General features: G+C 32.5%; 7 protein-coding genes, 2 long non-coding RNA genes and 2 pseudogenes across 19 annotated transcripts in view; 3 read left to right on the forward strand and 8 right to left on the reverse strand.

Annotated features, from left to right (window-relative positions):
* LOC146903438 (L-ascorbate oxidase homolog) overlaps window positions 1-580 on the forward strand; it is a 4,025-nt gene extending 3,445 nt beyond the window's left edge. Inside the window, exon 8 of the mRNA XM_085731601.1 lies at window positions 1-580. This exon is cut by the window's left edge and continues 28 nt beyond it. Within this exon, the coding sequence (XP_085587727.1) occupies window positions 1-185 (185 nt within the window). The 3' untranslated portion in view covers window positions 186-580.
* Window positions 581-3,671: 3,091 nt separating this feature from the next.
* On the reverse strand, window positions 3,672-7,340 carry LOC146903439 (uncharacterized). Of its 7 annotated transcripts, none has more exons than XR_015021345.1 (10): window positions 7,108-7,340; window positions 6,911-6,956; window positions 6,694-6,769; window positions 6,359-6,454; window positions 6,221-6,258; window positions 5,558-5,737; window positions 5,344-5,398; window positions 4,839-4,907; window positions 4,527-4,673; window positions 3,672-3,935 (listed from the first exon to the last, which is right to left on the reverse strand). It is a non-coding gene; the product is annotated as an uncharacterized LOC146903439 (long non-coding RNA). The 7 variants fall into 7 exon arrangements; XR_015021346.1 differs by having other exon boundaries at window positions 4,833-4,907; XR_015021342.1 differs by lacking the exon at window positions 6,359-6,454.
* Window positions 7,341-10,463: 3,123 nt separating this feature from the next.
* On the forward strand, window positions 10,464-15,923 carry LOC146903440 (U3 small nucleolar RNA-associated-like protein). The gene is made up of 6 exons (XM_085731603.1): window positions 10,464-10,970; window positions 11,843-12,496; window positions 12,768-13,199; window positions 15,032-15,204; window positions 15,307-15,490; window positions 15,613-15,923. The coding sequence occupies exons 1-6, from the start codon at window positions 10,566-10,568 to the stop codon at window positions 15,703-15,705; spliced, it is 1,941 nt and encodes a 646-aa protein (XP_085587729.1). The 5' UTR covers window positions 10,464-10,565; the 3' UTR covers window positions 15,706-15,923.
* A 208-nt stretch (window positions 15,924-16,131) lies between these two features.
* LOC146903441 (orotidine 5'-phosphate decarboxylase) lies at window positions 16,132-18,590 on the reverse strand. Of its 2 annotated transcripts, none has more exons than XM_085731606.1 (7): window positions 18,497-18,590; window positions 18,152-18,396; window positions 17,913-18,032; window positions 17,065-17,223; window positions 16,782-16,954; window positions 16,590-16,695; window positions 16,132-16,465 (listed from the first exon to the last, which is right to left on the reverse strand). In XM_085731606.1, exons 2-7 carry the CDS (start codon window positions 18,362-18,364, stop codon window positions 16,436-16,438), a joined length of 801 nt encoding a protein of 266 aa, XP_085587732.1. In that variant the 5' UTR covers window positions 18,365-18,396; window positions 18,497-18,590; the 3' UTR covers window positions 16,132-16,435. The 2 variants fall into 2 exon arrangements, with proteins under 2 accessions (XP_085587732.1, XP_085587731.1); XM_085731605.1 differs by having other exon boundaries at window positions 17,913-18,035.
* Window positions 18,591-20,837: 2,247 nt separating this feature from the next.
* On the reverse strand, window positions 20,838-26,212 carry LOC146903442 (uncharacterized). The gene is made up of 2 exons (XR_015021159.1): window positions 22,658-26,212; window positions 20,838-21,091 (listed from the first exon to the last, which is right to left on the reverse strand). It is a non-coding gene; the product is annotated as an uncharacterized LOC146903442 (long non-coding RNA).
* A 4,855-nt stretch (window positions 26,213-31,067) lies between these two features.
* Window positions 31,068-34,783, forward strand: LOC146903443 (Glycine cleavage T-protein family). Its single transcript, XM_085731607.1, has 4 exons — window positions 31,068-31,199; window positions 31,804-32,364; window positions 33,093-33,211; window positions 34,048-34,783. Exons 2-4 carry the CDS (start codon window positions 31,807-31,809, stop codon window positions 34,592-34,594), a joined length of 1,224 nt encoding a protein of 407 aa, XP_085587733.1. The 5' UTR covers window positions 31,068-31,199; window positions 31,804-31,806; the 3' UTR covers window positions 34,595-34,783.
* A 3,287-nt stretch (window positions 34,784-38,070) lies between these two features.
* On the reverse strand, window positions 38,071-39,635 carry LOC146903444 (putative F-box protein At4g22030 pseudogene; annotated as a pseudogene). The gene has a single exon (XR_015022410.1). The product of XR_015022410.1 is annotated as a putative F-box protein At4g22030 pseudogene (transcript).
* Window positions 39,636-45,251: 5,616 nt separating this feature from the next.
* On the reverse strand, window positions 45,252-46,688 carry LOC146903445 (putative F-box protein At4g22030 pseudogene; annotated as a pseudogene).
* Window positions 46,689-52,180: 5,492 nt separating this feature from the next.
* On the reverse strand, window positions 52,181-52,615 carry LOC146903446 (uncharacterized). The gene has a single exon (XM_085737241.1). The coding sequence runs from the start codon at window positions 52,613-52,615 to the stop codon at window positions 52,181-52,183; it is 435 nt and encodes a 144-aa protein (XP_085593367.1).
* Window positions 52,616-55,273: 2,658 nt separating this feature from the next.
* Window positions 55,274-56,703, reverse strand: LOC146903447 (S-type anion channel SLAH4-like). Of its 2 annotated transcripts, none has more exons than XM_085735019.1 (2): window positions 55,815-56,703; window positions 55,274-55,667 (listed from the first exon to the last, which is right to left on the reverse strand). In XM_085735019.1, exons 1-2 carry the CDS (start codon window positions 56,632-56,634, stop codon window positions 55,567-55,569), a joined length of 921 nt encoding a protein of 306 aa, XP_085591145.1. In that variant the 5' UTR covers window positions 56,635-56,703; the 3' UTR covers window positions 55,274-55,566. The 2 variants fall into 2 exon arrangements, with proteins under 2 accessions (XP_085591145.1, XP_085591144.1); XM_085735018.1 differs by having other exon boundaries at window positions 55,753-56,703.
* Window positions 56,704-63,662: 6,959 nt separating this feature from the next.
* Window positions 63,663-69,509, reverse strand: LOC146903448 (aspartic proteinase-like). Of its 2 annotated transcripts, none has more exons than XM_085731608.1 (14): window positions 69,338-69,509; window positions 68,522-68,906; window positions 68,179-68,239; window positions 67,692-67,786; window positions 67,473-67,585; window positions 67,090-67,258; window positions 66,961-67,000; window positions 66,784-66,848; window positions 65,767-65,880; window positions 65,572-65,636; window positions 65,293-65,449; window positions 65,095-65,214; window positions 64,266-64,354; window positions 63,663-63,949 (listed from the first exon to the last, which is right to left on the reverse strand). In XM_085731608.1, the coding sequence occupies exons 2-14, from the start codon at window positions 68,894-68,896 to the stop codon at window positions 63,865-63,867; spliced, it is 1,548 nt and encodes a 515-aa protein (XP_085587734.1). In that variant the 5' UTR covers window positions 68,897-68,906; window positions 69,338-69,509; the 3' UTR covers window positions 63,663-63,864. The 2 variants fall into 2 exon arrangements, with proteins under 2 accessions (XP_085587734.1, XP_085587735.1); XM_085731609.1 differs by having other exon boundaries at window positions 69,245-69,401.
* Window positions 69,510-71,166: the final 1,657 nt, after the last annotated feature.

The following is a 71,166-nucleotide window of genomic DNA, read 5'->3' on the forward strand; positions in this document are numbered from 1 at the left end:
ACATGGCTCTTGACAATGTTGGAATGTGGAATATAAGGTCTGAGAATTGGGAAAGGCAGTATTTAGGACAACAATTCTATCTTAGGGTATACACACCTTCCAAATCATTGAGAGATGAATATCCAGTCCCAAAGAATGCTCTTCTTTGTGGTAGGGCAAGTGGTCGTGTCACAAGGCCTTTCTAGTTTAATTAGGATAGTTTATAGTATATATAACATGATGTCACGAGGGGGTGGCATAATGTTTATATCTATATCTATATGATCTGATGACAACTTTCTTCTTCTACTGAGTGAGAGTATACATGCGGGAAATTTATTATTCAAAGCTAGCTCACCTTGAGCTTCCACTGTTAGTCTCATTTTTTTTTTTTTAAACAAATGAATGATGAAGTATCTGAATATGTAGTAAGCATGAACTGTCATCATTTTTTCAAGTATTAATAAGATTAGTTCAATCTGTACTCTTTACTAGCATTACTGGTATGTAACCCATGCCTCCTAAGGGTATGTTTATTTGTGATTGATTGTTACAAGATACATTTTTTTAAAGGATTGTATCAAAATACATGTTTTCGTTAGGGTGTGTTTGTTTCAAGGTAAGAAATTACATTCCAAAGAATGATAGTCTGGAATAACATTCCTACCCATGTGTTCGGTAAAAATTTAGATTTTTTAGAAAAGTTTTAGAAATGATTTAATTAAAAAAATAAAAATAGAAATAAATGTGAGTAGTAGTGAGAATTTATAGCAAATTGAGTTTTATTCCCATGAGAATGTAAGATTCTCATCCTTTAAGCATGAGAATAAGAATAGAAGAAATCATGTGTAAATAACATTCTTGGGAATATAACATTTCTGGGAACAAATTTTCAAAACTTGAAACAAACATGAGAATGTTGCATTTCCAATCTCACATTCCCGGAAATCATATTATAAACCTTGAAACAAACACATTTATTGTTTTAAATGTGATATACTGATTTCGCACAGCTTGGGAGAAAAATATATGTAACGTTCACGTGTTCGTAAAATACTAGCATTTCCACCCGTGCAACGCACGGGCTAGAAAAGATATATTGTGGCTTAAATCAAATACTTATAGCCTCCCATGCTTTTTGAGGAATATGAAATTGTAGACTTAATTAAATAGAAACTTAAATGAAACACATGTAACTCGATGTTTTAAAGGAATATGAAACTTTGGACATTTAATAGAAATTTAAATCAAATACTTTATAGCCTCCCGTGATGCATAAATTGATAAGTAAAAAGTGGCAAAATATTTAGTTAGTTAACCTTATACAATAACGTAAGATATGACGGTAGACTCATGTTAGTAGAGGAATTAGAAAGTTGTAGAAGTAAAGAATTAATTAACTAATAGAGACCATCTATTATTCATATATTATTTAGCATTCATGAAAGAAAGCCATATAATTTCCCTAACTTCCAATTTCCTCCCTCAGTCATCTAAAACCAAATTGCATGATTTTAAAGGAGTACTCGGCCTATGTTGTATATAATGATGGATAAAAACAAATAGAATTTCTCATGCTACTAAAGACTTGTGGCTAAAGATGGTAGCCTTGATGTCTCCTTTGAGTGTTATAGAGAAATTCCTCTAAAGGAGCAACAGTTGGTTGAGCAGGGATTTGAGCAAGTGCATATGGTGATGGATCAATGTTGTCAACCATCCTAAAAGAAATATATGTCAACCATCCTAATATTTGCCCCGTGCAACGCACGGGCAAAAAGCGATTAATGTAGTAAATTGAATTATGGATTCTTAAGAAAATAACGTAAATTTTTGTCAAAAAAAAAAAACAAAATAACGTAAATAAGCTAAGTTGTCGTTTATATTAATTAAATTATGTAGTTATTGGGTCCTACAATGTTGTATTTTAATCATTAAATGACCAAAAAAAAGTCTCAAAACAATTAAATAGCATATTAGCAAAGCAGCAATGCTATTTCCTACGAAGGAAAATCCACGAAAACCACGATTTTGCTTAATACCCAGCGCAAGTAGTATTTTTTTTATTGTAAAATAATAAACAAAAATCTGGGTGATTGGCGGAATACACGGTGGGTAGTGTATTTCTTGAATTTCGTTACTTTTTCCTTCGTAGTAAAAGGCATTATCCTTAGCAAAGATAACAATCAAAAGATAATCTCAAATAAAAATCAAAATACGCCCTTGTGGACAATGAACATGGTAAGATGAGAGAGAAAATGATTGAAATAAAAAATATAATAACTAATTAAAGACATAAACTAAATACCTATACCCACATGGTAAGATGAGAGAGAAAATGATTAAAAGAAAAAACATAAATTAAATACCTATATCCCCATGTTTGAATAATATGAAAATTTAGACTTAAATCAAATATTTATAGCCCCCCATGTATAAGAAATATTGATTTGTTTGAGGTTAGCATTGAAATATATATATATATATATATATATATATGATTTATGTCATATGCAGAGAGAGATGAAGATAGTGATAGATTGAAAGTGTGGATATTTGAATTTGAGTTTTAATTGTGGGCGAAGTTTGTTATGTAATTTAATTGAATTATGAACAAAAGACATGTTTACAACCACTATCTTGTTGGATTAATGGAGTAATGGACTAACGGAATAGATCGTGTTTGTATCTTATTCGAGAGAGTGGAAAACTGAAAATACACTATCCAGAGGAAGATTTTGTAAGTCTCCCATATAATGTTTTACACCTATTTTTTTATTTTTATTTTTTATAGGGTCATGAAATTGCATATTTTCTTCATTATTTAGTTAATTCAATCATATAACTGAAGAATATACTTATAGATTTATAGTAATATGAAAAATAAAATCAATTATGAAGATTTATAGTAATATGAAAAACAAAATCAATTATGAAGAAGATGATTCCTTAAGCATGTGTTCTTTGGTGACATATTTTTGAAACAATACTAACAAATGGGTAAACAAAAAAGTGAGTCTTAAGATTTTGTCTATGTTTACAAAGATAAATTAAAATAAAATAATTTTGTCTATGATTACAAAGATAAATTAAAACAAATGAAGTTAATGTTTACTCAAATTGGGGCCACTCTAATTTGTTTCCATAATTGTTGTTTCTCTATTATTAACAACTTATTGGAAGATATTATTAAAAAATATTAAGTAAATTATGCATTAAAAATAATAGTGATACTAATTTTTCTTAGGAGAAACTGTATATTATTTTTTTTTCAGCAAATGATCAATATAAAAAATAAAATCACATTTTAAAAAGAGACTTGGTATCTTTCAAAAAAAGACTTATCGTCTTTCCAAAAAATAAAAGACTTAATATTTCAACATTTAAGACATGACATTTTTGTGATACACGGTATGTCTTATCAAGATTGTCTTTCATAAACTTAGCATACCAAGTTAAATTAGTGTTCCCATATAATTTAATGTTACAAAGAATCTAAGTAAGGAATAATGATATAAATCTTGAAATTAAAAATCATTTCCAATAATCAACTTTGTATACTATCTGACGTGTCATATGCTCTTAGTGCCAGCCTTTTATGGGATCACTAACATCTCCATTTTCATGATGAATTTAAATATGAATTCTAAAATGGAAAAACTAAATATTTATGAATTTAAATATGAGGCTAGTACTTACATGTACTTCATAGTTAACAATTTTATAAAATACATGGTTATAATTTTATACAGTAAACAATCATAGTAAAAATTGTAATTATCTTCAAAGCGTTACAAATGATAAATATTACATATCCTCAAAATTGTATGCAAATAAGAACAAAAATTTAAAAAATATTACAAATTGTGCTCACAAAAACTTATGTACTCCCAAAAACTTAGCAAAAAATATCATTATCACTAATAACTTGAAAATCTACTTCATGTCTCCATATGTAACTAAAAAAAAAAAAATGAAGAAAGTCGTTAGAATAAATATTAGATGAATAAATATTTGCATGAATATGAATATTAATTATCAATATGTGAAAGAGAAAAACTCAGTTAACGACTCAAGTAAACCTGCCGTGTTTTTGGGGGCAAATTGAGAAATTATCCTAAAGAATGAGTAAACAAATATTTAAACCAAATATAAAAAAATTAATATAAAACCTTATAACCTCCCGTGTTTTTCTTGTCAAAAAAGACCTCCCGTGTTTTTGAGCAATAGAAAAAAGACCTCTAAAAAAAATGATCCAAGTAGACGTCTATAAAAAAAAAAGAAAAAAAGACCTCCAATGAATTGACCTATGAAAATAATCTCAAGTAGCATAAACCGTGTGAACTTCTATTTGATCAACAACAAAATTAGCATTTGAGAGCTAAGAACAAAAGAATTTCAAAGAAAATTAAATCCATATGCTTCAAAATTCTAAGTCCAAGAGCAAATAATATTGACCTTAGAAAGGATAGTCTTTTCCTTTACCAACAGGTTCATATAAAGTTACCTGCCTCAAAGTGAATAAAAGATTAAGATAGAAAGTTACATACCTCAATCACAAAATGTGAACCACGGTCATTTTATGAGAAAAATGTGTGCTTAGTGAAAATAGAAAGCTTCTTCTTTGGATTGTTGTGGATTCAGTGTTTGTTTCCCATCAATAATAACATCCCATGATTCGTTTCAATAGTTAGTACCTGCAAACAAAATTAGAGGAGCTAACTGCAACAACAGAAAAGAGGAGCTAAATCACAGAACAGAAAATTTCAGTCTGCTAAACATTACATTTATTATCCCAGTAGTACAACACCATTTTCAAGTAATAAACCCAGATTTGAGAAGTCAAGAATTCATACATTTACCTTATACAAAGTTTGTGCAATCAGATGAAGCATAGGCAATCAGGTTTGTGTAGTTGCAATCCAAAAAGACTGAAGGTAAAAGAGAATTGATAGCAGATTTGCATAACACTAAAACTATAGAGAATCGCAATATAAAGGATCTCAAGGTATGATTAGAGTGAAATCACAGTATAACATTGCCTTCAAAGGTACAGAGAATTGATAGCTCAAATAACAATATAACATTGCTTATGTGTCAAGGTTCTATAACTATTATATAATATTTTGAATTGTACTTATGAATGATGATTTGGCAAGGAGTTGTTTAGAGCTTGACACATAAGATTTTTAATCTATTTGTGGTTCCATATTTGTAAGGTAGAGCTATAATGTGAAAGAAAATTGAAGAAACTATAAGTACTAAGTTTGATGGAATGTGTGATAGTAGTAACAATTGTTTTGTAATAGTAATTTCTAAGCAATTTAGCTGATCAAGAGTTAAATCTAAGATAGGAAATAAAGTTACCTCAAGGTCTTTATCTCGAATACAAATGTTGATCACTCATATAACGCTTCAAAATCTGCCAAAACAAAGAAAAAGAAGAATTAGACCACAAAAAGCAATTTCATATAAGTATATGCAAAGATTAAAAAGGAAAATATCAAAATTAAAATTACAAACCTTACAGATGAGTAGTAATGAAAGCAAACATAAAAAAAATCTGAATCCAACTTATTACCTTTGGATATTTTTCTTCAAATTGAACTTCATCCCTACTTGAACAAATGTATAACTGACTTATTTAGGTAGAAACCCTAAAGTGTCACTAATCAAGAGTTTCAAACATTTATGTTGTGTAATTTATGTTGCTTTTTCTGCTAAAAGCCTCCTATGGTGAATGATTCAACCCCAAACGCCCCTGCAATTTATATTCATCTTTCACTTATCAAATTCAATTATCACCAAAACACCTTATGCATCCATTCTTGTTATAAAGTGTGCAGAAAACAAATTTTTACTTGGGAGAGGGAAAAAATAGCAGCAAAACAAACACCTTATTCATCTATTTATGTAATATTTATTTGCATAAACTTAATCTCAGTCGATTCACATTTCAGAAATTGGTTTTTTGCCAAGTCATTAACAACATATTTACAACAGCTCAATCAGAAAACATGATAGAAAAAAAAAATTGAATTGATGAAAATGACAAAAAATAAGACTAAGTTCAATCAATCAATTACTACAAACAAACTGAATCAAAAATTCAAAAAACCACCCAGTTTTTTTCCCCTTCAAATTAACAAACAACATAGATCGTCAAAACTCGACCTCTAGTTACAAATTAACAAAAACAACAAAGATTTTTAAAATTGAATATGGATATTGGTTTATTACATACTCTGAATCCGAGTAGCCTTTCTTTGTTTTTCCTTACACCTGCAAATAAAAAAGCAACAAATCAAAACACACAAAAAAAATATGAAACATTTATAGCTCAAAATCAAGCTAAAAAAGGGTGAATCATAATACACATCACCGTAGGGTCTGAAACGAAACCATATCTTCTTCTCCTATACTTGAAACTAAGATATCATATTTGAAGCTAACATAGCTAAATAAAACCCATTATAGTCTACAAAACACAAACAATAATTAATTAAACTTTTGCAATTGAAAATAAAAATTGGATCTGATGTGAGTAGTTTTCTAGAAAGGTAAGAATACAACAACAACAACAACAACCAAACCTTATCCCACTAAGTGGGGTTGGCTACATGGATCAAATGACGCCATAGTGTTCTATCAAAAAAATTACTTAGATTTCAAAACATAAAAGAGCTGTAAATCCGAAAATGAAAATGGGATGCATACCTCAGCCGTAGAAGGGTGCGTTGCTGTCTCAGTCTTTCATTCTGTAAATTTGTGGGAAATAGATCCAAAATTCAAACTGCAAAAACAAACAATATCAATGTTTAGAGAGGAGAATGATACATAAATAAAAACAAATGAATACAAATTTTATTTCAAAGATGGGTATTTTCGGATCTGAGAAAAAAACGGGGTTAGGGTTTCGAAATTCCAGTTTCACCTTGATTCTTTCAGGACTTCTTCCTCAGCTTCTTCTTCTTCTTTGACTTGTAAAGGAATAAAAATAAAAACCACACAAAATCAAAATCAAAATAAATAACAATCAATGATTCGGTATCAGAAAAGATAATACAGAATCTGAATTTAACACTTAACCTTTGAAAATAAAAGATTAGGAATTTGAAATCAAAATTTCACCTTACTTCTTCTTCTTCCTCGTTTTCATCTTTTTTTGTCGATGGAGATTGGCAGTGGTGATTGATTTTGTTGGCAGACAGAGAGACGAAAGAAGAAATGGTGAGTTTGAGAGAGAGAGACAGAGAACGAAAATGGTGGAGAGAAAGAAAGAAATGATGGTATTGAGTTTGAAGAGAGAGATGAGAGGAAACCGTACTTCAATTTGGGATGAGAGAGAAAGTAAAAAATAGAATGAGGGAAATTATTGTTGGTTAGGAATAAGAGAGAAAAAGTAGGAAGGAAAAAAGGGTTTGAAAGAATTTGAATTTTGAAATTTGAATTGAAGAGGGAAAATGAGAGGAAATGATATTTTATTGTTTGTATTGTGTGAAAGCTTAAAATGGTAAAAATAAAATTAGTTTTTAATGATGATGTGGCATTAAGGGGTTGAGAGCTCGCCACATTGGATTGGAGGTCTAAAACATGCTTCATGTTTGTATATTATTAAGATATCAATAACATCAATTATATTTAGGGTTAAATATGTTTTTGGTCCCTATAAATATGTCAACTTTTCGTTTTAGTCCCTCTAAAATTTTCCTTCAACTTTTAGTCCCTATAAAATTTTCAATCTTCACTTTTGGTCCCTCTTTTAAAATAAACTCATATGTAGAATTCATATTATTTAATAAAATTTTCCAGAAAAATTCAAAATATTATAAGAATCACTGCAAAAAAAATTCATAATTTTTTAACAAAACATGAATTTAATATGAATTTTTATATGTTTTAAGGTTAAAAATTCATATTTAATTTGTGTTTTGTTAAAAATTCTAATTTTTTTTAGGAAATTTTTTTTAGAATATTTTACACATTTCTGCACAATTTCATTAAAAAAATACAAAAATTAAATTAAAAATAGGAACCAAAAGTAGTGATTGAAAATTTTATAGGGACTAAAAGTTGAAGGAAAATTTTAGAGGGATTAAAACGAAAAGTTGACATATTTATAGGGACCAAAAACATATTTAACCCTTATATTTATAAAGTATATATTATATTGTTTTAACATAGAAATATTTTTGAACAGAATCATATCAACATGATATTAACTATATAAATCATAAAATTTAATTACTTGTGTGGATTACAAACAATGAATCATAAATTTTAATTATACCAATCTGTGTGGACTACAAACAGAAATTCTATTTTGAGTTGAAAAAATGCAAATGAATTAAAAAGGAATGAAAGGGTATTAAAAAACATGTACTTAATCATAAGTTTTTATATTTATTAAAAACAAATTCTTATCTTATCTCGTGCTTGTTTTTACATTTATCAATGTAAAATATCTATCTATCTATCATCATATCATTACATACATAAATAGAGGACAATCATGCAGCCCTAATTATCTTTTTTTGTCATCTTATACAAAATTTGCCCTCCAATTTTTGTAGATCATACAAATTTTGCCCTTCTACTCACAATAAAATTGTATTGAGTTGATCATGATTCATGTAGACAAGGTAAAGAAACGGATACATAGCTACCATACACTTATTTCTATAGTATTATCTACTAATATCAAAATCGATACACACTAAACCGTGAGAGTGTGACTGATGGACAATTATGGCTTTAGTAATACAATTCAATGGTAATGCTTTCTGATCGTACCTGATCAGAAGGAGACTGCCGGTGCTTTGAATGCGATGGTTGTGACGGTGGTGGAATGCGTCAGAATGCTTCCTGAAGCGGATGGGGGGTGTATACCTGCAGGCACTCCGACGCTCAAGTCAGTAGAGATCAGAGAGTGAGGGTTTTTGAGGAAGAAAGAGTTCTACCTTGGGGACTGCGGTGAGTCTCATATTTATAGAGGTGAAGAGCTGCAGAGCCGTTGAGGAGACACACCTGGCTCTGGCGGTTACGAAATCGTGGGAAGTGTAACCGCCAAAGATTTTATTGCGGGAACGTGCACAACGTGCAAGAGAGACGTTGGGGTTCGTTTGAACCGGTCTCTTTGCTTCGTGCACCCCCCTTCAGGCGAGGGGGTATGTTGTGAGCAATAATGCCAAACGTGGAGTTTGGGCTTTGAATGATATTGGGCCTAAGTAAATGGGCCCAGAATCCTTTTGTCCGATCCAGAACACTTTGTAAGACCATCCACAACAGAGCACCCTAAATTGGGTGTTTAAATTGAATTCATATGTCCATATCACTCATTTTACCGTAATACTTAATAAGCACCGATTTTCTCCAACCCAGCACCTTAAAAGAAATTATTAAATAGATCCCACAAAATAATTTTATATCATTACATTTCAACAAAATTTATTTATTTTATTAAAATTTATTAAATGGGACCCATGAAAAATGAAAAGAGAGAGAGAGTGTTTCCATAGTCACCCTTCTCCATAGCCACCCATGTATTATACACAATGGGGTGCCTATTTAATGTGGTGCTAAATAGGTGAAACACCCACCATTGTAGATGGTCTAATGCAACTGTACATAAGCCATGAACCTATAATAAAGACGTGGAAATTAATGAGTTGTACCAAAATATGGTTTATTATAGAACACTTTAATGTAATTTGATCAATTTAACCAACTCTATAAGACTCGTTTGTTGTTTGTTTTTATTTTTTAAAGGAGGTTTGTTTGTTGTTGTTATATTAATGAATTAATGGATGATTTTAATCCACTCAATTATGTTCAAATTCAAATCTATCCATTTTGTCACAATAATCCGATCCTTATATTATTTTTTTGGCAAAATCACACTCGCCAACTCTTAACCTAATTTTAGATAACGATTTCGTCCTTCACCTTTTTTCACACCATTTTGATCAGTTTGCATATGAATTTTCAAGATTAAAATCTATTGTTTTATTCTGATGAGTTTTTAGTGTTTGAATCTATGGTCATTCACTCATATTTTCATATGAATTTTAGATATGATGCTTGAAAATTCATATAAATATGACAATGGATCAAAAAGACAAAATGACGTGAAAAGAAGATAAATGATGAAATCATTATCTGCAGTTATCTAAAATTAAGTTAAAAAACGATAAATATAATTTGGGTGTTTCTTTTTCCATCCTATTAGTTTCTCATGCGTCCTATGCAGTTCGAATTGATTTTAGAATCCAAACCACATAAAAAAAACCCATAAAACCTCTAAAAACACGTTGAAATATTTCGGATTTTAGAATCGGAATAGGACGCACGAGAAACTTGTAGGGTGGAAAAAGTAACGTACATATAAATAAACGCATACGGACAGACTCCCATAACATGAGGCCCAAGTTAATATACGGGCCTAGTGATATAAGAGGTCCAACTAAATCAAAAACCCTTCCTTCTTCAACCTCAAACTCACTCAAAACAGTTAGAAACTCTTAAAATATTCCAAGAGATTGTTCGGCGCAGCCTCTGTCGACGGTGGCCGTAACCCTAAACCGTGAACCATGGCTGACATAGTGCAATACAAGCTGGAACGCATGTTCGACGAGTTCGAAGATCTCGAGCAACGTGGACTATTCAACAAGCGAGAGATCGACGAGATTGTTAAACAGAGGCGGAAATTCGAGTACAGGCTGATGAGGCCGTGTCCGTTGAAGGAGGATTTTGTAGCGTACATAGATTATGAGACGCAGCTCGATGCACTACGTAGGTTACGGAAGAAGTCGGTGGCGCGTGAGTTGAAGAAACTAGGGAATAAGAATTTGAAGAAATCCAAATCTGATTTCGCTGGGTTGGTTAGGATTATTGATACTTATGAACTTGCTTTGAAGCGCTATAAGGGTGATATTCAACTTTGGTTTCGTTATCTTGAGTTTTGTAGGGTTAAAAAAAATGGCAGAATGAAGAAGGTAACTTTTTTTCTTCATTGCGTTGTTGCTGATATTATTTTTGAAACAAAGAGAATGTGATTTTGAAAAGTGCTTGTGCTATAAGCTGTTTTGGATAAAAGTTTATTTGTAGCTTATAGCACAGGCGCTTAAACTGATAAGCACTTATGTATAATCTTACCTAAGCAATTTTTATAGCAAATGGTAAAATTAAATTAAATTAAATTATCTTTGTATATGCTATAAGCTGTTATCATAAGCTATCTTGGAGAGCTTATGAAAATAAGCTGAAAAAAGCTTATGAAAACTGTCATAAGCTGTTTCTTTTAGTTCCCAAACAGTCTCACAAAACTTATAAAATTAGATAAGCTCAAATAAGCAGATCCAAACAGGCCTATAGCATAAACACTTATCATATAAGTACTTATTTTAAAACTGTTTTCATATAATCTGCAAGCCGTTTTCATAGGCTTTCCTAGAGAGCTTATAATAATAAGTTGAAAACAACTTGGTGACATGTTGTAAGTTGTCTGTTGATAAGCTCAAATAAGCCAATTCAAAGAGACCCTATAGTGTTGACAATTTAAATTGTTTTGGTGGTACTATGGTAGAATATGATTGTAGGAAACAGATTACTCAATGAAAGAATAGCTAATGAAAAGAACAGATGTTATAGTTAAACTTTAGTTAATCAATAGATTTAAACTTGAGGTGACTATAATTCCGCAATAGTTAAGCCTTCACAAAACTCATTCCAGCAGGTTATAGATTATTGAAAGGTGGCCAAGTTTAATTTCTAATATGTAAAGCAAATAATTCAGGCACTAAAATATTTGGGTTTGGATCATTTACTTAATAGATTTTTTGAATATTTTGTTTTTAAATTTTTACAGGCACTTGCAAATCTTGTTAGGTTGCACCCAAAGGTTCCAGGAGTTTGGATATATGCTGCAGCCTGGGAGTTTGATCGTAACTTGAATGTTGTGGCTGCCCGTGCTTTAATGCAGGGAGGTCTTAGAGTTTGCCCAACATCAGAAGACCTTTGGGTGGAGTATCTTCGGATGGAACTCACATACATTAACAAGTTGAAGGCCAGGAAGGTTGCCTTGGGTGAGGATGAGGGAACTCTGACTCGTAATCCTAGAACTGTGGAAGAAAAACAATGGAGAGATGAAAACAAAGAGTTGTTTATGACCCTTGATGAAAAAGAGGAAAACGACGTTGCAAATGTTGAACCAGATGAATCAAAGAAGAACAAAGAATTATTTGCTGAGCATGGTATGAACCTTTTTCGAACTGTCTATGGTGGAGCGATTGAAGCCATCCCTTCAAGTCTCAATCTTAGAAAGAGATTTTTTGAAATATTGGAGGGAACAGAATTATCACATTACGAAGATATGTGCGAGGAGATACTGAACGACATGAAGAGGGATTTTTCAACCGAACCAGAATTCTGGGACTGGCTTGCAAGACAAGAATGCAATGTTGAAGCTGTTCACGAGATTAACCAAGAAATTTTAATTCCTCAGGTGCAAAAGGCAATTCAGGTACGAATATGTAGGATCTACTGAACTCATTGGGCTCATTATCTTTTCCTTTATGTGTTTTATGGTGGCTGAGATTCATGAATGCTTTAACATGAAACTAGGAAAATTCATCATATTATGGTTTTGTAATTTACTATGGTAACCCATTTTTCCCGTGTTTAAGTATTAGGATGGTTAGATAGAGGGAGCCAAGCATTTTACAGTGCCTCCTTTTTTCTTGCGCCTATATTGATCCAACAAATCATTGGGTTCTGGCTTTGATCTGTTGCAGGTTTATGAAGAAGCTTTGAAAAGTGTGCCTTCAGGAACTATGTTTAGTTTGTATGCAAATTTTCTAATGGGTATTGTAGCCCCTAAAGATGAAGAACCCAATATAGATGGGCCATACATACCACATCTCCTGTCAATATATGAAAGGGCTGAAAGCATGGGAATCATCACTGATGATCTTGCTTGCAAGCATGTCTCCTTACATTTGCAGTTGAGACAATTGGATGAGGCCAGGAAACTGGTAGCAAAGCTTTGCAGCGGAAAACTTGCAGAATCAGTGCAGTTATGGGAATTAAGGGTTTCTATAGAAATTACATGCATTACACAAAGTTCTTTGTTGCCCAGTGATACTGATTTGTTATCCCTTTTCGAACTCCTTAGACAAATTTTGACCAAATTTCATGTTTCAAAATCAGAGAACTTGTGGCTAAAGGTATGTTGTCACCACTTATCTCTTATTTTTGTTGCCATGTCTTGTATAAAATGTGCTCCAATCAAAAGGAATAAACAAATATATTATAAATTAAACACTAGCGTCAATCAACCTCTTGCAAATGCAAGATATGACTAATAATAGATCTGTGATGGGTTTAGAACACCTGGTTGTCTTTTATCCCTTGATCATTGGATTTTTGAGCAATTTCCCGTATAGAATTACCTGACTTACTTTTTTACCTATGGTATCCGAATGCTTTCCCAGTTGAAGACTAAATGTATTGTTCTATATTTTTTTAGCTTAATTGCACTTTTAACCCCCTAGTTTCTCAATTGTGATTTTGGCCCTCCACCACCACCAACACTCAGATTTTAACTTATACTAGCTGACATGTGTTTTAATGCAACATGTTTCATTCCTATTGCCCAGAGTGGGCATTTTAAAAAATTATCTAAAAAAAGAAGTATTAATAATTAAAAACCCTCTTGTGATTTGTTTTCTGCAAAAAAAAATTAAAAACCAAAAAATGAAACATGTTCAACATTGGAAAGTAGTCCTTTGATAACCAGCTCAAGATTCAAGTTGAAGGATGTGATGTGAATGAAAGGTTAACGAAGGCAAGAAGCAAGGTGCTCTCTGCATTGTCTATCAATGAGGTTGATGGAAGAGTGAATTGCTCATCTGAAATATATCTATCAATGAGGCTTATTGCTCATCCAGAGAAATATATAGATGAGGGGAAGCCTACTCCTCCTGAAGTTAATATTTACCACTCTGTGTTTTCTCAGACAATGTTGTAGTTGCGTCTGTTGTGGTTAACTCAACATCAAAAAATACCAAGAAACCGTAGAACCATGTACGTGTGTCGGTCACAACATGAAACACGCGCATGGTTCCACGGTTCCTTTGCATTCTTTGTTGCCGAGTTAACCACTTCAAATGCAGCTATAACATTGTTTTTTTGACAGAACTATAACATTGTTTGAGAACAACACATAGTGGTAAATATTAACTTCAGGAGGAGTAGGCTTTCCCTCATCTATATATTTCTCTGGATGAGCAGTCCGCTCTTCTATTAGCCTCATTGATAGACAATGCAAGCTCTTTCTAATGGATTTGGCGACAATCAAACTTAAGAAAGCACCCTGCTTCTTTGCCTTCGTTAACCGTTCATTCACATCACATCCTTCAACTTCTGAATCTTTAGCTGGTTATCCCAAGACTCTTCCATTGTTGAACGTTTTTTTGTTGTTTTGTAAAAAACAAATCACGCAAATGTATTTAATTATTAATATTTTATTTTTATAATATTTTTTTTTTAAATAACCACTCTGGCCAATAAGAACAAAACACGTTGCATTCAAATGACACATCAGCTAATCCAGTCAAAATCTGAGTGGGGGATAAAAAATCAAAAAGAGATCAAATGTGGGGGGCCAAAATCGCTCAATTGAAGCTAGAAGGGGCCAAAATCGCACAATTGAGGGCAATTAAACCTTTTTTTAAGATGGATTTTGATTAATTTTTCTTGCATTAACAAAGTATTTGCCATTTGAAACCAAAGTTGGTGTTTGTTTCTCGATGTCTTATTTTCTATAGAACAATAAATTTCTTTCTGCCTTGAATTGTATGTATTTAAAGATGATGCATCTTCGTTATGTTGAAAATATTTCTGTTTACCCCCTAAATTCTGTTATTAATTATGCATGCATTTTGAATTTATTCACTTCAGCCTGAATTTAGTTTTCCTTCACCTGAATTATTTTGTATAGTGTTAAAAGTTTGAAGTTCCTAAATTTGTTCATCTCTCTAACTGTAACTCAATACAGGCCCTTAAATTTTATGCAAGTCATAGACGATACTTTGATAAGCTGGTGGAGATTTCTGTTCTTTCTTTGGCTAAAGATGGTGGTAGTGAAAGTGGATTTTCGCTTTCATCTGCCATTGTTAGTTTTATACTTCAAAAGGATGGAATTCACAAGGCCAGAGATATCTATAAAAGGTATGAGCAGTGGAATCAGTGCGGGGTATTATTTTCCATAGTATGCTGTATGGGATTTCTATCTTGTATCTGTTATAATTCCTCAACTATGTTACATTGCAGATATCTAGCTTTACCGCATCCCGGCCTTGCATTATATAGGAAGTGCATTGAGCTGGAAGCAAACCTTGCATCAATAGGAGATAAAAATAGTCTCGCAAATGCCAGGAAATTATATGAATCTGCACTAGCAACTTATGACCAAAATGTTGACTTTTGGCAAGACTACTATCGCATGGAGGTCAAGGTATTCAATTGGTCATGTATTTAGTTTTCAATTACTTGTTGGATTTCTTTTGTACCTGGATAATTTATCAATCAAATCAAATAATGCATATATACCTTTTTTTTTGGGTTTTGATCTTGCAGATGGGAACATCACAACAAGCTACCGCTGTCTATTGGCGTGCTAGGAAAATACTTAAAGATGCCAGTGAATTTATTGCTTCCCCAGATTTATGATAATTTTTCAATTAAGACTATCCGAGTTCAATTTTGACCACAAATTAAGTTCAATTTGCTTTTTCTTTTCGACAAGTCTAGCTAGACTAAAATGTGTTTTTCCTACTCGAGTGAGGTTGGAACTTCCCCTGTATGTTTACTTAAGGTATTGGTAATGAGAAATATGTTAAATGTATCATGTGTATTCTTGTACACTGGAGCCAGATACTGAGTTTTTTGAATGTGATCGTGTCAAGTTGCATTTGTAGGAATCATCAGAGTCGCGGAGGAAAAATAGTGTAAGTGAATCGTTTAATACGAAAGGAAAATTTTAGGGTAATGGATTTTGAAGATTAAATGAAACAATTCTTTTTGTTGCCTGGATCAACTGATAGTTATTTATTTATTTTGGTCAAATAGCCCTGCAACTAGAAATTTACGTCTTAATTGCGAATAACTGAGGTGTTTGGAGTTCAAACTCAACCCCTGTATATATAATGATTTTTACTGGACATAAGGTTATTACTGCTTAACAAATGTACAAAATTGAACTAAAACATTGATATACATAAAATACATGGCTTCTTTTTATTTTTATGAAAAAAATAGGAAAAATGCTTGACTATTTAGTTTTTTCTGTTTTTCTTTATAATAATCACATTTGATACGTATTTTAACCCTAGCCAGCCAATGTGAAACACAGCTCTGCATGGATTGTTGAGAAAAGGTAAACATGATCTGATCTCATTGTCTATACTCTTGGCCACTGTGGACTCACTACCTGCAACAGCGAATTCAAGTTTATTATCATATCTAGCAAGTGTATAGACATATGGTTTGGTAACCTTTGTTATGCAAATAAATTTTCTAAATATCATAGTGACTACAAAATGTAAATTACTGACCTCAAGGGTGCTGAAGACTAATCGCATTCGGCTAGCAACAACTGACGGTGTCTCAGCTTCACCCATCACTGCCGTTTGCTCTAATTGAAGAGTCTTTACAGGAAGCCTTCAGTAAACACATAGTAACCAGGTAAAGAACAATTCACCCACCTAGTAGAAAAAAAAACATGAAATTCAAGCACTGTATCTTACCAAGCCATTCCCTTCATAAAATATGCATTTGCTATGAGAGCACAAAATCCTTTCCACTGAAGTCTCACTTCATCTGACACAGGAGTTGTTGATGACCATCTAACAATAGTCGGTGGGGGTGTACACAAGATGGTGATGAATATAATGCTTAACCACAGAATGCACTCATCAATCTGCAACACACAAAAAACATGCCAAATAAGGTAACTCGATATCTAGCTGAATTCATGACTTCAGAAAATCATCTGTAGCAACAAAGTAAGAAGTGATTAGAATCATAGACCTCATTAGATATGATTTTAGATTTCAAGCTTGTGCTCCCACCGTAACTTTGCATTGCTTCAATTTCAAAGCCAGAGTCCTTCATGTCAGTAAGCTCTTTCCTTAATCCCTCATCAGTGCACCCAAGTTCATATGCATTCACCCCAGCAGTGATGAACTCCTGAAAATGAAAAACGTAAATCACCTCTTATTGGAATATAGAGGGAAAGAACCAACTAGCAAAAGGTGTAAAGGAAGCGTGTGAAGTGAGCATGTTGAGTTATACAAGAAAGGGACAACTAGCTATATCAGTTTGTTCTGTATACTATTTGTTAAGATAGAAACAAGAGTAAATAGAAACTATAGAAGAGCACAGAAGAAGAACGCGCACAAGGATTTTATGTGGATCATCAAATATAATCTAACTTAACAAAGTGTCTATAAGTGCATGTTTACATTGACCGTGAATGTGGCATACATATTGCCAACGTGATTTTCGCAAAAGTTGCCATTTGAAGATTCAACAAGATCACAGTGTCGTTGGATTTTTCCAAAATCACCACAAATTCAAACATAGAGTTTCCTATTGCTTTGCCAAAGAACTAATTAGAGAGTTCAAATTCGGCATGATACAATGTGCAATCCTATTACACTTAATTAAACCAGCTCAAAACTATAAGGAATGCATAAAAATGGGGTTGAACTGCAAAATATCAATCTCATTACAATTTGAGTCTGCCTATTATAACAACGTACAACGTGTATATCAACTGGTGTACAATTCATTTGAAAATCAGAAATAATTTTTCAAACTCTTAAAATTTGATAGTTGCATATTTTCAATTATGATGCTAGAGGCAGTGGACATACTTTTAGATTGTCACCTCCACCACGATCAGTGAAATTCCTATATCTCCTGAACAAGGTGATGGCTATGTTGCGTGAAGAACGGTACTCATCATTAGATGACATTGAGTCATGTGATCCACACTGCTGCAATTATATCATGCCAAAACCATATCAATCACTAAAAGAAAAGACTAATAAATAAATCAAATGGACCAAAGTAGATGAAGAATTGAGGTAACATAGCATGCATGCTTAATTACCAGGCATTTGTGTCGCTTTTCACAATTCCAAGAGAAGGATGAACTAAGAAATATGTTACTACAAGGACTTCCATAAGGTTTAGGAAAAGTAGAATTGAAATTTATGAAATTAACATTATTGATCTTGTATGAATAATATGTTTGTTGTGTTGAAGTTGAGTCTTGGTATAAATGGAAGTTTAGAATAGCTCTTGGAGCATAAACCGTTAACATGTTTGAACCATGATATAATATGATATTGCTCCCTTCAAAATAACCAAGAAATTAATTAATAGAAAGAAGTGATTTATTATTAAGAGAAATATAACATAGATAGATATAAAAACATAAGGAAGAGGGATATACCTGTTTGAGGGTAAGCATAGGCTTGAGCTGAAATAAGGAAATAATGAAAAGTTGGATGGGAAAAAAAGAGAGAAATATGAATGAAACGGGGAATAAACAGAACCACAAATTGTATGCTTATAAAGAAGAGAAAAAAAAAAAAAAAAACCATGAATTGTATGAATGGTTTCTGGCCGCCAAGGATCGTTTTCATCTCCCTCGATAGATATTACTCCCTCCGTTTCAAAATACATGTCCAAGTCAACCACTTCACATATGCCAATGCACAATTTTGACCGTTAATATCTTTAATTATCTAAAGTAAAAAATTATAAAAATTTAATATTTTGAAAATATTTGTCGAGACAAATCAAACAACATCTTACATGCTAATATTTGTATTTATACATTAGTAAAAAAGTATGGTCAAAGTAAGTCAAGTGAATAGTGCACATTGCAAAAATTGGACATGTATTTTGAAACGGAGGGAGTATTTCCAATTTAAGTTTCTTGGAACTATCCACCACTCTTTTCAATTTAAGTTTCTAAACTATAATTCCTCAAAAAAAAAAAAAGTTTCTAAACTATAAGAATATTAACTTATATGAAATCTGTCAATTTAATTCCCTTTTTTTTTTTGTTAATATGTTGATAAGAATTTCACTCTTTAATATGAATAAGTGAAAAAATTTGAATTTAAACTCCAACCTCTAAGCATTACAACGCGTCTACCAACTGAATTATGTTTACGTGATTAATCCTTACATTTTAATAACAAAGACTAAATCGTATTTTATATATTTATAGATTTATTATATTTATATGGTATAATGAAGAAAAAGTGATGATGATTTATTTTATTATTTCTTCATGCTTTTATCTCCATGCCACTCCTATAGACAATAGTTACGTGTACTGTACCTAAACAATCAATATTTCATTTTTAACTTCTCTTCTGCCATGATTAAGATTTAAGAGGACTTGACAAAGTGTTATTTTCAACCTATTTTTTATTTTTAAATAACATAATAATAAGAGAGTACGCAATATGTTATATCTAGTTTTTATTACATACTCTACGTTTTTTTATTGAAAAATAACACATTTTTTATAAGAGAAAAATATCATTCTCTATTTTTTTTGAAAGAATCATTCTCTTTTTTTAGGAAAGGCAAAACTAATTCATTTCATTAAAGAATAATGAGTACAATGTAGATGGTACATCATAAAAAATATGGGGGTTAGGGTGAGATAAGGAAGCTCTAGCTATGCTATGAGCTATCCTATTTACTTGTCTCCTGACATAGCTCACACTAAAATCATTGCAAGATGACAATAAATCCTTACATCTAGATATAATGACCAATATTTATTTATATTTTCTTAAGGGGGTTGCGTAACTTTAACTAATTTGAACCAAGAACTTATATGAGAAATTATTATCAATATCAACTAATTAAAATACTTAATATCTTTGAAATTTTATAGATATTTCTCTCGGCATATATCAACCATAAATTTTTTTCTTCATCTTAACCCTCGGATTCTTGGGAGAAGTGAACCTTGATAATCTAAAGTTCGATTAAAATGCTAAAGATGTAAATAAAAATGATTAACCGTAAATAAAAATGTATGTGCTCAATGTGTAACAAGAATATGCTTTTTTTAAAGCATGTAACAAAAACATGTTACTATTAGATTTTTGTATTTAAAAAATATATATAATATTACAATGAAGTGTTATACATGATTGAATGTCTCTAAAGTTATTTACTTGGTGCTTGATTATTAAATTCAAGAAAAACGTATAATTTTTTTCCACTTATTTTATCGTGTGACATTTCAATTTGAAGTAACAAAGTTCATTTGTGTTTTGCTACGTCAAGATGGCATTTTTTTTGTTTTATGGTTTCTTTCTCGACTCTTCTGGTTCTCATGCATCATACAAATTTCAAACTATATGATCAAGAAAATATAAAATCACGTTAAAAATACTCTCCAACTTTTTAGATTTCAGACGCAAGTGTGGACGAGGGTGGAAAAAACAACCCTCTTTTGTTTGAGTGTTACTTTTTTCCCACCCTATGGCCTTCTCGCGCGCCCTGCAAAAATTTCAAAAATACCCCTGGTCCGGATTATGTTTTCCGGACCATATTGTTAGTGTTTCCGGATTATAAAATCCGAACAAAGATGATATGAATATTTTGTGTCTTTCTTTGATGTCAAGTGTGACACCCTAAATCCCAATTAATAATTATTGCTATTATTTAATTAAAAATGGAGTTTGATTCGCAGCGGAAAGTGTCAAATAAAAACTTCTCTAATGATATAGGAATTCTTCCACAAAATTTAGGATATCACATTGACTCATAACAAACATAATTCATATTTCACTTCATTAAACATTATAGTAATAATAACATCGAATCTTTTTCTTTTGAAAATATTTCATTTTACATCATAGACAATGGTTTTCTTGCACAAAATTAAATAAGTAAGCATATCCCTTTTCCCGTGTCACTATCAGAGCGGTGCTTTTCCCCAAAATAATCGACGACACAAGACAAGTCCTCACGAAAGGCATGCACTTGACTCCAAGACTCATAACCTATATAACTACGGTTTCGCAACCGCAGGGCCAAGCCAGCAAACACAAACAACGAAGGGGTGAGTTCCGAGAACATGTAATAGTATAAAAAAAATGAGAAGAACACGTAAGCAATTAAGTCAAAGTCGTTTCACATCACAAACATAATATTCAGAACCTTGAAGAATATACTATATCATCTCAATCTATATTAGTAGAAAATATCATCACAACTTAAGGACCAAAAAAAAACTTCACAAACACAATGTCACAATTCAATTCCAACTAGTCACAACACATGTAGTCACCAATAACCATCTTCATAAGGACATCAACAAATAATCACCTTCATCGTCTTACACAATTACATTAATAGACATCACAAAGTAATTCGTTAAAACTTTACAACTTAACAACTTGACTCGACAACACGACTCAACTTGACAATGCACTCTTAACAACTTAACAACTTAATTCATCGTGAAACTTCTTGATATGCAAATGCATGTGGTACCATTCAACAACATATATGAGCGTAATTAGGCTCTTCAACAAGTGAGCATAAAGCTGCCGGGCTTAAAGCCCCCAACGTAGTGTGAGCACAAGGGCTGCCGGGCCTAAAGCCCCCAACTTTAATGAGCGCAAAGGCTGCCGGGCCTAAAGCCCCCAACTTTAATGAGCGCAAAGGCTGCCGGGCCTAAAGCCCCCAACTTTAATGAGCACAAAGGCTGCCGGGCCTAAAGCCCCCAACTTTAATGAGTATGCAATGGACTCAACTCCTACAACTTAGACATCTTGAACTTCTTAAACAACTTATATGATTCCAATAATTTGGACAACTTCTTACGACTTCACAACTTAGACCGACACTTACAACTTTATGACATTAATGGTCAACAACATCAAACGATAAACATCAACATCTTTAAATAGCATCATTATCAAATACACATCATTAAATAATTCACAAATTACACTTAGTCAAATAATACATCAACTATACTTCTTAAATATCACATCTTTACATACCACATCTTTAAATCATATACATCTTCAAATATCACATAGTCAAATAATATATTTCATTTACACATCTTAAAATAATACATTTAGCATTATGGTATCCAAGACACATCTATAAGGAGAATAAATCTTATTTCGAACACATTCAAAGATAGTAAGAATAATTTCAATTATTATCTCTATAAAATCACTTAAAAAAATAAACTATTATTTATACTAGGCATACGGCACCACTACAATTCCAACTTCTAATACATAACATCACATCTATATCAATCATTAAATAAGTCATCAATCTAAATAGTTGCAGCAAATCAAGCATAAGCACCCACAAATTTATCCATGACTTCAAATACCACATATTCACATAGTTTAAATCAAGCAACACCTTAATAATGTTTCTAATTCTTCTTTTAACCTTCCACATCTAAATTTGCACATTAATTAATTATTCTCTCAAAGGGCTACAACCGTCGCGGTGAGCCCCGAATGAACTTTGGGAAATACGGCTTTCCCGTTCATCCCAATTAATTTACACTCATGATCTCGAACTCTTCTCTCTCACCCCATACCTGAATTGAAGCTTTCACAATAGACATTGAACTCAAGGACAGCAACAAGTCCAAACAGTTTAACAATTGTGTCTTCTGTTCTCCAACCTAGCGACTTGTGAAAGAAAGTAGCTTAATTGATCCTTTTCCTCAAAGCTAGCATCCCATCTGCACGAGGTCTTCTCTCTTTGCAATACGATGATGTTTTACCAATGGCCTTTCTCTCTCTCTCTCTCTCTTATGTCTAGGTTTTCCTTTATCTGTACATATTGTCATCGCCGACCACTATTGGCTATTAAGTTAGCGACTTATGGTATATAAATATATATACACATATACAAGTAGTATTTTCGGCCTTGAAAAGGGGATGGGTTGTTGGATCATATACATACATATGCTAATGGATCAAGCTTCTTAGATTAAGGTGTGCGTTGGAATAAGTTACGTGTGTAGGTACATATAGGCATAATAGGATATAAACACTAGCACTATCTTCCCACATCTCTCATAATATTTACTATATTATTTATTTTAAAACAAAAAATTATATTTATTTAATATAAAGAACTTACGTCATTATCAGTTTTATAAATTAAAATAAGCTTAAGCATTCAAGATCTAATCATCAATAAAAAGATAGTATTCTTAAAGTAATAGCAATCTAAAAATCACAACCACAAATATATATAAATATATCTATAAATACATGCCCAAAATAATTTGTCTTTAATATTACCAAAATATTTTTGATATGAAATTTGGGGTGTTACAACTCTACCCCCCTTAAAAGAATTTCGTCCTCGAAATTCAGAGTACAAGAGAAAACTAATTTAATTCTTGCTTCAATATCTTAACCTATAAATTATTTCAAACACCAACTCACCATAAGCCTCACTATAATACAACAGAAAATCAAAACAAGTTTTGCGCTATAAACTCCCAACAATGAAGGGAAGAACCTCAAAATTCACGAAGGCAAATAAATCAGCCATAAAGCCCCAACACCAGGCTTAAACAACTAAATTAATGACAACAACAAACAAGTAGATAAAAATAAGAGCCACCAACCCATCATAGTTCCACTCATAACAAACATACGCTATAACCCTAATATAAATTATGATTTTCAACAAATAGAGAACCACATAGCGCATAAATGATTCACTTTCTACACCTTAACACATAGACTCCCTGCACTAATTTAAAAGCGTAATGTAAAAAGTTGAAACAAGGGTCTAAAATCTTGCCAGCAAAGTACATGTATATATTTTTTTTAAATATATAAAATTATAGTAAAACATTTTCAAGCAAATATCATATCAACATGTTCTTTCAATCAAAGAAGAAATTCATTAAGAAAATAGGAATATAGATATATGAAAGAATTAGTAATAATAATGAGGAAAATTAAAAACTAATTAGCATCCAGTAGGAGACGACACAAATTAAAATACAGCTATAAAATATATTTTTTTCCTTCACATAAGCAATCAAGAAAATGAAAATCAGTCATAGGTTCACTTTACAACCAAAATGAAAGGCATAAACAAGACAAACAACCAAAGTAGAGAATTAGGCTATCGCAAAAACAACCCGGAAACTAATCCCAAAATACCCACAGTAGCTACAAACAGAGACCTTATCCTTAACTCTATAAATAAATCTTAAAATTCATTTAACCTAAACAAAATAATGGATTATGGTTTTCCTAAAATAAAACAAGCACTCACCTAAACTGGTTAAATATTTTGCCACATTTCATCTATCAAAAAGTTTTGAAGTTGCTAAAATTTTGACGTCACCGTGCAATGGAGTCATTAGTTCCTTTAAATACATATAAGTGTCTTTTGTAGTGGTAAGTAAGAATATACATGCACTAGACTATTCCAACGACACACCCTAAACAATCAAGTAAGAAAACAAGACACAATCTATGTTGTCCAAAATTCAAGGATAGGAAATTATATTGTATTGCTTAACTAAATAGCTCAACACACTATACTATAGCAAGACTGGATACTATAAACAACTCTTAGAAGGTATTCCCTTATTCAAGTAGGAATGTAAAATACACAATGCCGTCAAGAGAGTAATACAGGCATCACTAAACAATCAAAGAGGGAACAATTATTGGACTTGAGAGCTAAAAGCTTGAGATAAAAAAAAATGCTCATGAAGAAAGAAAAAAATAAACACAATTGAATTGCCACAACCACTCATGGCATAAAAAGGAGGCAAGGGCACAACTTCTAGTAAAACTAATATCAGATCCCTTCAGACATGAGACACAAGATAAGTCCCTTTGTTACTATATTACCTAAACATGTTCAACTACAGCAACAAGGAGAAACATTTACTAATTAAATCATGTCTTCAAAAGAAAAATAGACACAAACACATCAGTTTTACAACATCTTCACACACACACAACAAAGAATCATAGGCACATAAGACAATAGTATAGTGAGCAGACGATCACACAATTAACAAGGATATAAACAAAGACAAAATGAACATGACTGATGCATGACCCACACGGTCTGATTGGACTACCGTATTTTTTTTTCGGGACATACTCGTATGGTTTCTTAGTCTTCAATAACAACATGATGGTTTGCTAAAAAAAAATGATGGAAAGAAAATGAAACAAAAAAAAAAAAAAATTCACTACTTGCGGTTCTTTACTTGGAGTTCTTTAATGATCTAAAGAGTTGACAGAAAGATTAATTTACTACACCATTAATATAAAATGGAAAAGATAACTCTAAGAGACTAATTAATTGCATTTTATGTCTGTAGTCTTGCATGAGTAACAAAGCAAGATGAGAACTTAGCATTCAACTATTGCAACAAGTCAGCAACAAAACAGAAACATGGATCAATACAAAAAAATACATTATCACAATTCACTTAGTCAATCAAAACACAAACTTCAAATGGAAATAAAAGCATAAAAGAAACAAAACTTGCTAGTCGCTGGTCTCAAGAACAAACTAGGCACTTCATAATCATAAGTAACTCAAGAGCACACGAGGACTAAATCAGTACAAATGTAAAATCTCAATATATTCTATGTCAATAGCCAAATAATCAAAATAAAATAAAACCAATATGACAGAAAAAACTGACACTACACTGACACGACACCCACTCGGTCTGACTGGACAGACCTGCTCTGATACCACTATGTGACACCCTAAATCCCAATTAATAATTATTGCTATTATTTAATTAAAAATGGAGTTTGATTCGCAGCGGAAAGTGTCAAATAAAAACTTCTCTAATGATATAGGAATTCTTCCACAAAATTTAGGATATCACATTGACTCATAACAAACATAATTCATATTTCACTTCATTAAACATTATAGTAATAATAACATCGAATCTTTTTCTTTTGAAAATATTTCATTTTACATCATAGACAATGGTTTTCTTGCACAAAATTAAATAAGTAAGCATATCCCTTTTCCCGTGTCACTATCAGAGCGGTGCTTTTCCCCAAAATAATCGACGACACAAGACAAGTCCTCACGAAAGGCATGCACTTGACTCCAAGACTCATAACCTATATAACTACGGTTTCGCAACCGCAGGGCCAAGCCAGCAAACACAAACAACGAAGGGGTGAGTTCCGAGAACATGTAATAGTATAAAAAAAATGAGAAGAACACGTAAGCAATTAAGTCAAAGTCGTTTCACATCACAAACATAATATTCAGAACCTTGAAGAATATACTATATCATCTCAATCTATATTAGTAGAAAATATCATCACAACTTAAGGACCAAAAAAAAACTTCACAAACACAATGTCACAATTCAATTCCAACTAGTCACAACACATGTAGTCACCAATAACCATCTTCATAAGGACATCAACAAATAATCACCTTCATCGTCTTACACAATTACATTAATAGACATCACAAAGTAATTCGTTAAAACTTTACAACTTAACAACTTGACTCGACAACACGACTCAACTTGACAATGCACTCTTAACAACTTAACAACTTAATTCATCGTGAAACTTCTTGATATGCAAATGCATGTGGTACCATTCAACAACATATATGAGCGTAATTAGGCTCTTCAACAAGTGAGCATAAAGCTGCCGGGCTTAAAGCCCCCAACGTAGTGTGAGCACAAGGGCTGCCGGGCCTAAAGCCCCCAACTTTAATGAGCGCAAAGGCTGCCGGGCCTAAAGCCCCCAACTTTAATGAGCGCAAAGGCTGCCGGGCCTAAAGCCCCCAACTTTAATGAGCACAAAGGCTGCCGGGCCTAAAGCCCCCAACTTTAATGAGTATGCAATGGACTCAACTCCTACAACTTAGACATCTTGAACTTCTTAAACAACTTATATGATTCCAATAATTTGGACAACTTCTTACGACTTCACAACTTAGACCGACACTTACAACTTTATGACATTAATGGTCAACAACATCAAACGATAAACATCAACATCTTTAAATAGCATCATTATCAAATACACATCATTAAATAATTCACAAATTACACTTAGTCAAATAATACATCAACTATACTTCTTAAATATCACATCTTTACATACCACATCTTTAAATCATATACATCTTCAAATATCACATAGTCAAATAATATATTTCATTTACACATCTTAAAATAATACATTTAGCATTATGGTATCCAAGACACATCTATAAGGAGAATAAATCTTATTTCGAACACATTCAAAGATAGTAAGAATAATTTCAATTATTATCTCTATAAAATCACTTAAAAAAATAAACTATTATTTATACTAGGCATACGGCACCACTACAATTCCAACTTCTAATACATAACATCACATCTATATCAATCATTAAATAAGTCATCAATCTAAATAGTTGCAGCAAATCAAGCATAAGCACCCACAAATTTATCCATGACTTCAAATACCACATATTCACATAGTTTAAATCAAGCAACACCTTAATAATGTTTCTAATTCTTCTTTTAACCTTCCACATCTAAATTTGCACATTAATTAATTATTCTCTCAAAGGGCTACAACCGTCGCGGTGAGCCCCGAATGAACTTTGGGAAATACGGCTTTCCCGTTCATCCCAATTAATTTACACTCATGATCTCGAACTCTTCTCTCTCACCCCATACCTGAATTGAAGCTTTCACAATAGACATTGAACTCAAGGACAGCAACAAGTCCAAACAGTTTAACAATTGTGTCTTCTGTTCTCCAACCTAGCGACTTGTGAAAGAAAGTAGCTTAATTGATCCTTTTCCTCAAAGCTAGCATCCCATCTGCACGAGGTCTTCTCTCTTTGCAATACGATGATGTTTTACCAATGGCCTTTCTCTCTCTCTCTCTCTTATGTCTAGGTTTTCCTTTATCTGTACATATTGTCATCGCCGACCACTATTGGCTATTAAGTTAGCGACTTATGGTATATAAATATATATACACATATACAAGTAGTATTTTCGGCCTTGAAAAGGGGATGGGTTGTTGGATCATATACATACATATGCTAATGGATCAAGCTTCTTAGATTAAGGTGTGCGTTGGAATAAGTTACGTGTGTAGGTACATATAGGCATAATAGGATATAAACACTAGCACTATCTTCCCACATCTCTCATAATATTTACTATATTATTTATTTTAAAACAAAAAATTATATTTATTTAATATAAAGAACTTACGTCATTATCAGTTTTATAAATTAAAATAAGCTTAAGCATTCAAGATCTAATCATCAATAAAAAGATAGTATTCTTAAAGTAATAGCAATCTAAAAATCACAACCACAAATATATATAAATATATCTATAAATACATGCCCAAAATAATTTGTCTTTAATATTACCAAAATATTTTTGATATGAAATTTGGGGTGTTACATCAAGGGTCTCTGTTGACCGTTATATGAACCCCACACAAGCTGAAATGCTATTGCAGGGTTCATAGTAACGGTCAACAATGACCATGACACCACAAACACTCCTACAAAACTTAAAAATTTTGCAGAGAATGGCAGAAAAGAGGTGAAGAGAGTTCCGGAAATTATAATCCGAACAAAGACGAAATGAATATTTTGTGTCTTTCTTTGATGTCAAGGGTCTCTGTTGACCGTTATATGAACCCCACACAAGCTGAAATGCTATTGCAGGGTTCATAGGAACGGTCAACAATGACCATGACACCACCGACACTCCTACAATACTTAAAAAATTTGAAGAAAATGGAAGGAAAGAGGTGAAGTGAAGAATGAATGTATTTGTTGAAGATGGAAGCCTATTTATAGCCTTAAACAAGTCCTAGGTCATTAATACAGTCAATGAAAACGTGTTAGTAGTTGTAACCGTCCAACCACTAATTGATGACACTCTTTCAAAAGAAGCCAAGCAATTTTTCAAAAGAAGCCAATGCTGAAGCATTCCGGATTATACATTCCGGAATGTCCTTAGCCCTACAAAGAAGTGCAAACGTTCCCCTCGTTCACCATAAGAGCACCATAATTGCACTAATCCGGAAAATATATTCCGGAATTCAAAGGTGCATTCCGAATTGTATATTCCGGAACGCCTCAGTGCCATGGCCGGTGGTCTGCACCACACGCATTTGTTGGTGGTCAAGTCAAAAAAACGTGTTTTACCACATTTTTTGACTGCATTAATGGTTTCCCAACCATTTTTCACCCACCCCTCCCTATAAATACCCTTCCAAACCCCACCATTTCTCACACCATCCCTCTCCTCCTCTTCTTCCTTCTACAACCATGGTTTTCCATCGTTGGTCTTTCATAGATAAGGGCCTCGTTGAAAACTTTCAGGGTTTGTATGAACGGTCAATGAGGATGGAACCGCGCTGCAACGAAGGGCGGTTCATCTGAGGGTCATGTGGGTCAGTGTGGTTATTAGCTTCGCCTGTCGGGGCGTAAGTCTGAGCACCCCCCACCTCCCTCAGGGGCATTGGTTTCTTCTTCCCGCCCTCCTCTTCCCCCCTCCTCCGGTTTTCCTCCAATAGCCAAGCTACTGCTATGTCCGATCACATAGCAGTGGTTAGGCTCTTAGGAGATTAGAATTAGGCTCTTAGGAGATTAGAAATAGATTTAGGATGTTATGTAATAAGCTTAAAAAGCTTGAAAATTATTGTAATGTATTGTTCATATATTAATAAAATGAGTTGTTTTTATGTTTGTGTCTTTTTATTTATGTTTTTTTTATTTTATTCGCATTTTATTTTACGAATTGTAGAGCTTAAAATTGCAAAAGTTCTGCTAAAATACATATCCGGATTTTATAATCCGGAGACATCTGAAAATTACTAACAATGCGTTCCGGATTATGAAATCCGGACTATGGGTAAAATTGGAAAAAAATAGGGCGCGCGAGGAAAGCTATAGGGTGGGAAAAGTAACACTCCTTTTGTTTTACCCGTCCATGCTTACTCAAATAGATTCGTACCTGAAAAAAAGGCCTAAAAAGTATGTAGATTCACAGGCCCGTTTTCATATTAAGTGCTTGAAAATCTTACTCTGACCCCCATATCTAGTCCCTATATCTCACAAGCTTTATGAAGTTCTAGAAGACCACCTTTTGAAGTTATCATGTTATAGATATAAAAAAGTTTTCTACCGTCGTTTAACGATATCTAATCTCTGTCGGAGGATATTCCTATGAGGTAAAATTTTAAAAATTAAATGACTAAAATTCCAAAACTAAAAATAAGAGGACCATAATCCTAAGGGATAAATGCATGTTTAATATCACAATGAGTCTGCAAAATTCAAAATCTAGTTAGTCAATGTAATATTGCAAAAACTAAAAAGTGTATGTTTGGTATCATGGAGGGTTAAACAAATTCACAATGACACAAAGATTTTGACAAACTTGTCGCAATACTAACTGTGATTTTGACAAACCTAATATGAACCAACGAAAAAATATCGATGGAGGAATTGTGTGATGCAATTATGCACTTTGGTTGTCCAAAGTAAATGCGGATCTAATGGATCTTTAACTTGAATGGTTTGATCACAAATGAATGAATAGTCGAGATTAATTACAACATGAAACCGTGTGTGGGTGAGTGTGATTCGTCAATCCAAGTGGGCCCCCCATAAATAAAAAACAGGAGGTGAACCGTTGGATGGGATACATCAATTGCATTGCAAGAAAACATGGATGGGGAAAAGAAATGAAAGGGTAAGGTAATGGTGATGATGTTGTTACCACTCACTAAGGATTGGGTATCACTCGATTTGGGACACTCACTAAAAAGATGAGGTCAAGTGAACTTCTCTATCTCATCATCTTACACCCACCAACTCCCTCTTTATTTAAATTATTTAATAAATAAATAAACAAATATATAACATTGTATTTTTTTTATGTCAAAAACCAACGTATAATTGAATTGAGCCTCTCTTTCTTTTCTTTTGTGCGTTTCATTTTATATTTCAAACAAACAAATTATACAGAACAGAACAGAACAGAACAGAACAGAGGCTTCTTCGCCTCCTCCACTGTGCTGATTTGATTTCCGAACACAACCAATTCAAATTCAATCTCTGTGAGTGCTTCTTTTACTCCCATTTTACTATCTGCTATGATACTTCGCATATCATATCATATTTGGTTACTAACTAACCTCTTTATGATCTACAATATTTTTATTTATATTTAGATCTACACAATTCATCAACTTTTCTTTTTTCTTCTCTCTCTTTCTCATTCTGGTGGTTGGTGATCAACAACCTCGTATCATTCATTTATTGCTGCATTACATTACATTAATACACAGTTGATACGATTTCTGAGCATCAATTCTGATTTTCTGTTTGAGACCGACCAATCACATCTACTTACTTAAAACAAGAACTAATATTACTTGCATTTTAGGAATGAATTTGATATTTTTATTAACTGTCACACTAGTGCTCATTCATTTTACCACTCTGAAATATGAGATTTGAACCCCCGTCTTCAAATTTCAAACTCAAGCTCGCTCTTATCACTGAGCTGACACCGAATTTAATTAGTTACAATTAGGAGCAATTTTGTGAATTGTTTCAATTTTTACATTGAAATTTTGGCATACTTTGTGTTGTTGGCATTGTTAAGTTACTGTCTTTTGTCTCATGATTATACTTACTACTGCACATATTTTGCTTAAGAAAATGAGAGGGGGCTTGTGGCAACTTGGCCAATCAATCACTCGCCGTCTCGCCAAAGGAGATAAGAAGGCTGTTGCTCGCAGATGTTTCGCTACGGATTCTGACCTGAAAAAGACTGCTCTTTATGACTTCCATGTTGCTCATGGTGGTAAGATGGTCCCATTTGCTGGATGGAGCATGCCTATTCAATACAAGGACTCAATCATGGACTCAACCTTAAACTGTAGACAGAATGGTAGTCTTTTTGATGTTGCCCATATGTGTGGTTTAAGCCTCAAGGGAAAAGATGCTGTTTCTTTCCTTGAGAAGTTAGTCATTGCTGATGTTGCTGCACTTGCACCTGGAACTGGGACATTGACTGTTTTCACTAATGAAAAGGGAGGGGCTATCGATGATTCCGTCATTACTAAGGTCACGGATCATCACATTTACTTGGTTGTGAATGCCGGGTGCAGAGATAAAGATTTGGCTCATATTGAGGAGCATATGAAGGCATTCAAGGCCAAAGGTGGCGATGTGTCGTGGCACATTCATGACGAGAGAACTCTACTTGCTCTACAGGTCATTTATTACTCTATTGTACATTAGCATCATGCAAGCAAAACACACACTTTCAACTTGTTTTTTTTTTTTTTTTGTTTTGTTTGATATATAGTACCTATCTCTTGCTGCTTTTGAGTTTTCTCATCATTTCCCTATTTGCACCTCTTCATTTCAATTTTTAAGATCTATAGCATAGTGGAAATATTCTTTCAAGTGTATTATCCTTTTTAGGGAGTGTTTCAACTTTTTCTTCAATCTTTTTTCTTGTAAACTTTCCTCCATCTGTTTCACTCAAAATGGCTGTAATGTAATCTAGAGTCTAGACACTAAAGCATTGATTGTTAAGAGTTGATCCAGTACATTCTAAGGTGCCCTGCACCCTAACCTGTGTCTCTTTTGGTGCAGTCAGTGTTGTCAAATAGTGACTACAGCATAGTGAAATTTGAACAAATTGCTATTGTTCTGCGCTATGCTAATCAGTACGAAGTGTTATCAAATGGCGGTGCTATTGCACTTGCACTGTTGTCTAGCAGATTTGAACATACTTTTGTAATTCCGCGATTGACAGCATTGAGTGTAGTATGATACATACTTTGTTTCGTCTGGTCATTAAATGATTCCAATTTACTTCAGGTGGTTTGTACCCATGTTAATGTTGAAAATAGATTGAGGGTGTTTTAAACTAATGACTTGTACCTCACTGTAACGAACATCAATGAAGTTTTTCTTATTGTCTTTGGAAGCAGGGTCCCCTTGCTGCCCCAGTTCTTCAACATCTGACAAAAGATGATTTGAGCAAGCTATACTTTGGGGAGTTCCGTGTGTTGGACATCAATGGCTCACAGTGCTTTCTCACACGAACAGGGTATGCTTCCTTTTTTTGTGTGTGTGTGGTTTTCTTCTACCAAAGTAGCAGTTTATTCTTAGAAGTTCATCTGATTTACAGTTATGTTTCCTTAAATTTCTTGTTGTGTCAATTTGACTATCTTGTCTTTCCTATCACTGTAATTTTCTTTTGTTGATTAAATGATTTTAATTAGAGGTGTTCATGAATTGACCCAATCTGATTTAAATCACTAAACGTGACCTGACAAATCGAAAACCAAAAATGTGTTCATTTGATTTGATTTTTTGGGTTACATTTTGAAGTCTGATTTGGTCCAAATCAAACTGAACTTTTTAAACTCATAGAATTTGTTTTAACTTAGGTTGTTGTGATTTAAAACACAGATTAACAATAAACTGATTTTATTTATATTTTAAATCCAAATCTAAATTATAAAATGTGTATAAGTTATACACACACATGAAATCACAACAACCTGATATACTGTGCATTTCAATGTTTTATTTATCATCTGTTATAAAACAAATAAAGTTAAATAAAAAAGTTGATTCATTCCAAATCGCTTTATACTACCTTGTGATTGGATCGTAAATAAGGAAACTGAATGATGCAATTTTTTTTCTCTCTCAAAGGAAGACATAATCCAACTCTCCAATACCTCTGTTAGATATAGTTGGATATTTGTTGGAAAGTTGGTTACAATGGTTAGTATTAGTTGCAAGTTAGTTTAGTTTGGATCACTATGCTTATATTTTTTTTGTATGTTTGTGTTATTGAGTCATAGGAACACTTCATGTCTTATCCCATTGTTTGTGCAATGCATACATAACAACACACTCTAATGGGACCTTCAGGTACACTGGAGAAGATGGATTTGAGATCTCAGTTCCTTCAGAGCATGCAGTAGATCTTGCCAAGGCAATACTTGAAAAATCTGAAGGGAAAGTAAGATTGACAGGACTTGGTGCTAGAGATAGTCTACGCCTTGAAGCTGGATTGTGCCTGTATGGCAATGACATGGAACAGCACATTACACCAATTGAGGCAGGACTGACATGGGCTATAGGTAAGAGGAGAAGAGCAGAAGGTGGTTTTCTAGGAGCTGATGTTATCTTGAAACAGCTCGCAGATGGGCCTTCCATAAGGCGTGTCGGTTTCATTTCTTCTGGTCCACCTGCTAGAAGTCACAGTGAGATTCAAGATGAAGGAGGCAACAACATTGGTGAAGTCACCAGTGGTGGATTCAGTCCTTGTCTCAAGAAGAACATAGCTATGGGATATGTCAAATCTGGATTGCACAAAGCAGGTACCAAAGTTAAGATCATTATTCGAGGAAAAGCGAATGAAGGAGTTGTCACAAAGATGCCATTTGTACCCACAAAATACTACAAGCCTACATAATTCCATTCAGCATTTCTCCTTTGTTGACTAATTTTCCTACAGAGTGTAACATTACATAAATGTTAATGTCATTATTATGTTTCTCACATCAAGTACAAGGCTTCATCTTGGTTAATAACTCAATTTCATTTTAAACACTGTACTGCTTGAACTTGATGTTATCATGAAATTTTCCCATATTTTTCATCATGCGTACTGCGCTATAGTAAGTAAAACAATACACACTATAGATTCATGAAGACCATTGCAATGTGTCACATGTGCTAGTTCCTCTAAAAACAAAAATTATCAACTGCACGTTATGTAAGAAACTGCTTGTGTTGAAACAAGGGAGTTAAGTTCTAATGTCAGCTCAATATTCACATTATCTCTGGGGCACAATGATGTTCATGTTCTAAAGTTTGACACTTGACTAGTATTAGATCACAAAGCTCCCAAGCCATATGATTTACTGCATTCTATGACAATCCCACCGTTGGGAATTTATGACCTTTGGACCGCATTAATTTCAGGCATTTCCTACGTACTTCAATACTCTATTTTTTCTACAGTCCAAGTCTACTGCCTTCTTATATTTAGTTCAATGAAGCTAATTCATGATAGCTAGTCAAAATCCTAGTTGTCGGGTAACAGTATTTTGGAACCTGTTGTTTATTCATTAAATACCAGCTAGTGATAAAAGACTTTAATAATTTTATCTGTATTATTATTTGCTTGACTGGAATCACAGGAAACAATATCATGGGTCTGTTGAACGTTGATAGTGACATTGCATGATATATGCATGGGTTGGTGCTTGAATCATAGACATCCTGTTTATTCACCTTAAGAAGTGAGTTTCTAGCTACTAGACTATTTGAAGAAAAAAATGTGTCCGTTTGTTTTTGACAATAACCAAATTAACTCATTTCATTCATAATATCAATACAAGATGACATATGATCATGATAATGAGGACTAACATAAAACAATGACACCCCTACTAACAAATGGGTCATATTGTTTGCTTGTCGCCGGATGAAACTTATCTTAAAGTTTGGTAAACTAGAGAGTGAAGCTTTACAATAATTTAGAATAGCTCCTAATTCGGAATTGATGCCAGTTTTGTTGGAGATGTCGTCAACAACTTGCTAATAGTCAAGTTTTATGCACACCGCCATTAATCCTTGATTCCCAAGCCAAATTATTTCCTCGTTTATATATGAGTCCGTTTGTTACATATTAAAATAAAAGTGATTTTGATATTCAATAATTTAAAACTTTTATAAAAAATCACAATCTATTTTTGCTTTTGTTTATCGTAATAAAAGTATTCTGCGTTTGTACCTAAATTTTTTCATAGGCAAATATTAATACACCAGTTATTATGTTAATATTTTCTGTTTCACTAAAGTTTGAACCCGATCATTTAACTCATTCTTTTAGTTCAAACTTCTTGAACAACACAGCTCCCCATTTTTCACTTTGCTACTCAACGATAACTTATAGGCTAAGCTATATCTTCACAAGTCTATCATTGAAAAATGGGTCAGATAATCTTAGGTACAAGTTTTATAGTTTCTTCACAATATTTTAGTGTGTTTTAATTAATCAAAGAATAGAAATCAAATTCTTGAACAGAATTCACATTATTATAATATATATATATATATATATATATATATATATATATATATATATATATATACCTTAGACATTTATATTATTCTTAGTTCTGACTTCGCAACAAAAGGAAATAGGATTGTGGACTTGTGATGGATAATAATAGTTATGAAAATCTAATTCTTGAACCTACTTGGTCCAGTCTAATTTAATTGTATGGCTTATATCATTGACAATGATCGACTCAATATTCAATTTACATAAAAGAATGAAAAACACGGTGTTGAATAGTTGAGTTGCATACTAGTATAGTATTAAACAAATACTCACACTAAGGGTCCTTTCTCAATCACGACCACATAATTATTCATTAATTAGTGTTCACCAAATGAATGACTGCTGCCTTATCTGAGAATGAATGTATGGTCAAGGCTGAGCATTGATTTATCTTTTTTATCCCTTCAAAATTCTGCGCGGTAACTGAGATTTGGAATATAGATGATGAAATCAATTGTGCTTGTGAAGACTGAGCAGTATACTGCCATCCAATAGAAATTCAGTATATTGGTTTTTTTTACAAATTATTGATACAAAATGGACTTATTAGAATCTCTGGTTGGCCGAACAGAATCCCACAAAACCGACTTTTGAGGTGAGAATAATTTCCACTTATAAAACACTTGTTCATGTATCTTTTAATCAAATGTAGGATTCTTTAACACATCCTCTCAGACTAACACTATTGAACTTGATTCGTGTATATAAATGGTGGGTGACCAAGTAGCAGGTGGCTCTGATACTATGTTATAATTTGTGGTTAGGTCTAACACTTGCTTAAGCTATCTCCCAACCAATGTAATACTCTTTACCATCAAGATTTTCACAAATCCTCGTTGGATACCGTTACAAAATTTTCATTTTTTGGCAATACATCTCCGTTAAACACAAGATTTTGTTACATAAATTAAAATATATATAATTAATTTATTTTGCAGGGAAAACAATATAATTAATATGATTTTTACACAAAATAATTAATTTAATAGATTTTATAAAAAGGTATTTTATAATTTTTTAAATGATCTTTTAGTCTCTTTTTTTGAAGGGGTCTTTTAGTCTCTCCAATTAATTAATTATTTTTTTTGAAAAATGATATATTAATAATAATTAGTGTCTACTAGGACTAAATACTTCATTTATGTTTTTTTTTTTTAAGGAAATTACTTCATTTATGATGTAAAATTGCATATATGGATGTCAAAAAGTACATTTATATACACCGTAAGTGTTAGAAATTAGTTTAATTTATATGAATTGTATGTGTTAAAAAGTTTCACCCATACAGCAATGATGTGTTCTTACATCATTTTGATGAGTTAAAATCAACATGTAATTCATAAAATAAAAAAATAGGTTCTTTAAACGATGTGTCAACACATTATTGAACACATAGACAATCTCAATTTCTTTTAGAGAAAAACTTTATTTCTCCTCTAGGTTTTCTTTCTTGTTTGCTCATCGGAGATATGTGATTTTGAATAAATTTTTGGTCTAAAATCATCCTTTTGCATTGTTTCTCATTATTTTAATTTAAATAAGTGCTTTTTACATAAATCAAGTTTTTCATTTGTGTTTATTCGTGATTTTGTCGTTTGAGTGTTGTGTTGTTTGTCATTTTATAAACATTGTTTGATTTTTTATCTTATTGCGACATTCGTTTGTGAAGTCAAATATATAAGTTCTCTAAACAGAATTTACAAGAGTACTAAAGAAATTTCCTCTAAAAATAAAAGAGCACATACTAAAGAAATAAATTCTTTTTTTGAACAAGCTAAAGAAATAAATTCTTAAATATCGTAAGAGACCGAGTATTGATTCTTGAACATCCTATTAACCATAAAGAAAGTATACACTCACATTAATGTAAAACTGAACTTTAATTTCTATATATAAAATAAATATCTGTACACAAAGAATAGGAAAACATGTTTTCACATATAATTAAAAAATGAATTTAATGAATCAATGTTATGTACAATTGAAACAACTTGCTCACTAATCCAGCTACATCAGTTTCCTTGTGTCATACGCAATTAGAACAACTTGTTAGCAAATTCATCAACATCAATTCCTTTCATTCGACAAGAACTTGATTTTGAAGCAAGTTCTCTCATCTCAGAAACACTTCTTCCCAACATCAAAGCCATTTTCATTTCAAATAACTCTCCGTTTTCTCTCATCTCAAAATCTTTCTCTTCCAATGTTTCATCAACAGCCTCTTCCAACAGCTTAAAGAAACCACCACAGTTTCTATACATTTCAAAAACCATACCAATTTGTCCACCATGTTCAAAAGCATTCACTACAGCACCTAATGAACCAGCCATTAAAGCAACTATAGCTGCAACAGAATTGTTTCCTACAAATGCAGAACCTATAGCTGCAATTCCAGTGAGTAATGGACCTGCTATTGCTAAACTTTTGTTAACCTTCAATGCTATATTTCCAAGTCTTTCATAATCTTCAATATCTTTCTTTTTCACAATTTCAATAACTTCTCTCAATTCCATTTCCAATTCCTCACTCCATCCATTAGTACTATTTTTCTTCTTCATCTTTCTTTCTGCAGCATTTCCTTCTTTTCTTTTTGCAGGCCACCAAACAGCAGGTTCATATTTTTTTGGAAACTTTTCAAGCATAACACCTAATAAAGGAAGTGGATAAGCTTTGTCAAGTGCCAAAACTTTCTCCATGAAACAGTTAACATCTTGTTCTGTTTGATTTCCAAGAGCAACCGTGTTTTCGATCTGGCTTCGAAGATGTTTGAACAATCTTGTAGCGTTTCTTTGTTCCTCTGCGAGTTGCGAAGGCTGAATTTTGTTCATGATAAGAAGCATACTTGTAGCTGCAGAAAACAAAAGTGTGGATGATAGTTTAAGAGCCAAAAGTGGTGCTCCAATAGCACCACTAGCAGCGGCGACACCGGTTAATGTTGTAGCAGTAAGTGTGATCATGTTGATGTTGTTTAGAAGTAGGTTGTTCCAATTCTGTCGCTGTTCGCTGAGGTTGTTGTGCATTTCAATTCTGTCGGATACAGAATCTAAAATAGTATAGAGTTGCATGGTGATGGTGGAGTTGTTTGAGTTTGAGATTTTTGAATTGGAGACATTGTTTTGATCATGTAATAATGGGACTGATTCTGTAAATGTTGTTGATCCATCAACATGCTTTCTAGTAGGAATCTTGGGCACAGAGAAATAATTATTGGTTTTTGGGACATGGATTGTAGCATTAATAACTGATCTTCTTAAAGGAATAGAAGAAGAAAATGTTGTTGAGGTATGTATGGAGGCCAAAGCCATGAAATGAAAAATATTAATTTGAAGGGTATAATGTATTTTTGTGTATGTTTTGTTTTGGTATTGATTTATAGATTGATATAATGGAGGATGTGTAGGTGGTGGGTATTTATAATATTGATATAAGTAACCAAAACATAGGGGAAAAGTCAGAATCAAAATAAAGACATAGGAGACTGACCAATATTAATTGACCTGGTCCTGTTCAAATTTTTCAGCCAGGTGCTTGGCTTAGGTCTCAACCTGCGACATAGTAAAATTAAAACCAACTTCATAACCTTTTTTTTAATGAATAATAGTTTACATGAATACGGTCTCGAAACTCGTCAAAGTTAGGACAAATTTCAAAATTTAAAATGTATTTTTTTTTTTTGAAATAAAATTTAAAATGTATTTGTAAAAGTATTTAATTTACCTACTAAAATAATCGTCACATCAACAACGAGAGTTGAATCCATTTTAAATAAGCTCCTTACGAGCTTAACTCAATCCTCATTCACAAACCAACTTCATAAATTTTTTGACAGCTTATATATATTAGTCTTCATACTAGCTAATAGAATACTAATTCCTTCTTATTTAAATACCAATAACTTTTCTAAAATTAAATAAATAAACCAAGAGCTTTTACTTTTTCAATCTTAAATTGTTGTGAAAGTGACTCAAAATTGGAGTTTGGAGGCCAAAATTGATGTTTGCTGGAAGTGGAAATCGGTGGCCGATTTGAGAAATCGGGGCCCGATTTTGGCTGCCTTTGGAAGGCTTATTGTTCTGGAAAAATCGGCGGCTGATTTTGGAAATCGGGGCCCGATTTCGCGTGCAGGATTTTTTCAGAAACGTATTTTTTGGGCCAGATTTGTTACAATTTTATGGGAGTTACTTTTACTATAAATATAGGCATTGTATCAGTGTAAACCTTGAGACAGAGGGGGCTGAAACAAAGGTTTAGAAATCAAACTAGGGTTTGTATAGAGTTTATCTCTTGGCAACAAACTAGGGTTTGAAGGTTGATTCACCTTGGGAAACACTATTAGGATTGAGTCTCTTGGTTACGGGAAGAGGCTGGGATTTGGGTAGAATTAGGCGGGAGACTTATTCTTGTAACCCATTGATATCCCTTTTGTAACGTTACTCATCATATAGTGAAACGGAGGGCTGCTCTCTCCCCCAGACTAGATCAATTTGGACCGAACTGGGTCAACAAATTCTTGTGTTCTCTCTTCTTTTCTCTCACTGTTTTCTACTTTTGACTTGTATTTATAAGTGTTCCATACACTTTGATTTTGGTTGCTTAATTATCCCTTGCTCCACACATCAAGTTTGTTATTGGTGTGATTTTTCATCGATTTCGCAACATAAACACATAAGCGGATGATTTTCACACATATATAAAAAAGTTATCACATAATTTTAAATGCAAAGACAAAAACTACATACATGACTTAATCTATATTATGTCTTGCAATTATTAATGATACATTTCTCTCATTTTTTGGACAAACAATGACATTGATTTTCTTTTTTTAAATCCAAACAATGACACTAATAAATAATGATACATGTATTTTGAAGCGTATTTTTATTTTGGTACAATGTTTTAAAGCGTACTTAATAAATGAAAAAGTTTATTTATCAACATATAAATAATCATACATGTGTTTTGAAGTGCTGTCTTTATAGAAAAAAAAAAAGGTGTATTTACATGCATATTAATATTCATTGTAATAAAAAATTATTACTGTCTTTAACTATGATTTCTTTTAAAAGATTGGCAGTTGGATTAAAAAATATTATAACATAGATAATTTTTATAAAATTTGATATTAATAAAAAATCGTTTCATTGTAATAAAAAATTATTACTGTCTTTAACTATGATTTCTTTTAAAAGATTGGCAGTTGGATTAAAAAATATTATAACATAGATAATTTTTATAAAATTTGATATTAATAAAAAATCGTTTCATTGTAATAAAAAATTATTACTGTCTTTAACTATGATTTCTTTTAAAAGATTGGCAGTTGGATTAAAAAATATTATAACATAGATAATTTTAATAAAATTTGATATTAATAAAAAATCGTTTGATATGTTAATAAAAAATCATTTGATAGCATAGATTTTTGTGGGGTGACGAGTTTTATTTTTTATTTTGGAGTTTTGTACAAGGACTTTATTATATCCGTGTCCTTCTTTTTTAGTATTTCACATGTATACGGATGTCCGTTGCTTTGCAATTTTTATTAAGCATGTCTTTGTTCTTCTTTAGCAAGGACATGTTATCATTTATCAATATATTTAACCTTTTCAAATAAAAAATATTAGTGAAAATAACAAAAGAACTTATACATAGACAAATGTATCGGTGAACAAAATAGATACATGAAGTGTTCAAGATCGATAAAAGACTGATGCTGAAAATAAGCTTTTTATTTTTTTTAAGCTTCTTTTATAAAAGTCATTTCTTGTCTGGTAAGATAGGACAATGTCATATAATTATATATAAATCATATTTTAAGAGAAGTCAATCGATTTGCAAATGTTTTAGACACCTCTTCTCTTGAGGAACCTCTTACTGTTATTTTTCCTTTTACTAATTTGGTTAATTAATAGTTTTAATTTCATTCCAGTCCTAGTCCAAGTATATAAAAAATGAGCTTTGGTAAGTTGAGCGAAATCTAATACTTGCACGTCACGTGAAAGGCATACTTTAAAATAAACAAAACATTCTAATTAATTAATTGATTAAAATCCAGTCAACAGAAATTTACAATCAATTAAAATAAGCGAGTGACATGAGCTTTCTAAGTGAGATGGACTTTGTTGCACAATACTCCATCCGTTTCAAAATACATGTCCAAGTCAACCACTTCACATATGCCAATGCACAATTTTGATCGTTAATATCTTTAATTATCTAAAGTAAAAAATTATAAAAATTTAATATTTTGAAAATATTTGTCGAGACAAATCAAACAATATCCTACATGCTAATATTTGTATTTATACATTAGTAAAAAAATATGGTCAAAGTAAGTCAAATGAATAGTGCACATTGCAAAAATTGGACATGTATTTTGAAACGGAGGGAGTATCTAATTTTATTGCAAGACCAATGAGGAGTGAGGATCTCTCCGATTATAAAAATCAATGGAGGGTATTATTTATCGAGGGATATACACAAAAAATAAATGAGGGATCTTATAACTAAATTGTCTCATCATCATTAATTAATTTATATTTTGAATATTTGTTTTTTATATTTTTATCTCTTTAAATATAAGAAATTAAAAAGATTTTAAATGGAATATCTCTTCTCAAGAATGAGACTAGCTATATATGAGAAAAACAAAAGGAATAAATGTATTAATCCGATATTTTATCCAAGCAAAATAATACATCTTTAAACCAAATACATGTAACTTTTTGTTTATATGTAAAATCAAACATTATTTCATGGAACGAAGTGTATATATGATATTTGATATTTGTTTTCGTCTTCAAAACAGTAAAATAAAAACTTTTAGTTAGTCACGGAGTTTTTTTTTTTTATCAATGGGAAAAAACAAGACAAAAAAGAAAACTAAAGTCTAATGAAAGATACCTCCTATAGTAACAGCTATGCCGATACTAAGTAAAGGAGGGCAACAATAAAAAAAGTCAAATCTCATTATCAATAGTAGCTTCAAATTTGACCAACCAATCGGCGCAAGAGTTTCTTTCTGGTAAGGTGTGCACAAGAACAATGTTGCCGTCTCTAGTCAGCAGGGATCTAATGTAATCAATAATCACAACATATAAGTGAGTATGCAGAACTCCCTCTTTGATAAATTTTATTGCAGAGAGAATCATAATTTTAATTAGAGTTTAAGTGATCATGAATGAACAAAATGTCCATAATATCACACATTTTAATCTTACACACATAAGAGACTTTGACACTACATATTTGTTTAGTAGAGGAATGCTAAGAACACTCTCTTTTAAACACTCTCTCTAACACTCACTCTCTTATTGGGTGAAATTAGTGTATGTCCCACCACTTTAAGTGGAACCCATTTCCAATGTGTGAGACCCACCTTGGTTTAAACCAATGAGAAAATGAGTGTTTGAGAGAGTGTTGAAAAGAGAGTGTTGCTAACACTACTCTTGTTTAGTATCATACTATAGGACTAACATTCACACTTAAATTCCAACACTTTCTTTCACACTTCTTGGTCTGTCGCAGAATCTGTCTTGCCAAAGACCACGTCTATATATATTGGTTATTTACCAGAACCCATCGCAATTGGACAGTTTCAATTCCAAAGAGGCTAACTAAGTCAGGTACTGAACTTTTCCTACTTCAAGCTTAATTGCTACAATAGTTTTTGACTAGTTTTATCGTTTAGCACGGGTTTTGTTATTAAATTGTTTCTTCAGTTGAGTACTGAAACAAAAAACGTGTGATCACTTGGATTGTTTAGCAAGAAACAGACTTATTATATCACATATATCGAAAAGAAGATAAACTTATAACAATGGAGGACATCCTAGCTAAAAGGATTTTGGACATGGCCACCGTAAAAAAAGATTATTATTTTTTTGTTTATTGGAAACTCGTTGTATCACGACATTGACATCACATGATTCATCTTTTTAATGGAAAGTAGCCACCGACAAAACTAGAAATACATGGCAATTCTCAATTATAATTTCTCCACAATGTCCTAAGCTTTTTTAACCGTAGTATTCATCTCAATATTTTTATTTTCAAAACAAGCCTTGTTACGAGCAAATCAAAGACCAAAACATAAGGATAAAACATAAGAAATGGCCTCTTAATCGAGTGGGATATGCCATCAACAAACATTGTATTATCATAATTAACCCCTAAAGACGAGTGAACCAAACTTATTATTTAACCCACACAAAATCTTTAAAAACATGATCAATATCTTCTTCAGCTAGCCGATGTATACAATAACATACTATTTAAGTTATTACTGTTTCTCACGTGAGATATATATATATATTTTGAATTGAAATTATTGACATCGTATTTACTATCTACTATACTACCCTCTCAAAAAAATCTATTATATACTACAAAATTGATTAAGAGAAATGATATTTATATAATTGTTTTGAGACAACTTTTGGTCCACTGACTTGTAAACTTATTGTGTTCTTAATCTCTTTTACTTCTCCTCTTTCTTTCTCTGTTGATTTTTATCAATAAAAAGATAATGAACAAATTTGTCTTAAAAATGGTCACAAAATGTATGTACATATATCATTTCTTATTGATTAAATAAACTTTCTTATAATAAAAAAAAACCTTTAATTTCTAAACCTTGTTTATTTAAAGAGAAAAGTGAAAGGAGAAAAATTCAAATTATCATGAGAACACTATTTCTCAATTATAATCAAGATCTAGGAGCGGACCCTACATAGTTTATTCAAAGTTTTTTAATTACAAATGTTAGTACGTAGTTAATTCTTAGATTAATATTTATTCATTCGTTTGGATTTAAACTCAGGACCATAAACTCCTTTACTTTTAGCTCAAATCAATTAAACTGCTCAACCACCCGTTTATTCTTAAAGTTTATAGTAACATTTATATTTGAACACTTTTAATTTTCACATGCAAGAAGTTTATGTGACAAAAATTAGTTAATATAATGTGTGAAATAAACTTGTCACAAGTAATGAGTAGATAAGTATTATTGAACAAATATCTAGCCACAGAGGACCAAAAATAACGAACAAAGAATGTTGATCACCAAAAAAAACAGAAAAAAGCATAAGAATGTAATGTAATGTCATGAATGAAATGTTATCTAAAAAAGTTTGCTGGCAAATTCATCTATAGCAATTCCTTCCATGCAACATGCAGCAGATTTTGAAGCAAGCTGTCTTAGCTCAGAAACACTTCTTCCTAACATCAATGCCATTTTCATTTCAAATATCTCACCATTTTCTCTTTTTTCCAAATCTTTCTCCTCAAGTGTGCTTTCAATACTCTCTCCCATCATCCTAAAGAATCCACCACAGTTTCTGTACATTTCAAACACCATACCAACTTGTCCACCATGCTCAAAACCATTGATTGCACAAGCCATTGACCCTGCCATCACAGGAACCATAGCTGAACAAAACCCATTATCATTTCCTACAAATGCAGAACCTATAGCTGCAACTCCAGTGAGTAATGGACCTGCTATTGCCATACTCTTGTTAATCTTCAATGCTATATTTCCAAGTCTCTCATAGTCTTCAATGTCTTTACTCTTTACAACTTCAATAACTTCCCTCATTTCCACTTCTAATTCTTCACTCCATCCATTATTACTATTCTTCTTCTTCTTCTTCTTGCTCTCTTCAGCATTTCCTTCTTTTCTTTTTGCAGGCCACCAAACAGATGGTTCATATTTTGCAGGAAACTTTTCAAGCATTGCTCCTAACAGAGGAAGTGGATAAGCTTTGTCAAGTGCCAACACTTTCTCCAATGAAGATTCCACATCTTCCTCAGTAATAACGTTACCAACATTGATTTTGGTTTGGATTTGAGTCCATAGTTGTTTGAACAATCTTGTAGCATTGCGCTGTTCCTCGGCGAGCTGCGAAGGCTGAATCTTGTTCATGATAAGCAACATACCAGTTGCTGCTGAAAACAGAAGAGTGGATGATAGTTTCAGAGCCAAAAGTTGTGCACCATCAGCACCAGTTGCGGCTGCAATACCAGTTAATGTTGTAGCAGTGAGTGTAATCATGTTAATGTTGTTTAGAAGTAGGTTGTTCCAATTCTGACGCTGTTCGCCTATGTTTTTGTGCATTTCAATCCTGTCAGATACAGAATCCAAGATGGCATAGAGTTGCATGGTGTTGGAGTTAGTGATTGTAGAATTGGATAAATCATGGTGTAAATGTGTCCTATTGGTGACATTTTTTTCTAGCAATAATGAAGGAACTGAGTCTGTGAAGGTTAGCCTTTCAACCAGCTTTGCAGTGGGTAACCTATTCTTAGGAAGTGAAGAATTGGGTCTTGGGACATGGATTGAGGCATGCACATTTCCTCTCTTTGAAGACAAGAAAGGAAATGAAGCAGAAAGAAATGTTGAGGTGTGCATGGAAGCCATGAAAATGAAATGATTTTACGTATGTTTTGTTTTGCTTTGTGTTTAGTGTAGTGAGGGAAGGTTTATATATATACTATACATTAAATATTGTGACAGGGAGGATGGGTGCAACTTGTAATGTTATAGTTTTATTCAATTTTTAGTAGAAGAGTTATGGGAGTATTAAACAAATAGTTTCTTAGATTCCTAAGGACTAAATGTTGGATATCCTATGTTTCACTTTCATTTTTCTATATTAAATATGTGACAAAGAATAAAATAACATTTTCTTAGTATTAAAAAATGAAGCTAATGAGTTCATGTCATGTGAAATTAGAACAGCTTGCTAAGGAATTAATGGACAACAATGGATGATGTTGTAGGCAATCAGAACAGGTTGTAGGAAAATTAATGGACAATAATTCAAGATGTTGTAGGAATTAAAACAATTTTCCCAGGTTATAAAACTTGTTCACAATTGCAAAGACAATTATTTTCTGTCTCAAATTAACAAATGTTTCTCTTCCAGCTTGGATGTCCAGTTAGCTGTCTGTTCCATCTGTTGGAAGAAGAATCTGCATGCCACATAAAATTTGAATCTGTGGAATTCAAATAGCATGCACATCCACTTGCTCAAAATCAAAAGCGAAGGTATTGAATTGACTGCAACTGCAACAGCCAGCCATTGACTCAGTCATGACAGGAATGATCATAATGTTGATTAAGCATATGAACTCTTCACATTTTCAAAAACCTTCTCAACAATGGATACAATGCAACACTAGACAAGGCCATGGTAGTTATAATATATTGATGGAATTTAAAACAAGGTTGTTTCAGTTGTCTATTTCTTTTGTTTGCTAATTTATTTTTGAATGGCAGAATATATATATTAATGGCATTAGATTTGTTGGTATTGGATGAACAGATAAAAACCATCATGTATATACATATTAGTAATTGCAAATTTCCTTAGTTAGAGAATTATTTGAAGAAAGGAAGTATAACTAGTATCTGTGGTTGATTTTTGTTTTGGGGTTAGGTGTACCGTTTATATGTGGCACCTTTTTGTATTATTTTGTCGTCCATACCTTTCGTCTTGCGGGGTTGGCGTTAATAAATTTTGCCGATTTAAAAAAAAAAAAAAACTAGTATCTGTGTTTTGCAAGTGTTAGTTAGAGGATAGCTCTATTACTAATAGTTAGTTAAATTCAGTTGTTAATTAAATTTCTGTTATTTTTGTTAAGCACTATTTATTAATTAAGGCTTAGATAAAGGTGGTGGCTAGAAGAGATTTGAAGAGTGTGGATTGGAATTAAGGCTTAGGTGAGAGTCAATTCATGATGGAAGCACACCAAACCAAAACGGACATGAATTTTTTTTTGACAAATTCATTAAACAGGACTTGGTACTTATGTTTGGCTGACCCTTTCCAGCTATAATTAAGACTTGTATGTAATTTTCAACTTCCAAATTCAACCCCTCAGGTTTTCAAGTTTCAACATGAGACGCAGTAAAGTTAAAGACACCAAGTTGGGTTACTCCAAAAATGCATTTTTGTCAAAGTGTGATGTAGTTGTACACCTTTGAGTGGATATTTCACAAGCATCAAGCAGGAATCGCATGATGCATAAGGATATTTCTTTATTTTAGATTTAGAGGGTATTTTAAACGATTAGAGATATTGTAACTTAATAGAGTTTGAGATAGATATAACGAAACTATTGTTGGAAAATTTTATTGGCTCCGTTTTAAAATAGAAGTCGTTTAAGGTTTTTATGTAAATATTATAAAATGCAACGATTAAAAGAAACATAAATGTTATTTGGGTTAAATATGTTTTTGGTCTTATAAATATGTCAACTTTTCGTTTTAGTCCCTCTAAAATTTTGCTTCAACTTTTAGTCCCTATAAAATTTTCAATCTTCACTTTTGGTCTCTCTTTTAAAGTAAACTCATATGTAGAATTCATATTATTTAATAAAATTTTCCAGAAAAATTCAAAATATTATAAGAATCACTCCAAAAAAATTTCAGAATTTTTTAACAAAACATGAATTTTTATATTTTTTTTACGATTAAAAATTCATATTTAATTTGTGTTTTGTTAAAAAATTCTAATTTTTTTACAAATTTTTTTTAGAATACTTTACACATTTCTGCACACAATTTCATTAAAAAAAATACAAAAACTAAATTAAAAATAGGGACCAAAAGTAGTGATTGAAAATTTTATAAGGACTAAAAGTCGAAGGAAAATTTTAGAGGGACTAAAACGAAAAGTTAACATATTTATAGGGACTAAAAACATATTTAACCCATGTTATTTTACCAAATTATCTTTATTAACTATCGATTGTTTTCCACTAAAGTAAAACTAATGTTTTAGAAGTAGTGTACTTAATATTAATTGGAATGTACAATTGTAAAGAAAAAATTAATACTGTATTGAAAACTGAAAATGACATTCATTTAAAAAAGAATTAATTTTGCTAAAGTAACACTCATTTTAAAAGAGAGGATAATGTAATAAAGATGATCAAAACTATAAATACAAATATACAAGTAATAGTATAGAGATAATGCAACCTGCAAAATAAATCTTAATAGTTTGCCAATTGTGCTTAATTTTGTAGTATTTTATAACTTCTTTGAATTCACCGTCAAATATCATATATCCTCTCCATGTTTTATAAAGATGTCATTTTTATGTTATTCATCATCAAGTTTAGGTTGCTAAATTTAAATCAGACTATTAGATACAGGACAAATATTTGTAACGAAATCTATCATTTTTTCTACCATGTTTTTTTGGTGTCCGGGATTGGAACCCCTGACCTTGCATATTTTATGCATTGTCCATACCAATTAAGCTAAGCTCACGAAGACTTTTTCTACCATGTTTTAAAACAACTTTACACGCTATACCCTCCCGTCATTATTATAAAAAAATTTAAATTTTAGATTTATTCAATTAATGATGTACATTGTCTTTATCATAGACCACATGTCCACATGCATGATTTAATAAATAAATCTAAAATGTTGATTTTTGTTTATAACAGTGACTGGAGGGTGTACTTGGTATAAGGGATTTTGGCAAAATAAAGTCCGCAATTTTTATGGATGCACTAAGGGGCTGTTTGGTTGAGGAGAAGATGAGAAGAGAGAAGTTGAAGAGAGAGAGAGATAGGAGAGAAGTGTCCCATCAAAGCTGTTTGGTGAGCAAAGAAATAGGGGAGAACGATTAAAAACTTGTGGGCCCCACATCAATATTCTTTCTCTTCATGGATGTGAAGAAACGGGAGGGGTTGTTGGTATCTTGGGCATTTCTCAATTATACCCTTGCTTACATTATATGAGTAACATAGGCATCTTATTTTTTGTTTAAAGACTGAATAACACTATTTTTTTTATAACTAAATAACAACGATAACACTAGTAAAATTAAATAGTGTGATAATCTAGTCATATTTTTTTTTAAATAAAACTAGTGTAATGAATTGATTTAATTAACCGACTATGTTAAAATATTTTTAAAAATTAATTAAAAAGTAATCTAATTCCTTTGTAAAAATAATCAATTTAATTTTTTAATTAAATTAGAATAAAAAACTACATTAATTTATATATGAGATCCTCATAAAAAAATTATATATGAAATTAACTTACTAAGATAATAATTGTATTAGTTTTTTTTAATATAAGGATATTTTGGTCTTTTCAAAAATTAAACACACTTCTTTCTCCTCTATTTCTCTCTTTCTTCTCTTGTACCAAATAATACATCAAATCTACCCTATTTCTCACCTCTTTCTCTCTTTTCAAACTCTCTCTTACCTATTTCTCTCTTCACAACTTCTCTTCTACACCAAACACACTGTAAATGATTTGAGAATTTGAGCCGTCTATGGAATTCAAATACTATAGATCATTTAGGATGAGCAAAGACCGATATGAGACATATTATTGAGAAATCACAACAGAGGGATTAAGATGTGTCATTTTATTGATGCAACACTTATTTGAGCCATTTTAGTAGATAATTTAAAAAAAAAATTAAAAAAAAAACGTGTTATGGACTAGCTTGACCTTTTGTTTTTTGTTTTATGTTTTTTTTTGAAGAGATTTACTTTTCCCACCCTACTGCCTTCTCGCGCGCCCTGCAAAAATTTCAAAAATACCCATGGTCCGGATTACATATTCCGAACCAGATTGTTAGTGTTTCCGGAATATAAAATTCGGACAAATACGATATGAATATTTTGTGTCTTTCTTTGATGTCAAGGGTCTCTGTTGACCGTTATACGACCCCCGCATAAGCTGCAATGCAATTGCAGGGGTCGTATGAGCGGTCAACAATGACCATGACACCACAAACACTCCTAAAAGCTACCTAAAAAACTTAAATTTTTTGAAGAAAATGTAAGAAAGGAGGTGAAGAAGAATGAAGAAAAATGTTGAAGATCCAAGCCTTTTTATAGCCTAAAACAAGTCCTAGGTCATTTGGAAGTCAAAGAAAACGTGTTTTTCATTCAAGACCGTCCGAAAAACGCTTTAAAACTCCACTAACCGGCCAATCCTTTGGTGAAACGTCACCGGCCAAATTGTTATTGAGTGGTTCCAGATTGTATAATTCGGAATGCATGAAGTATTTCCGGATTATATAGTCCAAACTGCACCAGAATAACATAAATGATGAATCTTTTGGGAAGGTGGTTCGAAGAGGAGCTTTTGAACTCGATCCTGCCAGCCTGCCAACTGACATGCTACGATCGGCAAGCCGACATTATCGAGTTCATAAGAACCTCTTCTTTGGAGTTAGATTTGCAACACAATGAAGAAAGGCAAGGTGTTTTCAAGAGGATTTCTTTGAGTTAGATCCTGCTGCCTTGCCAAATGACATATTCATCTGGCAGGCAGCAAGATCTAACTCATAGAAACCTCTTGATATTTTTGAGTTATCTATCTATCAAGGAGGCATCAAGGACTATCTATATATTTTTGACAGCATGCTGAGGATCTTCATCATGCCGTTATATAGAGATCTATATATTTAAAACAGCATGAGAAAGATCCTCAGCTTGATGACAAAAATTTGCATGGTTTGCTTTGGTGTGTTTGTGTGTTTTGCTGGTATTGAAGATCAAAACCGGAGAGGGTGTATTTATAGAGGTCCTTGGATGTTGTGGACCACATAAACTCTTAGTGCAATGTGGTCCATACAAAAGAATCCTATGCTGAGGCATTCCGGATTTCGTTTTCCGGAATACACTTACGCCCTTTGTATTTCCGGATTTAGTAATCCGAAAAGCATATATTTGGTTATTTTATCGATTAAATGAACATCTTTGCCGTAAATTAAAACATAATAAAACACGCAATTAAATTCAACAACAGATAACTAACACGCAATAAAACACGCAATTAAAACATAATGCAACAACTTAATTCAACAACACATAACTAACATGCAATTAAAACAACATAAAACATGCGATTAATTAAAACATAACACATTATCACGAATCATCTAAACTAACTTCTTCCTCCTCTGGTCCCTCCAGCAGAGCCCTGATCTCTTCGTAGTTCTTGGGCCGGTGTAAACTTTTCAGAATTTGTTCAGTAGATCTAACCAATGAAGCGTCCAACTCGATCGGTCCTCTAGCGTTGTGCTGACCAAAGACAGAGAACATGGTTCTCACGTCGCCGTCGTTTGTGAGTTTCATCCGGCTGAAGCGTAGAGATCCTGCTGAGTCGGACAATGGACATCGATATTCAACACCGACCACCGTCCTCATGTCTTTGTGGTTGAGTTGACGATTGATTTGATCCAGCTCATCCTTCAGCCCGGAGAGGGTGACATCGTCGCGAATCCTAAACAGATGGGGTGGTGTTCCACCGTTGTAGTAGACTGCCGCTAGCTTGGTGTTTGGATCATAGCCAGGGAATTCCATGATTTTTTTTTCTGGTGTAGTTTACTTGTAATGAAATCAGGGACCCCTATTTATAGAGGTATTTGGGCGCTGTGGACCACAAAAATTGTCGGTGCAATGTGGGCCACATAGAAGAATCCAATGCCGAATCAATCCGGGTTCTAAAATCCGAACCAACCCTCACCATACACAAAGGCCGAAGTTCTCCTTTGATTCACCCCAATATCGTCTTTTCCGGAATATATAATCCAGAATGTATGTGCATTCCGGATTGCACCAGAAGCTTTTGGCCGGTGGTCTGCACCACAAAGAAAACGTTTTTCAAACGTTTTGGGCGGTGGTCAACGTGTAAAAACGTGTTTTTACACGTTTTTTTTACTTTCCCTCCCCTATAAATAGGCTTCATTTTCTCAATGCAAGTCACACATTCTTCTTTCTCTTCTTCTCCTCTTCTACAACGATGAGTTTCCGTCGTTGGCCTTTCATAGAAAGAGGTCTCTTTGGAAATCCATCAGGGGTCATATGATCGGTCAATAGGGTAGGGGTCAGTCTGAATCTGAGGTTGGTTTGCCTCGGTGTCATGTTGACCATCATGGTCTGTTGTTCCCTAGAGGCACCTGTGCCCCCTCTGTCTCCCCACCAACAGCATTTCTTCTTCCCCGCCATCTCCTTTCCTCCCACCCTCTTTCCTCTCCATCAGTGGCTGGAGTTAGAGCTGGAGCCACTAGTATAGCTTATGTAATAGGATAGGATTAGAAATAGTTTTAGGATGTAATAAGCTTAAAAAGCTTGAAAGCTTGAAAATTATTGTAATGTATTGTTCATATATTAATAAAATGATTTCTTTTTATGCTTATGTCTTTTTATTTCTGTTTATTATTTTTATTCGCATTTTATTTTATTTTTACTTCTGGTAAAACATTATTCCGGAATTTAAACTCCGGATACATCTGCAAAATTCTAACAATGTAATCCGAAAAACGTAATCGGGAGCAGGGGCAAAATTGAAGAAAAAAAAATAGGGCGCGCGAGGAAAGACATTGGGTGGGAAAAGTAATACTCTTTTTTGAAAGAAAACTAGGAGCCAAAGTGGGCCAAATAGGGCCCAAGAAAGAAAGAAGAGGGTTGTTCATTTCTATCCACACCACATCTCCTTTTCCAATACTGCACTCACTGACTTCTTCTTCAAGAAACAACGGTGACACCTTAGATTTATTTTTCTCACACAATGAATGAATATTCTTCTTCAACCTTTGTTCGTTACCTCCCACAATCCCATCATCTATTTCAGGTTTTCACTTTCATCTTTTTTCTGATTATTAGTATTACGATGTTTACGATGTTTTCTTTATGTTGGACAATCAAAATTATCAAAAAACAATTGAATGAATGATATTGTCACTAAACCGAGTCCAATGGAGTCCTGAAATTGTAAGTGTCGTCGGTCAACATTGGACCTCATATTTACTAAATATCATATTTTCCCCCCAAAACTTGTCTAAAAAGTCAATTTTGCTTATATTTAAAAAAGGATGGAGTACATATTACTTTGGCCCTTAGTGTATGATCCTCCTTCTAAACACGGTGTAGCTCCTTTGATTAGGCCATGATTCCTAAATAGATTGGGACTTGACCCAGTCCGAAATAGTATGTACTTTCGTAGATGGAGTATAAGATATGTCATGATAACAAAGTAACAAACACATAGCGCACTCAGCCTTTTAAACTTCCTAAAACAGATTTCAATTTTGAGTTCAGTTTCAATTAATTTGGTCCTGTCAAATAGAGGTACAAATTTAGTGTCAATTTATGTTTGTTCTTAGTCTATAGCTAAGTAGGCAACTTTTCCTTTTTCTGCTTCACAAGTTAAGATTCCACAAAGTACCTAGAAAGAGTGGTTAGGGTTGTTTATCTTGGGAGAATTTATTCTTGTTGCTTTTCAATGTTCCACATCCATTCTTGACCATTCCTTTCGAGCTTTATTTATTTTGAGACTAACGATTTTGTTAATATGTTTACCATTTTTGAAATGGGTGGGCTGCAGTATCGGAACAATTCAATTGAAATCGGATGGCTCACATGTCTATTTCACTAAAAAATATTCAAAATACGTACGTGGAAGTAGTCACGACTCGTGTGATCTTCACAAAACTGTTTCAATTTTGTGAGTGATTTAGCCGTGTAATTTCTCGATTTTCAATCAACTGTTCAAGTTTACACTTCGTGCATCTCTTAGGCGCAATTGTACACATTGAGCTTTGACATACTTGTAGCTAGACATGGATTTGGATTCTCTGAAGGTGCAATTCTAGCTTTCGTAGATCTCAATTGTTGGATGAAGGTTGAGTGGTTAGTTACATTTTTAATTCGACTTTAAGAAGACAATTGACAGAATAGTAGTTATCCCAAGGCATTATTCCAACCTCCTCATTATCATACTTATAAATTATTCTATTATTTTTCTTTTTTAGAATAAATTGTTTTTAAAGTTTGATATAGGTTCGACAAGTTGCAAAAACCATTAAAGTGTGTGTTTTCCTTGTTGGATTTTCCGAACCAATTATACTCAATCAATGTGCTTATACACTTTTGCTTGTCTTTGTTTGTTTGATACTACTATATATTTATAATTTTCCAATAGTCCTTTTTATCCAAATCATACATGCTTCATGAAGACAATTTGGAAAGAAGAGTAAAGGGTAAAGTATATTCAGACAAGTTGGTCTACTTTCATTTGCTTCCTTCCAATGGAAAGAAAGGAATTAGGCCAGCTCTGCATCCATTTCATTATATAACTATCCAGTTTTTGGATTAAAGACATCATAATTCATTTACTAGGAGCTTTTTTATGCAGCAACTTCTCAACTTTGAGCACAGTGGTTAGCATCAAAAAGACAAAAACCAGCACAGACACAATACATATAACCAGCATTAATGCAGAGGCCATGCTACTTTTCACCTCATGAGCATATTCAGCACAAGCTAAGCCAAGGAATGTTAAAGGGAATGAGTAAATCCACCATGTAACGTTTAGCCTTTTCATAGTTTTCTTGAACAGTGCTGGCCTGCAAGCCTGCATTATATAAGCCTTGATCATTACAATGAAATGGATGATCAAAATAAGCAACTAAATATATATAGGGTAATTTTGGACCTACCTGAGAAATAAAAAGGAACAAAGAGAGAAAGAACAGCATCTTTGATGAGACGAGAAAAGCACCTGAGATGGATTTCCAAGCTAGACTTGCCATACTTGGTGCAGCAAAAAACAAGAAATAAGCTGGTCTTAGCACTACAGGAAACTGATTACTACTTGTTAGACGCTGATACAGCGTCACAAATAGAATCAAATAATGTACCATTCCTAATGAATACATTGAAATTGCAATCTCGTTCCAACCGATTTCTGTCATAACTTGAGCAGCCACCAAGTTCCCTATAACAGAAACCAGGTTGACAGGGTTTGCTACTACTGACAGAAACCTCTTTTCAGTAGTGAACCATTGTCCAAAAAGTTTTACATCAAGCAGAAATATTACAAAAGAAAATGCTAGACAAAGAAACTCGTAGTAACAAGTTCTCGAAACAATCCAAGGCGGTGATGCTTGAAGCATGAGAAGATATGAAATCCAAGGAGTATACATGTAGTTAACTCCAATATGATGTGCAAATTCATCCTTCACTGCATTAAAGTGCAAGATGCACTTGAGCATATAAAGAAAGGATAAGGTGGCTGCAATGAGTACTGCAAGACACCAAAGTAATAGATAAGCAACAGAAGGCATGAAATTAAATCCATGCCAAAGAGTTTGTGATTCATTGTTATGTTCACTTAAACTCTTCCATAGCAAAGCTTGAGCACCAAAGGAAACACAAATGAAAAAGTAGCCTGCATGGATCTTAGTTAAGAATGGTTGTGACTCTGAATGTGATGGCTTGGTGATTGGGTGGGAATTATCAATGTTTTTAGCACTAGTAGTATTGTTCGTGGAAGCACACACAATTATGTCAATTGTTGGCTTCATTGCAACCTCACCCATTCTATTCTATAGTTAAAAATAGGAGTGATTCGGACTTGATTTATATGGATTGGTGTTTGCTTCTCGTTTCGTCCCTACCCAATTGAGCAACTATATATATAGTGCAACTTAAGTAGAGGATTTCATTAACCTGGTGTTGCAAATATAGTAGATATATTATTTGAGTCCTTTAACCATTTTTCTGAAAAGTTTGATTTCTGATCCGTGTATATGAAAAATATATGTTAAAAGAGATTAATCCTTTAAATGGATCTCAATTACTTTGAAAGACTATTAGTCTTTATAACTACGCACGAGAATTAGTCTTCGCAATTGCACATGAAAATATTTTAATTTTTTTAAATAAAAAAATTGACGATTTCGGTTCGTAGTACTAAATGAAACCTCTTTAAACAAGAGACATTGATTTTGATTTTAAAATAGGAAAACCATTCCTCAAAAGTAAAATGTGAGTAAACTAAGGTATATTTACTTTTAAATTTTTCTATGGTGGACTTTAAATTAATTTATCGATGGTGCATATAACCTTACAACTGTTAACTTTTTCCTTCTCCTTTGTATGGATTTGTCGGGACATGTGGAAAATATAAAGTGTACGGTTAGTAATTTAACAGAAAATTCCTTTGCATGCACTACCCACCGGAGCATTTTAATACTAAGAGCTGTCATTATATGCCTCCTGTTCCCTTCCTCTACTTAGGATAAGAAACGCAATGAAGAGTTACATCTTAAATTCATTTTTGAATGGCTGAACTAAATTGAGAGGAATATGCTGTAGATAATATTGAAACCAAAATAGACGCAAAAGTTATACTTCCAAACCAAATATAAGATGTGTTTGATTATTGATTGATAAATGTTTTATTTAGGTCCTTGCTGACAAAACTAGGTAGTCCACAAGAATTGTTTTTGGCGTAGTGAGTAGTTATAAAGAAAAGTACATATCATGCTTGCTAGCTCAACTATTTTAACATTCAATTCTCTGGGGTCAGTAATCAGTTATCACTTTTTTTTTTGTTACAATCAGTTATCACTTTTAACATTTAAAAAATGCATCATACCAAAAATTGATTTTTTTTATTATAAAAAATTTATTCCCGTTTTTAAATGATTTCGTTAGTGAGATAAAAGTAAAACTTTAACTTCAAATACGCATCACTAAGTAAACTCTACAAAAATGCTATCATTTTGTATTAAAAATAAGTTAAATAAGTATTTAGGCCCTATAAATATATCTTATATCATGTTAATCCCTACAAAATTTTCTTTAAATTTTTTTTGTTATCAATTTTAGTTCTTATTTTTTAGGGTTAAATATGTTTTTGGTCCCTATAAAATTGGAAGCTTGCAAGTTTAGTCCTTACTTAATTTTAATAGCATTTTTACTCCTTACAAAAAATATTTACATGCAATTTTTAGTCACTGCTAAAACAAAGTTTGTTTAATTATCCTTAAAATCTTAAATTTTTGAATTATTTTTTTTATACAAGTTTATAACATTATGAAAGGTTCATTTACTAAAATTCAGATTTTTTTTAACATGAAATGAATTAAATATCAAATTTTTTAAACCAAAAAAAGTTAAAGTTAAAAGTAACAAAAATTTGGATGTAGAAATCAAATTTTGAGATAATTTTTTGTGGATGAACTTTTTGTAATGTTCTTAACACACGTGCAATCAATTGTTCAAAAACTTGAGAGTTTAAGTATAATTAAACAAATTTGAATTTGCTAGGGACTAAAACTGAGTGCAAAAGTTTTTTATAGGGACTAGAAAACCTATTAAAATTAAGTAAGGACTAAACTTAGAAAGTCCTAATTTTATAAGGACCAAAAACATATTTAACCATATTTTTTAATGAAAGTCCACATGGCAGGTTTAAGGTGACTTTTTTTAATGTCTCATTAATAAGATCTTAAAATAATATTAATTTAATAATTTAACTATTTAATCTTTAATTTTTTACAATGTATCTATAATTAAACATCAAGTTTTCTTGTCAAATAATTAAACATCAAGTTGTTAAATTAAAGATTAAATACGTAAGTTATTAAGTTAATGATATTTTAAGGCCTTATTAACGATATGTCATAAAAAAAAAGTCATTTAACATGCCACGTGAACTTTTGTTCAAGAGAAGGGACTAAAATTGATAGTAGAAAATTAAGAGAGACTAAAATTTAAAAGAAATTTATGTAGAGTTTAAAAACAAAGTTTGATCTATTTATATAGAATAAAAACTTATTTAGCCCTGAAAACACTAGACATTAAACAAATTTATAAGCATAATACGCTATAAGCTTGTCTATCAACCCATTTAAATTGTCCTGATAGTTTTTTTCTTTTGGTGGGGGGACTTGCCTATCAAGTTGTATGTTCATTTTTCAAATAGCATTTTATTTTGAAATTCGGGCATCACATTGGATTAAGAGCAAAGTCACAAGAAAAATAATTTGGTCGCACGTCTTTACCTAAATTAGTATTTGTGTCATCTAAAAAAAAGTATTTGTGTCATCTTACTTGTATGTTCTTAACTTTAAATTTTCCATTCAATGTCATAACTTACATTTAACATCAACAATTTCTCCTTCAAATATGAGTCCATTAATTCATCTATGTATGCTCTCCTTAAACTAGGTTCATTCACATAAACGTGTACCGCCATTTAAACCGACCACATTAACAAAACATATATGCCGAACCATAATTGTGACAAAGGCTTTCAACATAAGAACAACTCTACATGTACGCGTATTCCAAACCATGCAGGCACTTTTACGTACACTCCAGGTACTTATGTATGAGCAATTTTATCATAATGTTTTTCACTAAAGCAATTTTTTTTAAGGGTACTAAAGCAAGTTTATCATCATTACTATTGTTATTGTTATTAGCTTTATTTGTGATGTAAGGGGGTCACTTAAACCATAATCCCTTTATCTGGGTTTGGAAGTAATTATCAATTTAAAAGCAATGTAACTAATAATATGTGATGTGATGACTACTCTAGAGAGAGCATGCGGCAGAATGGGGGCTGATAAGCTGCCTCGGTTATATATTCTTCTCTAATATTGCTTGCAAAATAAATATTCAATTAGACAAAAACTATGAATTTGCTTGATATATCATCTTAATGGGTGGTGATGTATAAATGGAGCAGATTAGAACCTCTCATTTTAGTGATTGTGAACTGCTTGAATGGTTTGTGACGTGTATTAATTCTCAAGTGGATAATTTATATACAATAAAATGTATAATTAGATGGATACCCAACTAATTAATGACAATTTGCTAGGGATAACTGAACAGTGATAAGTACCTGGATAATTTATATACAATAAAATGTATAACTAGATGGACCCAACAATTAGTTGCAATAGCATAAGAGCAAAAGCAATAGCCACTATTGTATATCTTTTTCCATTTTAACATGCACTGGTAGAACAATGATAAGATCTTATATGCTTTTCCTAACTTAATAAGGAGATTTCTTTTTTTAATAAAGTTAATAAGGAGATTTTAATTTGTCGTGGATTCCACTTAATTATATTATTCCAATCATCAAATAAACAAGCATTAGAGAAAATCTTATCCTTTCATTCACCGAAGTGACGCTTAATAAAAAGTTGACCTTGCAAGATGAAACAGATTATAAATTTGGTGGAGAGGCTGTTTTTGGCGTATCAAAGCATATATATTGTTTTTATTTGATTCAATCAGAAACAGAAATATTTGGTCGAGAAATTCTTGTATGATCTCTTACCTAACAAATCATCTTTAGTCACAACCAACTAAAACATGACATATCATTATTTCTAAATTAAAAATAAATAAATAAATGAAAATTGAAATAATTGTTTCTCTGTGTGTGTAGTGGCCAGACGATTTTGAAGATGGTTTTCATAAATAATAGGAGAGAGAATCAACTTGTTTCAATTTTTTTATTACGTGTCCTATTTTTATTGGTTGTAACTAAAGATGATTTGTTAGGTAAGAGACCATGCAAGAATTTCTCTATTTGGTCAATTGTACAAAAAAAATAATAATATTTGGTCTCTAAAATAAAATAAATTGCCTAAACTCTCTATGGGGTTACTCGAGGATTGACTTGACTGAACCATTCTGATTTCTCATGTCAAAGACATGCATGGGAGAATAACGATAACAACCAATTAAACCTTTTGCATTATTTCAATTAAAAAATAAACTCATAAACTACTTTTAGTTACCTAATAAAATTGAATTGAGCCATTTTGTTGTAAGCAGAGGTCAATTGAAAATCGTAGGGATATTTGATGTATGAGGCGCATGTTCGAACACTCAATTCTCATCACTTGACTATTTAAAAATAATAATAATAATAATAAATGAACACTTTTGCCTCAGTTGGTAAATACAAGGTATATAATATATGCAAGGTTTGGGGTTCAAACTCCAACCACCACAAAAAAAAAAAATCTTTTGGTTAATTTGGTTCCATAACTACTAATCTTTACATTTTAGTCCTTTAAATATGATTCCGTCAGTCAAGTTGGTTCTCATCGGTTAACTTAAACTTCAAATGTCTAAAAGTAGAAAATCCTAACAACATCTATATTGATATATAAAAGAAGAAATACCAAATTTTAGTAATTTCTTTTCCATCTATCAAATAATTTTTCTAAAACTCCAATTTCGTCCAAATGCACCGTTGAGACGAGATAAAACATGATGAATTTTGTCTGTCCAAAGCGATGCATCCTAACAATATCCGGTTTTAGAAAAGAAATGGGGGTGGGTGGGTGGGGGTAAGTAACTCTCACTTATTTTTGAGAGCGAAGTTAAAGTAATGTAACACACCATGAAATGTGCACTCTCCGGGTCACTAATATAAGCAAAAATCTACATTTTAAATTCATTTATTTAATGATGCACATGGTCTTTATTATAGACCACATACATCATTAAATGAATGAACCTAAAATATAAATTTTTGCTTATGTTAGTGACCGGATGGTGTATATTATTCACAACTTTACACTTTTTTTTTTTTTTCCAAAAGAGGGAACTTGACACTAATTAATTTACCCGATCAAAATGTGACAGACAAGGTGCCCTTACAAAGCATCCATTTTCTCCCGAACTTACTCGTAAAACAAAGTTGAAGACACCTGGTATGGTAAAAAGGAAACACAAGTTGAATGCTCCACTCCACAGATGCATTCCATATTTTCCACTTGTCATGTCTGTCGTTTTTAAGAACCACATGTAGCAACAAGACACAATCAATTTACCAATTGCAATTATTAAATTTCAATTTCATATTGCAGCTATCCTAAATATACGATCCTTAGTAAATTAAAAAAAAATAAGATAGTTAGTTCATGCATTAAATTTATTAAAAATTGATGTTATTTTCAAGTTGCAAAAGAAAAATGCAACATAATTACAGTTATGCATGTTAGTTAGGAAATATTTATGTTGTTGAAATTTTGAATGGTCTTATGAAAAATGGGTAAGAAAAAATAACTAAGAGAATCTTATATTTAGGATGCGATATTTTTTAATGGTAAATGATGACAATGATTTGTTATATCAATATTTACTTCGTTCCGATTTATTTGGTGAAAATACATTATACTTTATTTTTTAAAATATATTTTCATTTTTACCTTACTAATAAAAAATGTAAAATGTTCGGTAAAAAAAATATACCATGTTGTGTCTGGTTCAAACTAGAATCTCTTATTGTGTGAATTTTCAAGTGGCTATTGTCATGTTGTGTATCTACCAAAAATACAATTAACCATTGTAACTAACGGAAAATGAACTGCTGACTAGGGTTCACACAATTGTTAATTTAGATAATCTATTTCACACAATTGTTCATTTCGATAATCTATTATCTCATTTTTAGCGATTAAAATAAACACAAATTTTAAAAACAATCTCCAAAAAAAAATAAAAATTAAACGTATAGATTTTTTTTACTGGTCTACCTTTTCTTTGGAAAATTGCTGTTGACACATTACATAAGGCTGGGACACACATGTAAAATACGATTTTGCCCCCTCGGCAGTTAACTGCCGAGGAATTTAAAATCCGGCTGCAGTTAACTGCCGAGGAAAACCTCGGTAGTTAACTGCCGAGGGAAAACAATATTATGAAGACAGTGGTATTTTTCTGAACAAAAGCATGGGTTCATTCTTTCCTTTCTTCTCTGTTTTTCCTTTCTTTCAAATTCAAAACCAAGGTTCATTCTTTCAACAAAATCATCTCAAGATCCTTTCTTTTTTCAAGTTTCATCATCCTTCTTCCCTTCCTCCAACTGGGTTATGACTCTTTTTCTGAAAAAAATAAATAAATTATTATTTGAAGAGTTTTGGAGGTTATGATGATTCCTAGGTTGAGTTTTGGAGGTTATGATGATTCCATAGGTTGAGTTTTTTATGTTTAGCAATGATTTCTATGCCTTCAATTGAATTTTCCATGAAGAAAATTTACTGGTGTATTGAAGAAAATTACTCTAATTGGGAAAATTGAAGAAAATTACTCTAATTGGGATAAAATTCATTGCTAAAATTAATTGTTGATGATTTCTATGCCTTTGATTGAAGAAATATACTCAAATTTACTGCTAGTTGGATTCTGGATAATTGGGAAGTGTTCTACGTTAGAAGTATTGAAGAAAAAAACAAAAAAAAAAAAAGGGATTGAAGTGGATGAAGAAGAAGAAAAGAGAAGGGTCTGTTTTCCTCGGTAGTTAACTACCGAGGTTTTTCTAATATTGTTTTCCCTCGGCAGTTAACTACCCAGGTTTTCCTCGGCAGTTAACTGCAGCCAGATTTTAAATTCTTCAGCAGATAACTGCCGAGGGGGCAAAATCGTATTTTACATGTGTGTCCCAGCCTTATATAATGTGTCAACAGCAATTTTCTTTTCTTTGAAGGGTTTTACCGGTCTACATAGTAAATAATAAGTTCCATTTTCATAATATTTTAGATAAGTCCTTATTTGTTACTTGGCAACACCATACTAACACCGTATATGCATCTTGCTGAACAAGATATACCTTTTTTATACTAAAATCGCATGCATACCTAATCTGTGGATCCAATATGGCCATAGTCGTAACAAGTGAGAGGGACAAACACTTAATTAGTATATATACATAGTTTAGGGTATATTATGATTGCCAGCATACACAGATAGATGGCAAATAAGAGTGGTCTATCAGACAAGAGCATTTTCTAAGCTGCTTCAGCAAATCCGACTCTTGATTTTCCAAAATCAAAGACTGTGTGGTAACGGCCCATGAAGATATCTCCGAGGATCCTGCATTTAGGTAGATGCAATTAGCTTATAAATGAGAATCAAATCAGAATTCAGACGCATCACAATCCAAGTACAACGAAGAGTGAAATAGAGGCAAGCGACATGATGTGTGGATTTATCACTTGTCCCTATATTCTGTTCATTTCTATGTTTCCCTAATAAAAAAATATATTTCAGCGAAAAAATTTGAATGTTTAAGAAAAAGAATTATGGGTAAAAATGAAGTGTTCTATTTAAGGAACATGAAAAGGTGTCATGTATCTACTCTCAATTATGCAGGTAAATGCCTCAAAGTAATGAAACATATTTGATGTACCAGATAGGACCACGTGGAGGAGGAACATCTATAGCAACAAAGCCGCTAATGCACTGAGCCGCAGGACCTTCGCCCACCTTGAGTATGTACTGGATAAATAAAACAGAAAACTGAATGAGGATTGAGTTGATAGTAAATTGGCCATAGAGAGCATGAAACAGGACAAAATTGATACGTAAAAGTATACAACTGCAAATTGTACATTGCTATTGCATAATATTATTCCAACGAGAAAAATTTGAAAAACAGTCTAGTTCAAACTGTTTTAGAAACATGCCATATTTGATTTGATCTGTGTCCTTCTGATTTTTAGATGTGGTTTATAGAACCGTAATCATGTTTGGATCCATGCTATGTTTGATTTAATCTGTGTCCCTATGCTTTTCAGATGTGGTTTATAGCGCCTGAAAATCATAGAGTTCGCACACATGTGGTCGCACTATGCTTCTTCCACTTTTCAAGCACATTTAACCAATAGGAAAGACAGGCTCAAATAATCACATTTAACCAAATACAAATCTGATTTTAACCACTTAAATAACTTAACAATTACTCTATGAATAGGCACCTAAAGGAATATGAGGTTCTAGCCCAGGGTGTCTTTGGGAGTAGTTATATCCTTATATGATTAATTTGCAGACACTAGAAAGCCTTTTTCAGCTACTGGTAATTAGCTTTTTCTTCAAGTCTTGTTCCAAAAATACCTAGTTCTCCAATCTCCAGAATTATAATTTTTATCGGCTCGCATGAACTTATCTTATTTTCATTGCATAAATAATCGGTGACTAGTCATTGCAAAAGCAATCAATCAGATATGGGGACGTCATACCTCCTCTGGGGCAAGGTCGAAAGTTCTCCCACCAATTGTGAAGGAAATTACAGGCAACGAAGAGATATTCTCACAGTCAACAGATGATTCTCCCATTGGGCTAGGCATTTTATCACAAAGCTGCAACATCATCATGAAGCTGAGAATCAAGAGATGAAACAGGAAACTCCAATAGCAGGACTAAGACAACTAACTCACATTATTGATATAGGTTAGCATCTGATCTTGGGTCTTATTCTGCCTCAGCTGGTTCTGCATCCAAACAACTGCCATCTCACAAGCAGAACAAGAAGCACCATGAAGACCACTAGATGATTTCCTTTCATTCCCGTCCACTACACTCTCGATAGCCAAACTAAGTGGAAAAATTGGAAGACGGGTAAAATGTTAATCACATTGAAATTGTACAAAAGCATGATAATATTTGAATTTGATGACCAAAGATTTAAAGGATATAAAAATATAATTGGCCCTTACTCAACACCCCGAGTGCCATCGAAAGTGCATAATCCAATTTCGGAACAGATCTTCTTTGGTTGTGCCTAAAGGAGTAAAGGAAAAGCATAAGAAAATCCATTCTAAAAGAACCTTTCTTCTAACATACCACTCATGACCATAGGTAACAATCTAATCAACCAAGATATGCCTGAACAAATTACAAATGGTACTCACTTCAGCTAAAAGTAAGTTCAATATTGTTTGTCCATACTCTGCAACAATGGTCTTGCACTCTTTGCTTACAACTCCTGATGCTCCAATTGCATGATTTATCATGGTAATTACAGTCTACAATAATAAACCACATGGTCATAGAAACAAGCTAGTCAAAAGCATTAGTCAAGACCTTTTTTCAGATGGAAATTTAAACCATACAATAAAAGTTTTCAATCTCAGTGTTTGTTTCCGGTGAAAGAGAGTGGATGGATAGTTTAGAGAATAGAAAGTTTCTTGGAATACGGGCTTCCACGGTTTGGATGTTGTGTGAAAGAGGAAGGAAAGAATGGTTTCTGCGGGACCCATAGTCAAAAACCTTTCCGCTCGGTTATGGACAGAAAGCACTGTTTGTGATGAAATGTCATAAGCACCCATGCTTTGCTTCTTGTGTGACATTACGTTTTCACTTTTTTATATTTTTTTACAAAAGTTACGTTTTCAATTTTTTTTCTCTTTCAATATAATATTATATTTTTCTTATATTATAATAAACATATACATTACAAGTATAAATAATACGTCCTAGATTTGTTATTAGATACTTATATTTAACATAAGGGTAGTTAAGTCATTTTTAGTCAATTAAACCTTTCTTTCCTCTCACTTTCTATTCAACCAAACAACTAAAATAATCATCTCACTTTCTATTCATCTTCTCTCCACTTTCATTCCTTTACCAATCTTTCCTTTTACTTTCTTTCCTTTCACTTTCTCTTCTCATCCAAACAAAAAGGCCCCAAATATGTGACATTGTCTCATCAACGAGACAATATTGTGCAGCATATTATAGTTATAGTATAAATGTTAAAACTGAAAACAGGTTGAAAAGAAATAGAAAGGAAGAAGTAATCACTATCCCAGGTGACGATTGGTTTGCAATTTCTATCATTGGCAAATCTAACAATCTTTCATACTCCACAGTCGATAAAAGAAAAAGCTATATCTCAATCTATGTCTACAGACATTTATTCATACCGTTGGACCTGCCAACAAAGATGTCCCCGAGTCAGCAATTGCCGAACAGCCATCAGCGCAATATCCTGAATGACAATAAAAGCACATCAAAACAATGAAACTAAAGCTAAGACCAATTTATAAAATCTCTGCTAGGAAAATAAATTGGTATTTCTTCTTACAGTAATCTACACATACCAGTGGATTTACCATCAATAGTTACATCTCCCATATCAAACTGAAAAGAAAAAAAAAATGCAGAGAAAAAGGATAAAAAAGATCAATACAAGTATGGAAAAAAATTGTATTTACTGATTATTGATTAACCTGCCAATATCCTTTTCTTGTCACAGGCACATAAGTGTGATTTCCCTTGTAGTGAGCAGGATCAACACCACCGAAAACAATCTCCCCCCCTTCCTCTTCCTCTGGTTTACGGCTGAGCCAAAATGAAAATACTGGTTCCTGGATAAGACCTTGTTCAACCATATTATACCTGTGACACGTAAAATCTGATAATGACACGGGGATTCAATAAACTTAAAACAAAAAAGGGAAGCTTGGAGTTGTAAGGCTCCCACTCTGAACAGGTCTAAGGAAGGGTCACATCCACTGAGTGAGTCTACAATGAACCTTACCAAGCATTTGCAAGGCAGTCATTCAATAAAACCGTAACAAAATGATGAACCAAAAATTAAAAGTAAACATACCACACTGGAACAGCATTTCCAACTGATATCTCTTGAAATCCAAGTCCCAATATACCATCAAACTTGGCCACCAAAAAGGTAACACCGGGCTCCTTAGTTGCTTCAATAAACTCCTGATAGTAAAAAGGTGCTATGTGGATTAATAACCGAACATTCCATGAAAGATACAAAGTTGCACCTTCCTTTATTGACATAAAAGACACCAATGATCAGCATTACCTGGTTCTTTACAACTATGTCACCCACTTTGACATTATCATAGCTAAAGAAACCAGAAATTGCTCCAGTACCATATTGAATTGCAGCAGCAGTCCCTAGTTAACAGCAAGAAGCCAAGAAAAATCTTATACTATAAACAAAGACAGCATTCCCGACAGATGCAAAATATCAAGTGAACCGAAAATAGAAGAACATAAGAACAAACACGGGTTTATATAAATAGAGATATGCCAAAACAAATTACAATAAGTCAAAAACTAGGAATTGCCAATAACCAAAGGTTGAATGGTATAATTCCAAACTAATTGTAAAAGCATTTGATGACTTCACCCTGTTTCAATTTTTGGGAAAGGAATACATGCTTCTTTCTATTCAAACGCCACAGAACACAACAAATTTAGACTTGAAACTACCCTGAGAAACAAAAAGAGTAACACAAATACATCAGAGAATCGGTTTTGCAATTCATAAAATGAGAGAGACAAACCATTTTTCCTATAAGTAGTTGATTTGGTGGACCTGTATTTGGCATGGAAGTAGCATGCAACCTGCACCAAAATGTAAAGTGAAGTGAATAAATAAATAATAGAAATGACGAAGAAAATATGATACACACATCCATAAGCTCTAAAACATTGACACTTATGATAGAATGTGTGGGCGGGGTAAAACACATGTCAGTTTTCTGACACTAAGATTACATTCAGTAAATTTATTTATTTTCTGAAATTAATCCTGGTGTGGTGTCAATATTGTGTTTGTGTCTGTGTGCGTACTTCATAGTAAGTAAGTCACAATAGAATAGAGGAGCATATGAAATGAAAGCTTACCGAGAAGGTACATTTAGAGGACGGAACCCACAAATTAGAGCTGCCAGTGTCGAAAATGACAGTGAACTTCTGAGGAGAGGTACCAATGGATATTTCAGCATAGTATTGAGCATCCAAGTAATTCTTTAACGCAACAATATCAGTTTCTTGAGCATTATACTTTCTAATGGAAGATTGCAATGAGTCGGTATCTTTGGTTCTCCTTCCTCCAGCAGCAGCAGCAGGAGCAGCAAGCTTGTTGTTACGGTCCAATTTAATCTTTTTGAGTGCAATCCTTCGCAATCCATCACTGGACGCTGCTGAGGATACTGCAGAAATCAAAAGTGCTGCTGACACCAACAAACAGAGCACTATCCCATGCAGTTTGTTCCCCATGTTAACCAACCTGTTCATCCAAATTAATCAATTCAATTCAATTTTATATAATAACAATAATATTAATAATATTAAAATAATAAAGGGTACGTGACAATTGAAAATGCATGACATATATAACAAATTTGATTGTGTGTTTGGCAAAGATAATTTAAACCACAATCTCTAATGTTCAACGAAACCAATGCGAACAAAACATTGGAAATTTGATTTATAGACAATGGAGAATAGAAACGTTTAGAAGCAAAAAATAGAATCCATTGAATATGAGTAAAATAGATAGAGATGAATTCCATTCCATGATCCAACGATAAATAAAAAAATGATCTACGAATGCATGTAGAAAACCTTTGTGAAAGCGAGTCTAGTAATACGAAGTTATTGATTAATTAGGAAGGATAAAAAATATAGAAGAAGAAGAATGGGAATGGAGAAGGTTACCAATAAAGGAAAAGATATATTCCAAGAAGAGAAGAGAAGAGAGATGATACGATCGATCAAAAATTCAGAAGAAGGGAAATACACACTCTTAAGTAACTAACACTCACACCTTCCCTTCAGTAAGGTCCCTACCCCAGCTGTTATTCCTTTCTTTGACTGAGAGCCTAACAACAACGCAACGCAACGCAACGCAACGCAACGCAAACCCTTTTCTTTCTTTGTTTTCTTTTGAGGCGGTGCTTTCTTTCTTTCAATCCATGCCGTTTATCTAAAATAAAATGATGACCCCACACGCTCCATTGAATCACGCTTTTTCTTATGGATTCGTTACAACCGTATGATCGATCTTTAATATAAATGGATATGGATTATTGCTGCGCTCATAAACTTTTCACTTTAATTATAAACGGTGATTTTTCTTTTCGGTTAGACGAAAATACCCTTAGCTTTATCTTCATCTTCCTTTGGCTCTTTGGTAAAAACAGTGAATAGGCTGGCTGATAGCTGATAGCTGATGACTTATAGCTGATAAGCTAATTAAAGTGTTTGGTAAAATTAGCGGTTCAACTAGCCGATAAATATAAAATGACATAAAAGGACATTCCTGATTCATAATAAAATCTATATTAACCAATAGTATTTTAGATATTTGAAAAATTCTTGTTTTTTAAAAAAATTGGTAATTTAAGTATTTATATATTATTAAATTAGTTTCTTTTTTTCCTAAAATTTTATTTTGAATTATTTTTCATTTCAGTTTTTATACTTTATAAAAAATTAAAGTGTAAAGTTTTATTTTAAATCAAAATACAAAATAATATACCCATAAGATAAAAAAAAATGCTAAAGGAAAAAAAAACAAAGATGCATATATATTGAAGGGACAAGTTGTATATATATACAACGATAACATTTTTTTTAGTAAAAGAAATTGCTATAAAAAAATCGTATATTAATTTGAAGTGTCCACTCGATGTTGTACGTTAAGGTAATATAGCCTCATTTTGTTTTAAATTATATAAGTAATATTATTATTATTATTAAGGGTAAAAGTGGATTTTAATTAAACTAATAAGGGTAAAACTGCAATTAAAAGTGAGACGCTATAGGCTATAAGCTCAAACGCTACTTGAAGTAGCTTCTGAAAATAGCTTATAAGCTCCTGAAAAAAGCTATAAGCTCGTTGTAAAAAAGCATTACCAAACAGTTTTTTTTGTCAGACGAGCTTATAAACTATCAACTATAAGCTATAAGCTCTTTTTTGGGTGTTACCAAACAGACCCTTTGTCTTTCTCTATGATTTTTCCTGTTTTTTTATTTACGCATAATGAAATCACGTACATAACTTAATTCAACTCACATAATTATTTTTACACTTTACAGTTAATTACACCTCAAATTCACATGAACCTCCAATATGAGATAAAAATCGTAAATCGGCGTGACAACGGATAAGCATGACCAAACTAGAGCCTTGAAGACCATAATTAAACACCGTTTATTGAAAAGTTCATCTTCTCAATATTCATTCATCACTAACCATCATCACAATTAACAATCCGTCGCCCCCTCCCTCTCTTTATTATATGTGACATCTCCTTTTACAAAAATGAAACTACTTAAAAATCAGTTTGTGAGAGATGAAGTTTTTTAAAATTTATAGATAAAGACAGTTTTGGTCAAAGTAAAGCAAAAGGAAGAGGACAAAGTTTGATTAAGGCCCACACTATAGAGCCAAATATACTATTTAATACATTTTCTTATGAAATTCTTGTTCCCGTAGGATAGATGTTCTACTTCTACCTAATATCCGGACAATGTGTACAAGA

This window comes from Medicago sativa, chromosome 8, assembly GCF_051527215.1.
Source record: "Medicago sativa cultivar Bolivia chromosome 8, Bolivia_mono, whole genome shotgun sequence".
Taxonomy (NCBI): domain Eukaryota; kingdom Viridiplantae; phylum Streptophyta; class Magnoliopsida; order Fabales; family Fabaceae; genus Medicago; species Medicago sativa.

What these genes read in the sequence shown, in the direction of transcription:
- LOC146903440 (XM_085731603.1), top strand. Translation starts at nt 10,566, where the DNA reads ATGGCTGACATAGTGCAATACAAGCTGGAACGCATGTTCGACGAGTTC. An exon ending in AGGTGCAAAAGGCAATTCAG is followed by an intron (nt 12,497 to 12,767) that starts GTACGAATATGT and finishes GATCTGTTGCAG; the next exon opens with GTTTATGAAGAAGCTTTGAA. An exon ending in GCCAGAGATATCTATAAAAG is followed by an intron (nt 15,205 to 15,306) that starts GTATGAGCAGTG and finishes GTTACATTGCAG; the next exon opens with ATATCTAGCTTTACCGCATC.
- LOC146903441 (XM_085731605.1), bottom strand. Translation starts at nt 18,364, where the DNA reads ATGTTAACGGTTTATGCTCCAAGAGCTATTCTAAACTTCCATTTATAC. An exon ending in AAAAGCGACACAAATGCCTG is followed by an intron (nt 18,036 to 18,151) that starts GTAATTAAGCAT and finishes ATATAATTGCAG; the next exon opens with CAGTGTGGATCACATGACTC. An exon ending in TTTATGAAGGGAATGGCTTG is followed by an intron (nt 16,696 to 16,781) that starts GTAAGATACAGT and finishes TGTTTACTGAAG; the next exon opens with GCTTCCTGTAAAGACTCTTC.
- LOC146903443 (XM_085731607.1), top strand. Translation starts at nt 31,807, where the DNA reads ATGAGAGGGGGCTTGTGGCAACTTGGCCAATCAATCACTCGCCGTCTC. An exon ending in GAACTCTACTTGCTCTACAG is followed by an intron (nt 32,365 to 33,092) that starts GTCATTTATTAC and finishes CTTTGGAAGCAG; the next exon opens with GGTCCCCTTGCTGCCCCAGT. An exon ending in TGCTTTCTCACACGAACAGG is followed by an intron (nt 33,212 to 34,047) that starts GTATGCTTCCTT and finishes TGGGACCTTCAG; the next exon opens with GTACACTGGAGAAGATGGAT.
- LOC146903446 (XM_085737241.1), bottom strand. Translation starts at nt 52,615, where the DNA reads ATGGAATTCCCTGGCTATGATCCAAACACCAAGCTAGCGGCAGTCTAC.
- LOC146903447 (XM_085735018.1), bottom strand. Translation starts at nt 56,634, where the DNA reads ATGGGTGAGGTTGCAATGAAGCCAACAATTGACATAATTGTGTGTGCT. An exon ending in TGTTCCTTTTTATTTCTCAG is followed by an intron (nt 55,668 to 55,752) that starts GTAGGTCCAAAA and finishes TATATAATGCAG; the next exon opens with GCTTGCAGGCCAGCACTGTT.
- LOC146903448 (XM_085731608.1), bottom strand. Translation starts at nt 68,896, where the DNA reads ATGGGGAACAAACTGCATGGGATAGTGCTCTGTTTGTTGGTGTCAGCA. An exon ending in CCTCTAAATGTACCTTCTCG is followed by an intron (nt 68,240 to 68,521) that starts GTAAGCTTTCAT and finishes ATTTTGGTGCAG; the next exon opens with GTTGCATGCTACTTCCATGC. An exon ending in ACATAGTTGTAAAGAACCAG is followed by an intron (nt 67,586 to 67,691) that starts GTAATGCTGATC and finishes TTTTACTATCAG; the next exon opens with GAGTTTATTGAAGCAACTAA.